General features: G+C 48.1%; 2 protein-coding genes across 3 annotated transcripts; both read right to left on the bottom strand.

The window, feature by feature from the left end:
* Positions 1-12,820: 12,820 nt before the first annotated feature.
* SLC7A5 (solute carrier family 7 member 5) lies at positions 12,821-40,301 on the bottom strand. Its single transcript, XM_015640293.3, has 10 exons — positions 39,601-40,301; positions 28,496-28,621; positions 20,981-21,086; positions 20,561-20,605; positions 19,001-19,124; positions 17,847-17,950; positions 17,159-17,255; positions 16,573-16,722; positions 15,571-15,748; positions 12,821-13,922 (listed from the first exon to the last, which is right to left on the bottom strand). Exons 1-10 carry the CDS (start codon positions 40,178-40,180, stop codon positions 13,867-13,869), a joined length of 1,566 nt encoding a protein of 521 aa, XP_015495779.1. The 5' UTR covers positions 40,181-40,301; the 3' UTR covers positions 12,821-13,866.
* A 3,171-nt stretch (positions 40,302-43,472) lies between these two features.
* CA5A (carbonic anhydrase 5A) lies at positions 43,473-60,825 on the bottom strand. 2 transcript variants are annotated; one of them, XM_015640310.2, is made up of 7 exons: positions 60,352-60,825; positions 54,187-54,384; positions 50,261-50,379; positions 49,191-49,286; positions 48,658-48,720; positions 47,250-47,405; positions 43,473-46,327 (listed from the first exon to the last, which is right to left on the bottom strand). In XM_015640310.2, the coding sequence occupies exons 1-7, from the start codon at positions 60,473-60,475 to the stop codon at positions 46,172-46,174; spliced, it is 912 nt and encodes a 303-aa protein (XP_015495796.1). In that variant the 5' UTR covers positions 60,476-60,825; the 3' UTR covers positions 43,473-46,171. The 2 variants fall into 2 exon arrangements, with proteins under 2 accessions (XP_015495796.1, XP_015495795.1); XM_015640309.3 differs by lacking the exon at positions 60,352-60,825 and adding an exon at positions 55,485-55,655.
* Positions 60,826-67,052: the final 6,227 nt, after the last annotated feature.

Below are 67,052 nucleotides of genomic sequence, written 5' to 3'. Positions count from 1 at the left end.
CTCCAGAGAGCCCAGGGCTGATTTTTGGGATACAGCATCTCCAGAGCAGAGCCTGCAGTGGGTGCTGCAGAGGACTGGCCGTGGTTCTCAGCACTGTTTTCCCTCATAGATGAGAACAGTATCTGAAAGCAGATACAAAATCACTTAAAAATAACCTTAAATACTGTGTTGACATGCAGTTACCTTACAGCCAACACTCAGTTCCCAGCACAAACCCTTCCTCACAGGGCTGAGAACATTTTAGAGATGTTTCCCTTTGATGGGGAAGGAAATGCTGGGGGAAGATGAAATCAGAAAAAAAAGCCAGGCTGGGGCAGGGCTTAGTGTCCCACTTTTTGTTGTATTCCAGGAAAAATTGTCCTCATCCAGGTGTTCTCCAACACCAGTTTTCCTCTGTCACTTCCTGAGGGAGCCTTGGGAACCTGGGCTCAGTGGCTGACCTGTGTTCAGGGGAAGAGATCTCATGGCAGGGAGGGTAAGGAGGATTCCTTATATATTATAAAAAGAAGTTTAACTTAAAAATCACAGAGAAATCACTGAGTTCCAGCAGAGTGAGACATGAGAGGAGACTGATTGTGGCATTTTCGGAGCTGTGTCTAAGCCTTTATCAAAGAGGGTTGGAGGGAATCAACCTGTTCTGTGAGAAGAGTGGATCTGGGTCATTTCTCCCTGTCCTGCCATGCCCAGATTTCACAGCTGGGGAGGTAAAGGACAGGGCCTGACCCTCAGTGTTTGATTTTCACATCTCTCAGCCCTGACAACAGGGCATTGATTACATTAATTCTGCTTTATCTCCACAAAAACCCACTGACCCTGACCTGATGGCTGAGTAGGTTTTTCCACAAGCGTTTGGCATTGCTTTTCCTGGCGGTGCTGTGACAGCCTTTGGGATCAGATTGTGGATTTCCTGCCCCACCTGCTGCTCTCAAGGCACTCAATAAGGATTTATTATCCCAGCAAAGCCCTGGGAGGATCTGGTGAGTTCTGCTCCAGTTCAGTCTGGTTCCCTGAGCCCCTCAGTAAAGATAACTCCTTACATCTCTTATCTTACTCAGCTTTTGCCCTCAGGAAACGATAACCCTGGCAAGATTCCTTGTGGTTTTGCAAAAGGAAAGAAAATATTTGTTCATTCTCAGTGTTTTAAAAAGGTAGAAGTGGGTGTGTTAACCACTCTCTTGTGAAGGAATGGGGGTTTGACCTGCAGGAGGAGGAGCTGTGTGGTGGGGTCAGTGCAGGAGACACGGCAGAGCTCTTCCCCATGGTTAAAATTACACTGAATTTCCTCATTCTCACTCCTCCCTGTGAACCCCCAAAGTCTCAGCAGAACCTCTAGGGATGGGTGGCAATTTAAGGACAGTGAAATGTAAATAAATCTTTGTTTTTCCTTCCAGCAGAACACGGAGTGTCATCCACAAGCCCCCCACCTCCTCCCAACACTGCTCCTGCACGAGTGCCCGGATGGATTCAAACTCCAGCAAATTTAGATTTTAAAAGATGACATCACATCCACTCCTGAACATGTCTCACGGTGTTTTTACAGACATGATGTAACAGACAATTTTCTCATATCTCTCTATCACTGACTCAGTTTTTGAATAAAAGCTCTAATTTTAACCTGCAGTTAAGTGTTTCCATCCTGTTCTCTCTGAAAATAACCACCTTGGTTTCCTGACCCGAGGTGGCATTTCTGTTCCTAGAAAAGTCAGAGTCACCCAGGAAGGCCAACCCCAGGTGTCAGGGGCACGTCACAGCTGGGCTTTCTGGGCTTTTTGGGCTTTCTGGGCTTTCTGGGCTTTTCTATGCTGCCTGCACAGAAAGCAGGAGTTCCACCATGACCATGTGAACAACAACCTGACCACCCCACCCCATCCATCCTGCTGATGAGGGAGCTGGGAATTAGATCCCAATGGAAAACCAATATTTACTCAGCTCCCTGCTGGGCAGCTCTGCCTGGCATTGCTTGGAGTACAAATGGGGTTTCTATGGTGGCTGCTGGCACCTGGCACAGCTTCACTCTTCCCACGGGGTAAAACGGCACATTCTGGGGAGGAGCAGCCCTGGAGGGATTGGGATTGGGATTGGGAGTGGGAGTGGGATTGGGATTGGGATTGGGAGTGGATTGGGAGTGGGAGTGGGATTGGGATTGGGAGTGGGATTGGGAGTGGATTGGGAGTGGGATAGTGGCCGAGTCCCTGGGGCTGGTGAGCTGCAGGGTGTCCATGAGGGGTTTTTCCTCTCTCCCAGGCTGTCCCCACAGCAGCCAGCAGGAGTGGTGGGTTATATTCCCATGGAAGAGTCCCAGCATGTCCTGAGTTGGAAGGAATCCAGAAGGATCATTGAAGTCCAACCCCTGGATTTTATACAATTGCTTTTCCCTACAATTTCCCTGAGAGTCCAGGACAGGCCCTTGGAAGAGGAGGACACCAGGAATGTGTTTGTGCACACAGCTGCCCACTGCCCTCTGCTTTCATGGACAGGAACCTCCTGCTCACTCATGGCACTGGTGGATGCCATTCCAGGGAAAAGTTTGGGTATTTCAGGACACCATGAAATCAAAAAGCTGCAGAGCCCACACAGGGCAGTGAGCCCATCCATGTGGCACTGCTGTGGGACATCCATTGGAGAACCTCCAGGAGGGTTTCATCAGTGGGAATTCGTGAATATCCCACAAAAACACGAAGCAGTGATGCTCTGAAGTGCAGAGCAGCAGTGAGCAGAGGCTGCAGCTCTGCCCAGGCACAGACTTGCCTGGAGAAGGGCTCAGCTGGAGGCAGGCACGGGCTGGTGCTGGGCTCATTCCTCCCAAATCCCTCACCTTTATCCCCTGCAGCCGGAGGGCAGCGGGGTTTGAACAGGCCAGGGATCTTCACTGGGGAGAGACAGTGAGTCAGGAACAGCCAAAGCTCTGCCTGCACCCTCACAAATCCCTTCAGCCCCAGGTAAAACACGGCAGCTTCACCCAGGTGCTGCGGGCGGTCTGGGTTGGCCTTTGAGCAGCTGCATCCAGAGCCTTGCACTTCCCAAGGTGCTGCAATCCAAAGGTTGTGATTCCCATCACTCCTTTGGGGCTCTGTGCACGGGGATTTCCTCCTCCCACCCACCACCAAACCTCGCAGCCAGCAGGGAATCTCCTCCTGAGCTCCCTTTTCCTGGTTCTAGGATCAAATCTCTTTTTCACTCCAGGCCAATTTTCCTTTGTCTCCAACCCCACATCTCTTCCCAAGCCCTGTTTCTCTCCCACCCCTGAGATCCAATTTGTCCTCGTTGTGTTCTCAGAGTCTCCCCCATATCCATCAGGGGGATGGATCCCCATCCCAACAGGATTTTGGGAATGAGGATGGAGCAGATCAGCCCTCGCTGCTCAGGATCAGGCCTGGCGCCTGCGAGGCTGTGGCACACAAAGCAGCGTGCAGCTCCACAGAAAAGCTGGAATTCATTTAATAAAGCCAAGGAAAATCAAATCATCCTTCCCTGCCTAATCCTCTGCATGAATCAACAGAGCTGCAGCATCCAAAGGCTCCAGGCTGGAGCCTTTTTCCCAGTGGAGTGCAGGCCACAACAGGCAGCTGGGAAAATCCAAGAGTTGCCATAAATCCTGGTCCTGAGGGAATCTTCTTCTGCAGCACAACTTCCCATGCCTGAGACAGCTCTGCACTCAGCAGCCTCGTGGCTGGAAGTCCCTTTCCTCCAAAAAAATAAAATAAAATAAAATAAAGAAGCAAAGGGAGAAAAATCTTCAATTTTTAGGGGAAAACAGGGCAGAGCCAACTGATTCCTGCTGTTTTTTCTGATGCAACAACGCTTGGCAGGATCTTGCATCAGTCCCTGAGGGTGCTGCAAGCCTGTGGCCAGAGTGAGGAAGGTGTCAAAAGTGCTTTTTCAGGCTGATTTCAGTGTGTGGAGGGCAGGAGAGAAATTCAGATGGTATTTGGCCCACACAGCGAGAAGCAAATCCCAGAGAGAATATTTTGCAGGATTTATGGGTTTATCTTGTTTGCCTTGGATACAGGAGCTTCTCTCAGATTTGGTTTCATGAACAAGACAGACAAAAAGCTGTTTAACCTTTGCTCAGCAGTGATAGCACCTGCTCAGAAATTCCATGGGGCACTAGGAAAAGGCTAATTTTGCTGCAATTTCTGTCAACTTTAATTAATTATGGAAGATAAAGAGAGAATAGTTTGAGGCTTGAAGGATTTCTAACTAGGTAATACCAGGCTCCTCATTTTTCTAGAAAATATTAGAGGTACATGAAGAAAACAAATGTAAACAAGGAGACAAGAGGATTTTTTTCCATCCCCAAATGTTCCTTCTCAAAAAAAAAATTGTGACCACCAAGAGTAATTTTTTATTATTCAGAGGGTCTGGCATAGACTGGGATTATTGTGGCTTTAAGTGACTTTCTTCTGTGAGCTGGGATTTTTATTTTGAAGCCATTATTCCCTCTGGCTGTGGAAGGACTCTGGAGCTGAGGGAAGGTCCTGCTCTCCCCTGGGAAGGGACTGTCCAGAGCTGGTTCCTGCAGTAATTGCCCAACCTGAGCCATCATGTGAGAGCTTAAACTCTTTACATTGAGGGGAGCCAGTGCCTCTCTCCAAAGCCTATTTCAGGCAACTTTGTCAATGTGGATTAGGATTCTTTTTTTTCCCCTAATGCAAACCCAGTGCTGGCACGGGGATAAATCCCATTTAGCAGGAGCAAGGCTGTGGACAGACAGACAGACAGACAGACAGACAGACAGGAGACTGCAGCCACCAGCAGGGAGTTCAGCCCAGCGTTCCCAGCCCTGCAATTCCTGCAGGAATATCATTTAAAGTTCCAGCTGCCTCCAAACATGCAGGAAAAGCTGAGACAACCCCAAAACCTTCATCTTCATCCTCCCTGGAAAGATTCCAGGGGCTGCTGATCTTAGAGCCACTAGGTAATACCAGACTTGTGTTTTCTCTAGAAAATATTAGAGCTACGTGAAGAAAACAAATATAAACAAGGGCACAAAAGGATTTTTCCATCCCCAAATGTTCCTCCTCAAGAGAAAAATTGTGACCAGCAAGAGTAACTTTTGCCCTGGTGCCTTTCCAGCAGGAATTTTGTTCAGACTCTCCCAGGCCCCAGGTGTGTTTGGAATATTCTCCAGCACACGGAGCCTGGCAGGGCTGAAATCCCAGAGACTGAGCAGGAGCTTCACCCCCACGCTGCTCCTGGCACAGGCACACGGCCCCTGCAGACATCTGATTTGTCTTTTAGCTGAGCCCTTTTGCTCCCAGATCCAACAGGCATCATTGCACCACCGACCTCCCGAATTCCTGAGGTGTCCAGACCTGATCCCGGAGCTCTGTGGAGCACAAGGGATGAGGTTACACAAGCAGAGAGGGGCAGCCCCTGCTTTTCCAGGCAAGTCAGAGCAGAAATGACCTCACTGAAATCCAGAGCCAGGCTCCTGGAGATGTTGGCCAAACCAGCCAGGAAAGGGCTCTGAAGTGGAGCACGCTCCTGGAATATTGCAACATCCCAAGGATGTGCTCGTGGCACAGGGCTCTGCTCCTCAATTCCTGTCACTCCTGTTGGGGACAATTCCAGGCTGCTCTGGAGGCTGCAGGATTTGTCACCTGCTGCTGTGACAGACCTGGAGAGGTCCCTGGCAGTGCTGGCACAGGGAGTGGGAGCTGCCCCTGGAGTTGGAGCTTTAACCTCCAGCCCCAACCATTCCACGATGCTGGGACAGAGGAAAGGTGGCCACAGCCAAACACATCCCGAGGTGGCTCTGTCACCTGAGAGTGTCCCTGTCACCCCGAGGGACACAGTGACAGTGATGCAGCTCATGCACAAAAACTGGGACAGCAGGGTGGGATCCTCCAGCTGGGCATTGCAGTGCTACTGCCCTGGCTGCAGAGAGAGGCAGGGAATCACTTCCAAAAGGAGGTGCTGGAAAGAGCTCTTAATATATATATATATATATATATAAAATATTATATAATATATATATTATATAATATATAATACACAACATATGACACATAATAATATTTAATATATCATATATCATGTAACATACATCATATATCATATGTATTATATAATATGTATTATACACGATACACTATTATATTATGCATTATATATAATATATAATATATTATATATTATACATTATATATTATATATTATTATATATTATATATAATATATTATATATTATATAATGTATTATTATGTATTATATATTATGTATTATGTATTATATAATGTATATTATATATATAATTATTATTTTTTTCCCTATATAATATGTCCTCCTGCCTGTTCCCATCTCTTGGGCACCGTCCCTCACTCCTGGTGCCTTCCCAGCTCCATCCCAGCTCTTTGCACATCTGGATAATTGGATTCAGCTCCCCCAAATCCAGGAATAGGTGTGGATTGCACAGGCCTAAGGCAACAGGAACATTTTCCCAGCAAACCTTGATTGCAAACTGGTTTTTGGGGACCTGGCCACCCCAGGACAGTGGCTGAAGGACACATTAATTAAATCAGGAAAGATGTTCAGGCAACAGGAATTGCCATTTTTTGCTTCCCTGGTCTTTAATTTGATGGAGGCATCGGAATTCATCTTTCCTGTTGTGCAGCTTGGATGAAGAGCAGGGGAATTTCCAGCTTTTATTCCCACAGCTGATTGGGACAGAGCTTTCAGTCTGTTCTGGGAAGATGAGCAAGACCTTTCTCAGCGGGGGAAACTGAGGCACGGTGGTTTCCATGGATTTCCAGGTCCCTCCTGCCCACCCCCCGCTGTTTCCTGTGCCATCCATTCCCAGCTGGGAGAACTGTAGTCCAAGACAGGCAGGAAATTTGCATCTCCAGGAATTATGCAGGGGGGGAAAAAAACCTTATAGAGATCTGTAAAAAATCCCTGTTATATTTCCAGGTCTGCAATCAGGGGGTTGGTGACATCCTTTTGTTAAAGATCTCTACCACCCACTTCTCCAAAAATCCTGTGCTGCTGAGCTTTGACTCCTAAAAAATAAATTAATTAAATAAAAATAAATCTCCAGCAAAATCAGCTGTAGAGACACATTTATTTCATGGCTTTGCAGGTTAAAATCAGCAACTCCTTGAAAAAATGGTAAAAAATCCCCTTCAGGCAGTTCCATTGCCTCTCTATTAACAGAACAGTTTTGTTGCTGGGTGTTATTTTGCTGCAAGGAAGTTTGTCAACATCAATTCTCCTTTTCTCCAATTTCCCTCATACCTGGAGCTCGTTTTCACTGTATGAATTTAATGCCCTCCGAGGATCCCTTTATTAGTTCCAGCCACAGTTCCCTGACAGCTCCTTGTTTTGATTTATCTGAGCACCCTTGAAGCTGTTCCAGGCCCGTGGCACACCCCACCCTTCAGTGGCTTCTTCCCAACCCAAACACATTTAGGGCCTTTCATCTTCCACACCAATCTTCAAAGCAACAACAGTTTTATGGTTTTTGCAATTCCCTCCAGTCCTGGGACGTTCCCACCTGCTGCTCCAAGGGCTCACCCTTCCTTGGTGGCATTCCCTGTGTTCTCCACAGCCCTCCCACACAGGAACTCCTGGGTTTGGGGAGAAAAATATCCTGGGTTTGTTCTGAGGGTGGGAAAATGTCAGCCTCGCTCCCTGTGTGTTTTCCAGAGGGATGTGCTCCCACGCCTGCCCTCTCCCATCACCTCCAGCCCTCGGGACAAAGCCCAGCAGCCACAAGAGTGGAGCTGGGGACGTGGCTGGGGCCGCATGTGCCTCCCATTCCAGGAGTCTTTCCCAGGAAAAGCCCTCCAGGAGGCTTCCTGTGCTTGGAGTTCTGCCCTCTGCAACCCAAAATCAAATCCTCCACCAAACTCTGGGAGCTGAGCATCCCTGCCCTGCTCCTTTCCCCTTCTCCAGCCTGGAATGGACAGGGAGGAGGAATTGCAGCACTTTTCCCATGAAAACTTGGTCCCTTCCTATTGCTGAACATTCCTTTTGCTGCATGAAATTATGGACACACCCTGGGAATTGGGATATTCCTCCTCTGCTCCCTCCTCGTGCCCAAAGCTCTCCCACTTTCTCATTCCCTTCGTTTCAACCTCAGGAAAATGAACTAGAATTTAAAAAAGGAGGATGGAGATGGAGGCATTGCTCTCATTGCTGCTAAACCCAGCTGCAAGAGGAATATTTGGAAACCCAGGTGCTGATGGATTTGGGTTAATCATGGGGAAAAAAAATTAAATAAATAAATTTCGAGGCAGAGACCAGCAAGGAGAGTGTTGTAATTCAGCTTTCTTTGTTAAAAAAACAAAACAAAACAACCCAAACCACAGAACAACCCAAACATTGAACAGATTTGTTAAACCACAGACATAAAAGAATCAAGAAATACTACAAAAAAAAAATAAAATAAAATAAAATACATTGCAAGAGACATCTTGTTGTCCAAGGCCATTGGATTCAGGAGCTGCTGGCTGCCCAGCCCTGGGTCAGTGGAATTGCTGCGCTGCCAGGAACACAAATATTGGGAATACACAGCGCTTACTGGAGAAGAATTAAGACTAAAACATATTTATTTACCCCTTTCAAATAAATAGAGTGTCATCTACAGCAATATTTAAATCAGTAAAACAGGTTTTGTTTTTTTAAAGCAACCAAATGTAACAAAATTGTAAATCAGGTCTAGGTTTTCTTGTGTGTTAAGAGCCTTTTTTTTTTTTTTCCTGTGTTTAAAAAAAAAAAAACCAACAAAAATACAAAGCAAAGTGTCTCTGACAAGTCAGATTCTCCACCAGGAGTGAAGGTCACCCTCCCTTTGTTCTGAGGGTGGGAGCGAGGTCTGAACCACCCAAAATCCTCCCTCTCCAAGGATTCTGGAGGGACAGGGAGCTCCCTGGGCTCTGAACTAAGAGGGATTTTTCCGTGTCTGAGGGGGATCCAGCGCAGGCAGAGCTGGGATCAGGGACGGTCCCTGCGCCGGGCTGAGCCCTCGGGAAGAACTCTGCTGTAGCTATAAAGTCTCTTTTAGGCAGTTTAGAAATTAATTCAGTGTTTAAAAAAATACTTTTTTTTTTCTTTTTTACTCATTACTATTTCCACAGCTGGAGGAAGCAACACCCCTTCTCAGGCAAGGAATGGGGGAAAAGCATGGAATAATCCTCTGGATATGGGATCCCTTTGGGATCACCAATCCTAAGCCACGTTTCCTACACTGCACCATCAAACCAGGAGCTCCTGTTGCACCAGCAGCATACCCCCAGCATTCCCAACACAGCTCCAACTGGGTCCCAGTGTGCAAAGCTAATCCTGGGTGCAACTCCTCAAAAAAACACCTGGAATGAGGAGCCCCTGGAGCTTCCCTCAGGTCTCCTGGGATGTCCTGGCAAGGATGAGGGAGCAGATTCCCATTCCTGCAGGGATAAGGGAACAGGTTCTCATTCCTTCAAGAGTAGATTCCCACCCTTGCAGGGATGAGGAGCAGATTCCCATCCCTGCAGAGATAAGGAACACATTCCCATCCCTGCAGGGAGATAAGGAACACATTCCCATCCCTGCAGGGATAAGGAACACATTCCCATCCCTGCAGGGATCTCCCTGCTTGGCAGCCAAGCGTGGCTGGCTCTGGCTCATCCCAGAGCTCAGGATGCTCCCAGGGCCGGCACAAGGCTGGGATTCAATCCTTGGGGTCACAGCCAGAGCTGCCCTTCCCTAAGCTCCAGGAGCTGCTCAGTTCCAACCCTTTTCCAATTCCATGCCATGAGGCTGTACAGTGGATGGAGGAGAAGTTGGAATTCCATGGGAACAGCCCAAGGAGCTGCAGAGTTGTGCAAGGACAACGTTTGGCAGTTTCCTCACGGATTTGTTTTGTAATTTCATTTTCTGGTAAAGCCCCAGAGCACAGGTACCTCCCCAGACTGAGTGGAAACATTCCCTGGGATTCCCTGCAGCAGGGCTCTGCCATTGGGAATCTCTCTGCAGGGAATGGCCCTGCCCAGACCCACCACGGAGCAGCCCCTGGAGGAGCCCAATTCATCCCCTTGCCTGAGCCACCCACTGGGAGAGGACTTGGACAACAACAAAGCCACTTCCCAGGAGCCTCAATCCAGCTGAAGGGCCTTTAAAGTCTGTTCAGCTGTGCCAGAGTCCCTTTGAACTCCGTGAACACCATTCCAAACAAAAGCCTGTTTACCAGATCATGGTGTCTGGGGTGGAAAACACTGCAAATTCTGCAGGAAGTTTTTTTTAAAAGAAAATCATTAAAAACCCACCAGGATGACATAAATCCCCCTGGTTTTTGCAGGGCTGAGCAGGGTCAGTTCCCCTCCCAGCTGGAGGAAGGGTGCATTTAGAAAGAGGAACCCAACGGGTAGGGAAGTGCCTGGCCAGCAGCTCCTGCTGTGTTTAGCAATCCCTGCGGGATGCAATTCCGTGAACACCCCAAACAACTGCCAGCCTGGAGCCTCAACTCCCCAACAACTGCAGAGGAGCAATGATGGGAAGCTGGGGTCAGTTCAGGGAGCAGGGGATCGCTGTGGCACAGCCACAGAAGGACTCCCCAACCTTCGAGGTCTTCTCCAACCTGGATTCTGTGGACAGAACAGCTGCAGCTGTACTTGCAGGGAGCTGCCAATGGAATAGATTCCTGTGGAACCTCGTTTAGGTCACTGTGGTTGCAGGGTCCTTGTGGGGAGGGGTCATCTCCCTCCGTGACTGACCACAGGCTCCGAAGAAACAACAGGAAAAATCCCAGCTCTGGTGCTGGGAATGATGGAAAACTCCAGGAACTCCCTGTCGCTCTCCCTGCCCTCCCTGATACATCTCACTCCACTTTTGAGGAAAACAAGCAGCAAGGAGATCTTTCCCAGGGGTGAATTCTCCCTCTTCCATACCCAAATCCATCAGAACAGCGAAAGCCAAGGGCAGATGTTGCTGATCCAAGGGAAAAGCTGGAGAGCAGAGGCTGTGGCAGCCATTTCCATGACTGGAGAAACTACTTTTTGTCTTCTCTTTCTAAAATGAAATTGTTTTATCCCTTCCCTCATGATGTCCCAAACCTCCAGGGAAAACCAACCCAAGCTCTTCCAGCCACGTCACCAAGCTCTGGTGGAGGGCAGTTCTGGGGGATCAGTGACTCCAGGGTGAAAAGAATCTGCTTTTTGGCAGAAAAACTTTGAGATGTGAGCTGTGGCTGACCAAATTCAGCCTTTTTGTGGCTCTGTGCTGGTACCTGGATCAGTTTCTTCCTAAACCTCTATTGCCAAGGAGATGCTGAGGAGATCCCCATGAAGGTGGGATCAGTGCTGGAGGCTCAGGTTAGTACAAGAGACAGATCTTCAGCAGCAAGTGGAAAATCACGGAAACCCACGAAAAGCAAAGCAAGCGAGTTAAGGATTTAATTCAAATCCATCCATTGATTATAAAGTGTTTTTTAGTGTGACAGCTCCTCTTTCAAAGCAGTGTGAAAGGGTCAGCAGGAGGACACTGTGATGGTCATCACCTGGTGGACAATGTGGCCAGGCCAGCCTTTGGGAGGTGTGGCCCCAATCCTGAGCTCTCTGTGGAGGGCCCTTGGTGCCTGCTGACTTTGGGTTGGAGATTCCAGTGCCTTTCTTTGCATCCCAAGGAATTCTGCTGGTGGGTTTTGGCACTGAGAGCCCCCACAGTGAAGCCCTGCAGGAGCTGCCCTGAGACCTCACAGCCAAAAAATCCTGCAAAACCTGCAGCTTGAGTGGGAGGTGACAGACTGGGGTCGCCCCTCCATGGAGCAGCTCCAGCAGGAGCCAAGATTTCCCATCAAAACTCAAAAAAACATCTCAGCCTTCAGCTGGAAGAAGTCAAAAGTCGAGTTCAGGTTTTGTGACTCACGGCCTTATTTATACCAAAGCCTCTCCACAGGCATCAGATCTGAGATGCTCCAACTCCTTGCACGGGACAAAAACCTTGGGTTCTGCCCTCTGGATATTCCCAAATCAGCTGCAAATCCTCATGGATTAACTCAGAGAGCTGGATTGGGAATCTCCAGAGTCACTGGGCTGATTTGGGAATCTCCACCCCAGCTGCCATGGAATAGAGCTGATTGTCTCCCCTGCTCCTGTCTCGGAGCAGGACATGGGGCTGGCAAAGGGGGAATGTGGAGCTGCCCCAACACAACCTGGAGCGCTGCACAACTCACCAGGACAAAGCCTGAGTGAGTACCATGGTGTCCTTAACACCCCTTCATCCCAGAGAACTCTGCCACAAGGAGAATCCAGCGGGAAGCGACAGCTCCCGGAGCATCCCGGCTTCCCAACGGCCAAGTTTACACAAAAAAAAGGGAAATAGTTCACCAAGCCACCTGCACAAAGCACGAGCACAAAGATCTGCAACAGAGACAGCAAAGCAGCTCCAGTGGGGAAAAGATCAGAATTCCAGGTGATGTCAGAGCGCAGAGGCACGATGAGCAAACGGGTCAGGAACTGCAGCTTTCCAAAAGGTGACACTTGGGAGCAAAGGAAGCGACCTGGCCCTGAGGGACAGCACTGACTGCTCAGGAACTACAGGAATTCTGGCTGTGCTCAGGAATGGGATGGCACCACCAGGATTTGACATGCAGACCATGGATTGTGCTCAGGGATGGCTCCTGGAACGGGAGGGAGGTGCTGGGATCTCATGGAGCCAGAGCTGATGCAGGAAGGAGGATCAGACCCAGACCCTGCTCCTTAGAGCAGAACTCACTTTCATTGGAAGGAGGCCCTGGCACAGGTGCCCAGAGAAGCTGTGGCTGCCCCTGGATCCCTGGAAGTGTCCAAGGCCAGGCTGGAGGGCTTGGAGCAGCCTGGGACAGTGGGAGGTGTTGCTGCCCATGGCAGGGGTGGGGTGGGATGAGCTTTGAGGTCCCTTCCCACCCAACCATTCCATGACCTCCAGCAGCCCCAGGTGGCCCCAGCCAGCCAGGACATCTCCCTTCTCCACACCCCAGACCCAGCTGGTGCCATCTCTGTGGCACATTCCAGAGGAAACACAGCAGGACAAAGGGAACATTGCCAGGCAGCACACGGAGAGACCCCAGGGAATGTGCCAGGGCAATCCCCACCCTTCACTTCTCTCTGCAGATGGTTCAGGGGCAAACACGGCTCCCTGGGCAGGGCCATGAGGAGAGAGAGCACAGAGCTGCTCATCCCATGCTGCATGTAAGCCTGGCACAGAAAAGCATGGAATGAGCAAGCCAAGGACTTGGCCTCGTGCTGGCTGCAGCTCCAGGGTTTCCCAGCAGGAACTCCCCCCTCAGTGCTCATTCCCAGGGATGGGCATTGTGGGGAAGAGCATCCTGGAGAAGGGACTCAGCAGCAGGGAGCTGGATTGGATCTGAGTGGTGATCCAAGCCCAGAGGGTGGCAGGGCCCCGGGGGAGGAGGGCAGTGACACCCAGGTGAGGCCCCCCCACGCCACTGACCCTGCTCTGCCTCGTCCCACTGCCCGTGGGGCTGGAGCTGGGGGAGCGAGCCAACAGCAGCCAAGCTCTGCTTCCCACCCCCCTGGGCCAGGTAAGGCAGCTCAGAACCCCCCAGGCACTCTGAACACTCAAACCAGGCTCCAGCAGATCCCAGAGCCAAAGCAAAGGAGCCCAGAGCCAAGCACAGCCCTCACACACACACAGAGGCCACAGGCAGCACCCCTCTGGAATTGCCCTTTGGAATTCCTTCTCCTGGCTGCTGCTCGTACCAAGGACTTCTCCTGGCTGGTCTGAGGGGCTGCAGGGGCTGCAGGAGGTGGGCAGAGCCCTGGGGCCGTGCTGGCAGCAGGAGGCAGCTCCGGCGCCTGGGATTCGGGAGTGAGGGGTCGGATCCTTGTGTCATCTCAAAATAACGTTGTGCGTTTCCTCGAGCTCAGCGTCCCTGCTTTTCCTGCCTAGGATTCCTGAGGAACCACTTCCATCAGCTTCTGGCACAGGACGGTGGCAGAGACTGCAGAGAAAGCAAAGGAAAGGTCAGGGATCACCCCCAGCAGCAACCTGGGTCCAGGAGGGAAGGGCTGAGTCCTCCCCACCCTGAATCCAAGTGCAACTGAAGGCTTGAAATATTCCATGGATACTCCCTGCTCCATTCCATGGGACTCCCTCCTCCATTCCCAGAACTCAAACCTCACCCTGGGAGCTCTGCCCCTGCAGCAAGGGCCCTGCACTGCTCCAGGATGATACAGGAGCTAACTGTGGATGCTGTGAGTGTCAGCAGCCAAAACCGAGTCAGGAATGGGCATGGAAAATCCAAAGTCAAAATCCCTAACCCTAACCCTTTTACTTCCAATTCCAAAAGCCACGTGGGCCCCCAGCCTCTTCTGAAGGACAAGCCCACCCCAAGCCCCCTGTCCTGCACACTGGGCAGAGGCACTGCCTGGCAAAGGGACCATTCCAGGTGCAGATTTCCCAGGAAAAGGTGCTAAACTGAAGTTATTTTATTATCCCACCCATCCAAACACTCCTCCCTGCTGCTCCAGTCTGTGGCTGGACATCACTAAATATTCCTGCAAGGCAAATCTAATTCTAAGCACAACCAAGTGAGGCTCAGATCAGCTGGAGGTGATCAGATTATCTGCAATGTATCAATAAATCCCATTTAAAGTTGTGTGTTTCTCACTGGATGGTTGCAGGATTATCACTGTCTGTTCCCAGAATATTTTCAATATTTTCCTTACAATCCTTTGGTGTAGGAAAACAATGAATATGGTAATTTACCACCCAGGCATTGCAAAAATGCCTTTTCCAGGAACTGAGCCTAATAGCCAGGATAAAAAAGTGAGTGTGGACAGAGGGAGAGATGGGGAAAAAGAAGAATAGCAAGTGCTGAGTGCTGCTGAAAGCTTTTTTCTTCCTCCTGAAACACCCAGCTAAGGCTGGGCACTTCTCCTTGCCTGCTTTTCTGGGGCAGCCCCTTGCAGGAGAGCGGGGAGGCAACTGCTGAGCTCAGGGCAGCAGGGATTGACCTCCTGAGCTCAGCTCTTGAGGCAGAGGTTCCATGTGCCAAGCACAGCCCTCTCCATCCCTCCAAACACACCCTGGCCTTGTGGCAGCTGTTGGAAAACCTTGGAGCAGATACCTTAAAAATAAACCTGAGAGAAAACATCTGGGGGAGCTTCTCTTCCCTCTGCTCTGCTGCCACAGGGGGATGCCAAGGAAAGCTTTGCCTGGATCCCAAATGTTAGCACTGCCTAAACCATGGATTTGGACTAATTGTGGATTTTCAGCAGTCAAACTGAGGCCAGCTGTGCTCAATCCTTCCCTTTCTACGGCACTGGGAAGGGATTCTTTGCTGAGCTTTTGCTTTCCCAGGAGCAGGGAATTCTGCTCTGTTGCTAAAAACCTGTTTACCAGGATTAAACCCCCCCAAAAACACAGTATTGATCCCAAACTTTGCCATTATTGCAAATCAGGATGTGTTTTGGGTGCTTGGCACACGTGGCAATCAACAGGACAAACCTGTTCCCATGAAAGGAGAAGGGAGCAGAGCCAGGATTTTGGAAGCTCCTGCAGAGGGAGGAGAGGCAGCACTGCCAGCTGCAGCACAGCACTGAGAAACTTCTTGGGAGCCAAAGCTGCTCCTCCCTGGAGATACTCACAGATGGCTTGGAGAACCCACTTGGGCTTGTTTTGCCACCAGACCCCGAAGAAGTAAATGGGGATCCCACTGAGGATGATGGCAAAGCCGATCCCGCATTCCTTGGGCGTCATCCAGAAGGAAACAGCGATGAGGAACAGGCAGGCCAGGATGAAGAAGATGGGCAGGCAGATGTTCACCTGAGCAGGGAGCAAGGGACAGCTTAGATGTGCCAGGGGAGGCTTTCCAGGAGTTTATCCAGCCTGGGGAGGGACAGAATTACTGTCTCTCCACCATGGCCAAGAGCTTTTCTCAGCACTTTTTGGGACCTCAGTTCCAAAATTCCATACCCAGCTCATCAGCAGCAAACCCCAAACCCAGCAGAGGCACAGAACAAGCTGGGGCTGTTTCCCAGGGGACTCCAAGCAGGGAACCCACCAGAGCAGCCCGGCTTTGAGAAGAAAACCCCCAAAACCTAAGGGAACAGCCAGCAAAGATTCCCTTTGGGAAGGCACCACTCCAGGCCCGTGGAGTTGTTTCCCTGTGGGTGCTGCTGCCTGGCACAGACCCGAGTGTGGGATGAGGAAAAAGCAGCCTTTGGGGGAGAGGCAGCAGGGGCTGACAGGATCTTGGCCTCCCCCCAGATGGGACACGGGGCTGCCAAGCTGGCCAAGGGCAGAGGGGACACAGCTCGGCACGGAGCCGGCTGCTTTAGCAGAAAACTATTTTAGGGGAATTCCACGGGGGTACAGAGTGTTACACAGAGCCACAGCCTGGGATCTGTCCTGGAACTCATGGAGAGGAATCCCAGCACAATTCCCTGTCCCTGTCACCCCAAGCTCCCTCACTGTGCTGTGCCCAAAGCAGCTCTTCGTGCTCCTACATGGATTCAGCAGCAGGAACACCTCCTTTAGCTACAACACAACATTTCCCTGCAATCCCAGCCCTGTTCCATGCAGGAGCAGCAGCTGATCCCCCCCAGTGCTGGGGAGGGGTCTCCTGGCAGTGCCCACCCCGTTCTCACCTTGATGGGCCTCTCCAGCTCCGGCTTCTTGTAGCGCAGCCACATCATCCCGATGATGGCCAGGGCCACACACAGCCAGTTGAAGAAGCTGAAGAAGTTGATGACTGAGAAGATGTTGTTGGAGAAGGCATAGAGCAGGGTCATGACACACTGGATCCAGGGAAAAGGCCGTTAGGAAAGGGAGCAGGCAAAACCACCTATGTCACAACACTAAACAGGGGTATTTAGGGGAAACACCTGCCAGGAAAGGGATAGTATTGACTATTTTTTATTTATTTAAGCTACTTTCAATTGGTGCCTGGAACCAATTGAAATAGGATCATGGAATGGTTTGGGTTGGAAGGACCCCAAAGCTTAAAGGGCCTCTAGTTCCAACCTCCTGCCATGGGCAGAAACACCTTCCCCTACGCCAGGTTCCTCCGAGCCCTGTCCAGCCTGGCCTCGGACACCTCCAGGGATGGGAAATGGACAGTGAGGACACGATGGGAAGGGTCCATCTCCTGTGGGCACATGCAGGAATGGCTGTGGCTCCATTCCAGTGGGATCCCAGCCCTGATCCATGCCCCAGCCCATCCCCAGGGCTCACCGTGAACACGAGGGACGGCACAGGGGTGAGCTGCCGGGGGTGGATCATGGACAGGATGGAAGGCAGGTGCCCCTCTCGGGATCCCACGAAGAACAGCCTGGCAGGGGACACAGAGAGGGGACACAGTGCAGTCACAGCCCTGCAGCACCAGGATTTGCAGCACCAGGATTTGCAGCACCAGGATTTGCAGCACCGGTCCCTGACACACCAGGGAGGCTGGAGATGGCCAAGCAATGCAGGAAGGATGGATTTCTATCCTGATCTCCAGGGACAGCAATTAAGTGACTCCTCAGGCAACTCAGGGATGTGTCAGAGCCAGAACCATCTCAGTCCTGCCCCTGCCCAGCCTTTCTCCCCTTCCCAAGGGATTCTCATCCCTGAAGTTTCCCAACTTTCTGTTTTTCATTAAAGCCACTTTCTCAGCAGCCCCGAGCCCTGAGTCTGTGTCTGGTTCTGGTTTACTGACCCCACCAGAACTTTGCCTGAGGAACAGAAGATTGAGACCACTCAAAGGTTGCCTTTAATCTGGTTTTAAAGGCTGACTTTGTCTTCCTGCATTCCCCACATGGCCTCCAGGCCCTCCAGACTTTGTGTCTGCCCACAGCCACTCTCTGGAGAAGAACTCCAAAGGAAGAGGAACTGAGCACAGCTTGTAAACAAAACCCACAGGATTGAGCAAGGAACCTACCGGGAGGAGGTGAAAAGAGATCCATTGACAGACCCAAAGCACGAGAGCCCAACAAAGACAGGGATGATCCAGGACATGACACCGAGGTGGTAGTTCCCAAAATCCTAAATGAGGGACAAAGAGAGACATTTCATGCTCACAATGTCCCAAAAAACTCAGAGCTGCCTACAAAGATTATTTGGAGAAACCTCAACAAATGCCACAGTTCAGTGCTGAAGCCGTGAAACTGAGACAAAGTTTCCCATATTCCCATGTGCTGCTCCCCTTTCCTGAAAAAGGCAGATTGTGGAATTGCTAAAATCCATCAGCAGCCAGCCCTTCCCTCGGGGCCAGGACACGACATTTATCCACCAGCTATCGGAAAGTTCAAGACCAAACGGAAACTGTGAGGAAACCCAGACAGCAGCTCCAGCCAAGTGCTGAGTCAGGAGCTGGGACACAGCCCTGGGGACACGCAGGGACCTGGCCTTGCAGCTTTTTGTGGCAGGCTGAGCCCGTGCTGCTGCACTGCGGGTTTGCACCAGCAAGAAGGGATTGATTCCCAGCCTCTGCTGCTCCAGCCCAGCCCGGACAGGGATTGGAGAACCTGGGATAGTGGAAGGTGTCCCTGCCCATGGCAGGGGCTGCAATGGGAGGAGATTTGGGGTCCCTTCCCAAAGGATGGAGTGCTGGCACCTGAGGGGCTCAGCTCGTCCTGGGCTGGGAGATTCCCCCTGAAGCCCTGAACAATCCTGGTCTGTAAGGTCTGCTCCCATCTGGAGCCATCAGGGTTCCTGACCACACTGGCATTTTAACTCATAGAAGTATTATTTTTCTCTCTTAATTAAAACAAGGGAGACAGGAAGAGAGAACAATCCAGTTCAGTGTTGACTGAGTGACCTTTCCCCATAAATATCAAGCTCTGGTAACTGATGGGCAGTCACAAGGCCAGCAGCAGCTCGGAATGAAGAGCAGCACCGAGTGCCGCCCTCACTGCTGCCCAGGATAATCCCCTCGGGATCACGCTGTTCTTCCCTGCTCTTTATCTCCTGCTCAACATCAGGGTTTCTGCAAGCAGCCCTGAGCAGCCTGGAACAAAGCAGATGTGTGCAGTGACTCCAAGGCTGATTTCACCTGCCCTGGGATGAGTCAGGCTGGAGCAGCGGGGCTCTTACCACAGCCACGGCCTCGGACGTCAGCATCTGCTCGGTGCTCAGCGTGGTGAAGTAAGCCAAGTTGGTCAGCACATACACCAGAGTGACGACAGGCAGGGAGATGATGATAGCCAGGGGCAGGTTTCTAGGGAAAAAAACATCCATTGTCCTGGAGCAGCTCAGAGGAGGGAGCTGCTGATCCCAGGGATCGCTCTGCTTGAGCCGCTCTGCTCTCCGGTGTGTCCCAGGCACTGCTCCCACGGAGAGGGGATATCCACAAGGGAACAGGGAGTGGGGGAGTCCCCATTCCCCAGAAAACACCTGGATGTGGCACTCAGGGCCGTGGTTGGTGGTGACCGTGGTGCTGGTTCACGGGCTTCAAGGTCTTTTCCAGCCTTAAGGACTCCCTGAGCAGCCTGGAGGCTGCAGATGGAGAGGGGAGGATGATGGCAAAAGGGATTTGTTGCATGGAGAGGCCCTGGCTGCCTGGGCAAGCAGGAATCCAAGATCACCACAAAGGCAATGAATTAAAAATACCCAGTGGCAGCAGCAGAGGTATTTTATATCATCCTCTGGGCACAGGAGCTCCCTTGTGCCAGGGGGATTCCTGGGGGAGATGGGAATGCACTGGGCAGTTTTAGGCCCTACCTAAACTCAGCTGTCTGGACTGAGGGAACACAAAGAAAAGGAGTTCAGGCACAGTCTAAGTAGGTCTGTGAACAGCCTGTTCTGGTAGAAATTTGCCTTTCCCAACAGTTTAATTTCATTTGCAAACGGAAAGTGCAAAAGGAAACCCTGCTTGGTGCCACTCTAATTGCTCCAGCAGAGCTCCAAGCTGCAGGAGCAGAGTCAAATACCATGACTGCATCCAGCAGACATGAAAATAATTGCAAAACGCAGCCCCCCTTTTGCTGTTTCTCTGGGAAGGGGCGGATCCAGCCCAGTGCTTCCCAGCAGGCACAAAGCACCCCCAGGGGCAGCCAGGATGGGCTCTTGCACAAGTGCCCCCGAGCCTTGGCTCCCAGCAGCTCCCAGGCACCTCCCCAGGAGCAGAAGGGATTTCTCAGCACTGTCCTGCTCTGCTGAGGGCCCCAAATAACCCCGAGGGGCCCAGGCAGAGCAGGAAGCAGCTCTTGCTCAACAGGATGGGAAGAGCACGGGACAAACACATGGACAGCAGCACAAACACATGGACAGCAGCACAAACACATGGACAGCAGCACAAACACATGGATGGACAGCAGCACAAATGCTCAGTGGGAGTTGAACCAAGGCAGCAATAAAGCCCTGAGTGCTCTTTCCTGGCCCATAACTCACAGAGGTGTCAGGCCAAGGAAGCAGAGATTTCTCCCAGCGCTGATAACACGGCACGGGAGAGCAGGGAAAACAACAGCCCTGCTCCTGCAGGGATTATTGTTCCCCTTCCCTGATTCCAGGGAGGTAGAAGGTCATTAATTCATCTTGTTTTCTCTTTTTCCAGATAAAGACCTTGGCTTTCTCCTCTCTTAAACACACAAGGAAGTGGCTTCCCCAAAACAGCAGCTTTTCCCTCAGGGAAGTCATGCCAGAACTCACACCTACCTGTAGGGATTTATCATCTCTTCTGTCACAAAATTCAAGTAATTCCTGTAATTTCAAAAGGACAGGGGTTAATTAGGCTTAGTCCATGGCATAAATGAAACCCTCCAGTTGAACAGGGATTCCAGGAATCACAGGCACTGATCCTGTGGGAAAACTTGGGGTGGCTGATGTCTAAAGCCAGGTTGGATGGAACTGGAGCAGCCGGGGATAGTGGGAGGTGTCTCTGCCCATGGGATGACCTCGAAAGTCCCTCCCAACCCAAATCATTCCACGATGAGGATGGCTACCAGAGGGCTGTTCTCACAGCAAATTGAGCAGCAGCTGCTCAAAGGACTGACAAGGGAGCCCTGCAGGAGCTTCAGTTTGGAACTGGAGTTGGAATTAAGCTCAGTGTGGAAGGAAGAGAGGGCTGTGCCTTACCATCCTCCATAGGCAAAGAGGCCGCTGTACAGAGCCAGCACGATGTTCCCAACACCCATCTTGGTGCCCTTGAAGGATCTCTCCGGGGTCAGGTTTTCCACATCACCTGCAGGACACAAACCCCACTCAGCACCAGAGAAACCTGGAGGCAGGACTTGCTCTTGGGATTAAATGATTTTAATTATCACCGTGCTGCTTTCTGGGTTCTGCTGAGCACGGGCACATTTTCCCTCCAGCTTCCCAGGGATCAATCCAGCTGAGTTCACCCCCAAATGATGACCCCAAAAACTCATCTCAAGCAAGGACTGACTCCTCCAAACTTTCTCACGCTGCGACGTGCTGTCACCAAGGTGATGTCCCAGAGACATCCTGGGGACCTTCCTGCTGGAAGATGCTTTGCAAACAGAGATTGTCACGTTGTCCTCTCAACTCCAGGCTGCTGGCCTTCGATAAAGCCCCAGGATTTCCTGCACTTCAACCAGCCACCCAAACCCCCAGAAACCCAGGATTTCCTCCAGTCCCACCAGCCACCTGATAAAGCAGAGGCCTGTGGCAATCCCTTTGATTGAGGGAAGTCAGGTCTGGGGGTTTGGATATCAGAAGTCACCTTCTTTAGGGCCTGATGATCAAAAGTTCCTGTTGTGGATCTGCTTTTGAAAGAAAACGCCAGAAATAGAAGATTTGATTGTGCCTGTGGTCCCAGCTCTCCCTGAGAAGCCCCAGGTTTGTTTATTTTGCTTTCAAATGCTCTGCAGTTGTTTTGTTCCCTGTCTTTGATGCAGGGGCTGGCTGTGGGACAGGGATGGCAGAGCCTCGCTCGCAGACGGAGAGCAGGGAATGTGGTGGGATCCAGAGGGGCACCTCTGCACCCAGGGGGAGCCCATGTGATTCCTCTTAGGGCACAGAGCTCTCCTAATCGCCCCAGCAACTGCATCACAAGGCAGTCAGCAGGGCCTGCTGCTTAACCCTTCATCCCTCGGCACAGGGCACCCTGGAGGTGCTGCTGGAAAAGCTCAGGGTTGCTCCAACAGCAGGAATTTTCCCTCTGGATGGCCTCTCTTCCCTCCTCACTCTGGAAATTCTCCCTGCCCAGCACCACTGCTGCAGAGGTTGGGTGATAATTGTGGATGTGCCAGCCCTGGAACAGCTCCCGCTCATCTTCCCAGTGCTGGGAGAGAAGGATTCATCCCAGCAGCACCATCGGCCTCCTGGAGCATCTGTCACTCCTGGGGCTGCTCCAAACCTCTGCCAGTCCTGTGGAGCTGCCCTGCGAGGGGAGAGCTCCATCTCCTCTTCCCTGCTCCTGCCCTGACCCTTCCCACCCTGGCCATTGCTCCCTTCTCCCTCCTGCTCCTGCAGAGTCCTGACCAGGGTAGGAAGGATTCCCCAGCATGGGAATGTTCTCTGCTGCCCAGGGAAGTCTCTGCCCTTCCCTGGCTGGAGCCATCTCATGTGCAGGGGGATGCTGTGGCTGTGAGCTGCTGCAGCTCATCCCCGGCCTGGGAATCCACCCAGAGTGGGAAACCCAAGGTGTGCAAGGCTCCTCCTGCCCAGATCCCAGTCCCAGCTGTTCTCTGCTGGAGTCACCCCTTTCCCAGCAGCTCCTTGCACCAGGAAGGTCTTCCCTGCATCTCCCTTGGGATGTGCTGGATGTATTCAATGTCCTGGAGCCCGTGATCCTCCGCAAAACGCACCAATCCTTTTTTAAAAATACACCTGAGCGCAACAGGAGAGCCAGGAAATGCAGAGACTGATGAAAAGCTTTGTTTAACCTCAATTCCTGCCTTGCAGGTTCTGTACAGAATCCCAATTCAGCCCAGGTGAATCAAAGGGCTGAGCAGGAGATCACATTCCACTGCATCCCTCGGGCTCAGCTTTCCCCACCTCATTTTCTGCCCTTCCTGAATAATTACCAGTCTGGTTCTTTCCAAGCCTTTTGTTATAGGAATAAGAGACACATTTTGTTCACAGTGCCTGTAATGAGCTACTGCAACAGCAAATGGATGGACTGAGAGAGCAGGAGGCTCTCCAGCATTTCAAACACCCCTCAGGATATCTCTTCTCAAAGGTTTCAGCCTCTCCATGCTCCCACCCTGATCCATGGATCATCACCCAGGAGGATGCTCCCATCTGGGAGCAGGACAAGCACCACTCCACTTCTTGTCCACAGCTCTTCCAAAATCCTCCTTCTGTCTGTCACAGGCAAAACCCTCTCAGGCCAAATGTTCCTTCTCCTGAGGCAGCCAACACCTCACTGCCCTTCCCACCTCCCCTTTGGAGAGTTGGAGCTCCCCAGAACCTCCCAGTGAGTTGGTAAATTTTCCATTTCTGTGCCCCAGGGTAAAATGGATTTAGCAACATGTCAGGGCACAATTAAATAACCAGAGGAATGCCCACGTCTCACCATCCTCAGCATAAAAAATTCTTCCTTGTAGCTAACCTAAACCTGCCCACCTTCCAGTTTAAAACCTTTTACCCCTCATCCCCTCAACAAGCCCTGCTAAAAAATCCCAGAATTATTTAGATTTGATCCTGATTTGGACCTTTGATCCAACCCCACCTTGTCCTGCAGACCAGGGTGTGCTGGAGGGGAGGGCGGCTGTGCTGGGCCAGAACCAAAACCTCCCAGACGCTCCATCCTTCAAGCCCCAACAATTCCAGCCCCCAGGCTCTTGGATCATCCCTTTGGATGGAATAAAGGCTTACAAATGTGCAGGTGAGGCTGCCAAGCACGGCCTTGGGGCATCCCGAGCTCCTCCTGAGCTCATCCCGGGCTCCAGGCACTGCCCTGCCCGTGCCCAGCACCCCGGAGAGCCCCAGCCTGGTTTGAACCAGCTGTTCCACTCTGCTCTACAATTAAGCAAATTAAAGTAACGAGCTGTGACACAAAGCCCGTTTGCTGCTCCTCCAGCTGCCAAGACTGCGGGGATTGTGCCGGGTCAGGCGGGCGCTGCTGCGGGAGGAGCTGCGTGTTCAGGCCCTTCCCTCAAAACCCCTCATTTGCTCCCCAGTCATGTCTAGTCTGGTTTTAACGGCACAGCAATCTTCTCCCGTGCTCAGAATTGCAGGATAATGAAATATTTTTCAACTTGCCCCAACAGCGAGGAGAGGGAACACGGCCATGGAGAGAAGGGGCCCTCAGCACGGGGTGGCTGCACCCCGAACCCCAAAGGAGGAGACGCTGCTGAGCCACGTCCTGGGAAAAATGGGGAGAATCCAGGCAGGAAAAGCGTCTGACACCTGATTAACCTGCAGCAGATTAGCTCTGTGACTTAGAAGAGCAGGGTGTAGCAGCTATCCCTGCTTCCCTGTCCCTTCTGGGAACGGGAGGATGAGGAAGGAGCCTCCCTGCAGAGGTCCCTGCTGGAAAAGCACCGCAGGTGGTGGCACTGGGGCTGCCAGGGGGACAGGCAGGCAGTGATGTCCCTGCAATCCCCCTGTGCCCTCAGGGAGGGATGCTCCCTGTCCAAGGGGGGATCCTTGGTGGGAATCAGGTGTGGGATGGGTGGAGAACATCCCCCTGCTCTGGCCTCCAGACTCCTCTCACTGCTCCAGCCTCGAGTCTGAAAGTACCAGAAGGAAGATTCAGATCCTCAGTGAGCAGAGTTCGCCTCTTAAAATGCCATTTTTAGTTAGTCCAGGTGCAAGAAAACGTCTGGCACTGTTGGGTTGAGACATCTGGGTGCTGCTTTCATTTATCAAATCCCTTTTGCTAGAAAAGGCCCCTTTAGCCTCTGTCTTTCTCCCTGGGGGTTATTTTGGTAATTCCCAGTCCACATTGTTTTCCCTGCCTTCTTTTTTTTTTTTTTTTTTTTTGGTGAAGACTCCCGTGATTGAGAAGAAGGAAAATTGACTCTCTCTTCCTTTGGAAGATTGGATTGGATCACCCTGAGATAATGGAAGGTGCCCCTGCCCATGGCAGGGGTGGGACTGGAGGAGCTTGGAGCTCCCTTCCCGCCCAAACTATTCCATGATTCTACAAACAAAAAGGAAAAAAAAGCCTAAATTAAACCCAAACCTCCAGCCTAAGCTCTGCTCTGGAGTTAAACCTGCCTGCTCTGTCCTTAAGTGACCCCATGCTGCTCTGGCTGATGCAGCTCTGCATCCCTGACAGCCCAAGGAAGGGAGGCAGAAAAATGCTGCTGCCACCAAACAGCTCCTGGAGGCACCACAGACCAGGAATTTTACAGCCAGGAGAAAGAAAAGGGACAATAAATAAAGGCACAATAAATCCAATAAAAGCAATTCAATAAAATCAGTGTTAAATTCTATTTCTCTAAGTCCCATAGGCCAAATTCCAGGTTTTTAAGCAAAGCTGCTGGTGAGAGATAGATCACAGCAAGGGCTGGAGCTGTACCCCTGCTCCTGCTGCCTGAGGGCAGAGGAACATTCCAGAAAGCCTGAGGCATCATCCACAGGAAAAAATAGATATAAAACATGCCTGTGATCTGTTTGTTTCTAATTTTTCAACATCAAAACCTTTCCTGAACTTCCTCACCTGTAAAAAGCACGAGGGTGTCCTTAAGAAACACCCAGATTTTCTGACCGTTTCACACCTCAGTCAGTTTTTAAGGGAAGGTTTTTAAGGTGCAGGTATGGAGAGGATATAACCACAGACCTCTGTGTGACATCCAGGGCAAAAATATCCTTCAAACCTGCTCTCCAAACCTTCTCCATGATCCAGTCCTAAATATCCCACTCCCCAGCTGAGGAATATGGCCAAAAAATACCCAGCTGGACAGAAAGCAAATTGAGACAGCTGATAAAATAAGAAAACCAAAATAAATCTTGTTTTTATCATGCTGGAGTGAAAAAACTCTGATCCTCTCTATGTTTGAAGGTATTTATATTATTTAAGAAAGTTATTTAAGTAAGTTATTTATTATTAATTTGAGTTTAATGAAATTATTTCTGTTATTTCCAGGCTGTAATCTGGGGGCCACACACAAGGTTTTACACACCAATACCCAAATCTAGGACTTTTCAAACCACACAGCTCCAGCCCCCACAAAGGCTTTTTAAAAAGTTTCATTTTTGGATTAATAAAATAATTTCATCCCAAACAGCTCAGTTCCACTGAGTCAATGTCCAAGCACTTAAAAGGCTGAGTAGGAAACCAACTTCCAGGCTCCTCCTTTGGAAAGGGCAGGGAAGGAGTGATGGGAAACAGCTGCTGACAGGGAAATGTTCATTCCTGTGGGGCAAAATTGCCACAGAGTCCTTTGTCCTTGAGAGATTCCTGCCCTTCTGCAAATCAGGAAAAGAGCCAAAGAGAGGAGGAAAAGAGGAAAAAAAGCCCAAAAGCTGAAGGTGGGAGGTCAATGCAGAGAGATTTTGGTGAAATCACAGGAATTTCCGCGTTTGAGCAAAAAATGTGGTGTTGCTCCTCTGGTCTGGTTATGGGTGCTGGGAACACAAACCAGCAGTGGGACAGGAACCAGTAAAACCAGTTCATTGTCCAGAACATCCTGGGAATACACAACCCCCATTCCCCCTGGAACAGCAGCCCCAGACAAAGCAGCTGGGTGCAGATCTCACCCCAAAAGAGCTGCCAGCTTGGATGGATTCACCCAGCTGCTGGTGGGAAGAGCTCTCTTCGTCCAAAAAAACCAACCTTGGAATGGGCACAGGGGGTGGGAATCTGGCTCTGTGTGGGACAAAGCTGGAGGACAGGGAAGGGTTCTCCCATTGTCACTGAAAATGGGGATTTTTGTGCTTTCCTGGAATAAAAAAATATGAAGAAAAAAGAGAATTTCTTGCTGTATCCCTGCTGAAAACATGGAGTCACCTGGAATGATTGAAAGGAAAATGGAGCAAGGTGCAAACTGCAGGTGGGAGCTGGGGAAGGGACAGGAAAGGACCTTGCACATTCTTAAGGACTTAGCAGAGAGCCTGCAACTTCCCTAAGGAGATTAATAAAATCCATGTTGGAGCCCAGGCAGAATCCCAGCTGTGGAATTCTGGACAAGCAGGAATGTGCCACTTGGGACAAACTGTGAACCAGGATCTGCTGTGGATCCCGAGGATCCCGCTGTGATCCAGTCTGGTTTGAGTGCTGGGTGCTCAGACAAGGAATAAAATCTTTGTTTACAGGTGTCACTGTCCAGGAATTGCTTTTGATCTCCCTGCCAGGTGGTTCAGCAGGAAAATAAATCACATGGAATCCTCTGCCCTGCAAGATCTGCACAGACACAAACACCTGAAACTGCAGCAAACTTCAGAGGAAGTAAAACAGCTCCTGGGACACAGGAGGGGAAAGAAAGGGGGTTTTTTATTGTAACAAGGCAGAAATCCCTTCTTGATTATAGACAAAAGTCAAGGGAAATCTCATGGATTTCCACCTGAGGATGCAGGGCAGAAAGTGGCCCAGCCTCCCCAAAAAGGCCTAAAGAATAGCACATTCTGAAGATGCAAATTAAGATTTTATCTGCAAACAAAGCCCAGTTGTAAAGATCTTCATGGTAAAATGTTAACCAGCTAAAAGAGATTTCTCATGATTTATCCTTTTCCTCCTGGGAAAGAATCAAAAGGTTCAGCAGGGCAGGCTGGAGAGTTGGGCAGAGGGAGGAGGTGTATTTTGTGATAAGCCTCAAACAATGTCCCTGTTCAGTGTCTGCACTGAGCTGGAAGAAAATAAAACCTCTGACAAAGCAAGAAATTCTGCAAAGACAGCACAGGCTCCCAGAGCTGAGACAGGAATTGGAGACCCACGAGCACACACAGACACACCCCCTGTGCAGGGACATGATTCCCTGGAGATTTGATCCCTTTTTAGCAAATAAGGAAGGGACTGTTCCCTGAGAAATGTTTTTTCCCACAAAACTTGTACAAAAAAGCCACACTTGGGTTTAATTGTGAGTTAATCGGGTTTGGAACAAACTCAGATGTGTTTGGAACAAACCATCTCCCTGCTTTGAAGGATTTTATGCGTGCATGAAGCAAACCAGCTGAATCACCAGAAAATATGCTTTATCTTCCCATTTTTATCTCCTTTTCCAGGAGCTTTATTTCCTTTTCCAGCTGAGAGCTCCAATCTCTCTGCTCCTCGTGGGCTCTGTGACCCAGAGCTGGCCTGAGCCACTCCACACCTGGAGCAGGATGAAGGGAAATGTGCAGGGGGAGTTTGTGGAAGGATTAAGATGACTGGGAGTGGTTTACACATGCAGATAATTCTCTGTGAGCAAAAGCCAGGTGTTACAAAGAGATTTCCCAGCGCAGCAGCACCAACATTTTTACTCCTTGCAATCCCAAAGGGAGAAGCCACAGTCTCTGTGTAAGTGGGAAAGACTTAAAGTGGTTTCAGGAGTGTGAAATCGAGCCTAGCAGTGCTACAAAACCCCACAAATAAAAATACAAAACCTCAGCCCTCAGCAAAGCTGGAAACATCCCCAAAGCACCTGAGAGAACAGGGAGGTTTGTAAAGCTCTGGAACACCTGGGGTTGGACTCCAGGGCTTTGTCCCTCATCCTGCTTTGCCTGCACAGCCCCAAAAGGAGAAGAAAGAACAGAACTCACCCTTTGCCAGCTGCACGAAGCCCAGGATGATGATGAGAGCCAGCGCCAGCAGCTTGGCCGCAGCAAAGGCGTCCTGCACACGGGTGGCAGCTTTGACACTGTAGCAGTTCACAGCTGTGAGCAGCACTGAGGGGACACACAGGGACAAGGTCAGCACCCAGGCAGACACACCAAACACAGCAAAAATCACAAGGAATCTTTAGGTGGGATATATGGAAGGATTTCCTCCCTGTGAAGGTGGGGAGGTCCTGGCACAGGATGCCCAGAGAAGCCCTGGAAGTGTTCAGGGCCATCTTGGATGAGATTTGGAGCACCCTGGGATGGTGAAGGTGTCCCTGCCCATGGCAGAGGATGGACTGAGATATTCTCCAAGGACCCTCCCAACCCAAACCACGCTGTGATTCCATTTTGCTGAAGCAACCAACCCGAGCCTCTTTCCAGAAGAGAAACTCGTTGAGAGCTCTGCAGCCTCACACTTCTCAAATCTACCTTTTATTTTGGCAGTAAGCAGTTTGAATAATGCCTGTGGTCCTTGGGACATGGAATGGCTCTGCTCCATTGGAAAACACTCCTGAGGCTTGTAAATAAAAGGACTGACTGCACCTCTCAGCACCAAAGTGCCTGGCCACAGTCCCTGTCCTATCGACCCAATTTAGTGCTGTTGTTGTGTGTGGAAACCCTTCAGGGATGTCAGGCCGAGCCTCCAGGACTGGTCTGTGGTGATTTCTAACAACAGCACCCCAAAGGCTCTGAGGCTGCACCACCACAGCCCTGCTGAAGGGGAAGGAGCTGCCCTGGGCCTGCCCCAGAGACAAACAGGGGGCAGGTGGGAAGGGGAGCTGGGGAAAGCCCCATCCCCTGCTCGGCCAGGGCTCCCTGGGGATGGAGAAGAGGATTTCCCAGCATGGCACCACCTCCCCAGCAGTATTTTGTTTGCTGAAAAGCTCCTGCTGCCCACAAGTTGCCCTGTGGTTAAGGCAACTACTGGGGCTGAATTCCTGATAGTTTTTGTTGTATTCCTCCCCCATTCTCCTTTGTGTCCTGCTCCTGCTGCCAGACAAGGCACAGCCTGAACAAAGCCTTGACTAAAGCCTCTGGCCCTGGCTGAGCTTCACCTGCTGCAGAGCAAATTTTGGCAAAGCTGTGCTGCCCTCACAAATCATTGAGTGTTTGGGTGCCCTGCTCCCTCCCCAGAGCCTGCTGCTTGTTATGGGCACAGGCAAATGTCACATTGAGGGTGACAGTGCCCACGTGCTGGCTGCCCTCCCTCCAGCCCAATGACCCCTGGCTGTCCCCTGGCCAGCCCTGAGCGCTCAGAGAGGAGCAGATCCCAAATCTCCTCCTGGAGATTTCCCTGCAGGATCCTTTCCCATGCAAAAGCGCTTTCCCAGAGCCTGCAGCTCCTTTTCACGGGAGCTCTTGCTCAGAGCCAAAGAGCTGCTCCCCAAAACATCCCAGTCCCCCTGTAAGGCTGTGAGCTGGATCTGCAGTTTAGTGCTCAGAGCGTCCCAGAGTGGCTGGGGTTGGAAGGATCCTACAGATCCTGTTCCAACCCCCTGCCATGGGACACCTCCCACTGTCCCAGGCTGCTCCAAGCCCCGTCCAGCCTGGCCTTGGGCACTGCCAGGGATCCAGGGGCAGCCTGTGCCAGTGTCCCAGGATCCGACAGCTTTCAGGAACATCGGCTCCTTCCCCCAGCCTCCCATCTCCAGGATCCACTGCCATTCCAACACAAGAGCACTTCAAGTGTGGAGAAACAAGGGCTGGATGTGTCAGGAAGGACAGCACACGATCCAATCCATGCCACAGGAGGGCCAGCCAGCAGCAAACAAGGATTGGAGATGGATTTGGTACCTTGGAGCCCCTCTGGGAGTGTGGGTGAGACAAATGATCCTGAGCTGGTTCTGGGGAAGCAGAGCTGGGCTCACAGGACAGCAGGAGCAGGGCTGAGTGATTGTGGTGACAGATGTGCCACACCACTGTCCCTGTGCCAGGCCCCTCCAGGAGATGCAGAACAAGGATAGTTCCCACCCTGGAGCAGCCCTGTGCCTGTGGGGTCCCAGCTCTGTCACCACACCGGGACAGTGGGACACGGCTGCCTCCGGGGACAGGGCAGAGGGACAGGCTCAGACAGCAGCGAGGAGGAAACACAGCCCAACCAAGAGACCTTACAGTGCTGCAGGGGACAAGGAAAGCTGGGGATGTCACCCAGCAAAACTCCCAAGTCGGCCACTGAACACCTCCAGTGCACGGGCAGCGAGCTCTGCAGCCAGGATTCCCTCTGACCAGCGATTATGCTAAAAATAAATCTGCCCTTGTTTACAGAGGGATATTTCAAGGGTGAGCTCACCCATCTAAAAGCACGCTGCTGCTGGGTGGTGAGGACAGCCCTGAGAGGTGTGACAGTGACATTCCCTGCCCCATTTAGGCATTCTGTGTCTGTGACAACAACTGCTTCACCCCCTCTTCAACACTGATTTTCAGGGGTTGTTTTCCCTGCTCTGGTTGGGTACAGAGTCCCCTGGAGGGTGGTGGTGAAAATAAAAGGCAAAAGTTTCCTACACGCTCCAAGTGTCCAAGTTTGGCTCCAAAACCCCACCAGTGCCAGATAAACAGACTCCCTAAAAATGAGATAACACTTTGGGATCAGAGAGTAAACAGGGCTGGAAGTTTCTGCTGTGGTCATCAGTCAGAACCCTTCCAGTCACATTCCCTCTCCTTTGCTTTTCCCATTTTACAGGAACATTTGTCTTTCCTAAAGGGGCACAGCAGAGTTACTCCAATACCTCCAACCCAGGAATGGCCAAGAATCCCCCATCAGGAAGAATCCTACAGAAAACAAACAGGATGAAAGCTTTTCCATAAAACTCCAGGACAAATTCCAGTGGCTGCTGATCTTCTCATGAGGCTGGGATTTCTTAGGGCAGCAAGTTTGATTGCTTTGATCCCAGATGCTGCCCTGCCACGCAGGGGCTGCGGGATCCTCCTGGCAGCGCTCCCTCACCTCGGCTGAATCGCTCCAGGAAAAACACGGCAAAGCTGCACCATAAATCAGGGCAGTGATACAGAGATCAGGCTGTGCTGCCCTAATTCCTGCAGTGTTTTCCTAAGGCTCCAGGCCCTGTCAGACAGCAGCCAGGCAGAGCTTTGCAGTGACCCGGCGGGGCTGTGCTGGGGAATCGTTCGAGGAACACGGATTTCAGCATGACCTGACATGGCACGGCCTGGCTGAGCCAGCAGCCCCTCTCCAAAGCTTTACATAATTGGGATAATAAGTGGAAAGCTGAAGGGATGGCAGATGGACAGGGGGTGACTTTTCATAGAATCCCAGACTGCTTTGGGTTGGAAGGAACATTAAAGTTCGCCTTGTTCCAATCCCATGGCAAGGACACCTTCCACTACCCCAGGCAGCTCCAAGTCCATTCCAGCCTGGCCTTGGGCACTTCCAGGGATCCAGGGGCAGCCACAGCTGCTCTGGGCACCTGTGCCAGGGCCTGCCCACCCTCACAATAACAAAAGTTTGTCCTACATCTAATCTAGCTCAAGTTATTTATTACTCATCACTCAGGCAGGAGAGATCCTGGATTTTGCTTTCCAGGTGCTGTTCATCCCCTCACCCCTCCAGGGACTGCTCCAGCCCAGCCTCATTCCAAGGCAACTCAAACCACAAAGAAAAATTTGAGTTTCTAAATACACCAGCAGGTCTGGCTTCAATATTTCCTCTGTCCTGCAGTCCTTGCTGGCTCCAGGCATCTCACTGAACCTGCTCCACTGGCACTCACCTGCACAGCCAGGGAATTCCCCATTCCTGATAGGAACAAGGACAAACTGATTAATCCAACACCAAACCCAGGACTTTACCCCCACAATGCTCATTTTGTGCCTGTATCCCTTTGAAGTCGCCTCCCAAGCTCCTTCCCAGACACAATTCCTAGAGACAAGAGGAAAAAAGGGCCTGCAAAGCAGACAGATAAATGGATCAATCCCACCTAGAACACATCCAGGATAAATGCATGGAACAGCTCCCCTGGCCGAGGGAAAGGCAGGATGGGGGAGAGCAGAGGCAAACAGTGGGAATGGAGCTGGACACAGCTAAACCTGGCCCTGCCACTTCTGACCCCACAGCCTTGGCAGGATTCCTGTCAAACAGGCAGGGCTGCAGCTTTCCCCAGGACAAAGCACCAGAGATGGACAAAGACCCCATTCCAGCCCCACAGAACTGGCTGGGGGGACAGGAGCTTGCTCAGCCCAAGATCCTCAGCAGCTTTGCAGGTGAAATTTCTGGAATGAGCACAGGAATGAGTTGCTGAGGCACTGGCACAGCTGCATTCGTGCTGCCTGTGGGGTCACACACACTTGCACAATGTCCCTTTTGTCCCCAATTTCACCTCCTGTAGCATTCCCTGTGGTGCTGCCAGTGTGGTTCCACGTGCCCCTCCTGAACACGGATAAATGTGTGGAAGTAGCTGCCTTCAAGGGACTAAACTCATTAACTTGCTCTTAATTCCCATGGGATTCCTGTTTGTGGATCACAGGACCCAGCAGTAACACACAGCAGGTTGGGAAGTTGTGGAAAATAAAGGGAAATAAAGGGAAAATAAAAGGGAAATGAAAGGAAATGCCCTCCATCAGCTGCTCTGCCAGGAAACAAGGACTGTGAACTGTTCTATCATGCATGACTCTCAGTAACTCACATTTCCAAAGTGCCTGGCCCTTGCCACGGTAAGATGATGCTCCCATTTACCATCTGCCACTGGCTGATGTTGATTTTCCCTCACAATGACTCCCAGAACAGCTCCAGCTCCTTTCCCTTCCCTACCCCACAGCAAAGGCTGCTCCTTTCCCTCCCCATGAAGTGCAGGTGACACTACAGCAGTTTTCTCTCCTACCAACCCTGGTGAAAGGAGAGAAAAGGAGGTTTCAGGCAGAGACAGGTCCAGCTGAGCCTGTGGGACCAAGGAGCAAATCCCAGGGATGGCAGACCACATGGAACAGGCACAGAACAATCCATGGTCTTTATGGAATTGCTGCCTAAGCCCACTAGAGGTTGGAAAACAGAGTTAATACACACAGGACAAATTAAAAACTAAATTATACTGACTAGAGTGGATTAAACCCACAGGAAAATAAATTACCCAAGGCAAAAACGCCCCACCAGTTTTATATTCCAGAGGCTGGGATGCCACAGTGACTCCCAAAAACCAGTGGTGACTCTTTCCAACTGCACATTCCAACATGAGACAGGCAAGGTCACAGGCAGAAAATGATATGGGATACTTCAACTTGACAGGTATTGACTGAAGACTTTTGTGCCCTGAGAGGTGGGGAAGGGAAAAAGCAGAGGGAAAAACTTTGCAGATCTTTCTGCAAGGACAAATCCCTGGAGAAACTTAACACCCAGAGCAATCAGTCCTGGAAAGGGAAAGGCCTGGGGGCACACGAGGCTGTCGGAAAGCTCTTGGCCCCAGAGCAAATATGTCTATATTAAAATCTACTTATAATAATCAACACCCCTGGCAACACTTCCCAATTCCCTTTTTATTCCTCTTCCCAAAACAGCAGTCAGGGAATCAACAAAGGAGAAGGCAAACTTGCCCTACCAAGGAGTTTAAGAAAGGGCTCATCTCCAAACCTACCCTGAGGCCAGGAGCTCTGGATGTCCCAACAAACCCCAGACACCCTGAACAGGTCAACACCCCCATCCCATAATAACAGTGGGACACTGACACAGGAAAACTCCAGAGAATTCCTCATTGTTGGGAGAGGTGGCTCCTACCTAGAGCTATTTTGGCTCCTTAGGATTTACTGCCAAGGTTTCCAGAGGACATGACACAGCAATTCCACCAACAGGACATTTTACCACAGGAAGACAAAATATAGAGAGAAAAAGATATGGAAAAGCTCTTTTTCCCCTATTTTCCCCATTCCCAGCAAATTAACCATCCCAAATTAACTCCATGCTCACCTCACAGAAGCATTTTCCCAAGAGGGAGCAGCACTTGCTGGTATTTTATGTGCACAAAGTTCAGCTCTGCATCCTGGCTGGAAAAACTGAATTTCCCATCCCTTGGATTGGACCTCCTGGCCACATCCAACCCTGGGAATATGGAATACTCAAAACAAGTGATGCTGCTTTAAATGAGGCTCACCCTGGAGAGCTTTTCCACAAAAACTTTCCCAATTTATTCATGCCAGAGGAGAAAGACTCTGGATGATCTCAGTGATAACATAAATCATCCAAACACAGTAACATTTAATGGGATAATTGTTGTGAGAGCCAGGAGAGGGGTGCTGGAATTGCAGTGGCTGCTCCCTGTGTGTTTCAAGAGCCCTCCAAGTCCTCATTTGATTTCTGGAGTGTCAGAGCCTGTTTTCATTAATGCTGCTCTAATTAAACACGGATTAAAAAAGCAACCTCAGCCTTGCAGCCTCTGCCATCCAGCAGGGATTCCACAGACCCCTTCCTTCCACTCCACTCCAACAAGGGCAATTTGCTGATGGAGCTTTAGTCCCTTAATCCACCTTTCTGGAGGAGGAAAAATCAATCTTCAAAGCTTCACACCCAGCTTGTCATGGCTGATTAATTAAAAGAACGAACCCATCTCAGGCAGACAGGCCCTGGGTGTGTTTGGTGTTTGCTTTTTACCAGTTTATACCTGAAGAGGTGAAAATCCACACACCTGGAAAAAGAACTGAGCGTGGCAGGTTGGAAGCAAAACCTTGATGTCAAATAAAGACACTCCTGCTTCCCAGAGGATCTGTGACTTCTGGGTGGAATTCTGGCACCGATTCCCTTCTGGACAACTTGGCAGCTACCCTTGGTTGGATTCATTCTCCTGTCCTGACTCCCAGCTTCCTCTCAGGAGTGTCAGGCACTTCCACAGGACAAGTGTTCTCAGCTCTGCCCTGACTTCTGCTCATCCCTTCACTCTCTGGCTGCTCAAAACAAGAGAGACAAATGAGGAATTCATCAGCATTCCCTGGAATTCCACCCCCGCAGGACAAGTGCCCAACAGCAGAGTTCAGAAGCAGTGAAGGAAGTTTAGACAAATTTTGAGGAAGATTAAAATTCCCTGGCTTTGATACTGCTGTTATTGGGGTTATTAGTGCCAGATTTGCATATCTAATTAACAAGTGAGATACGAATTCAGAAGCAAACTGTCAAACTGCTGATGTGACACTAAAGAACAAAATTATAACAACAGAATATCCTGAGCTGGAAAGGATCCACAAGGATTATCAAATCCAATTCCAGCTTTCCACTGTGGAGCAGATTTTACTGTCAGGAAATGAGGGAATTCTAGAAGAAGCTGTGTGTGGCTCCCAGGGTGTGAGGATGTGTGGGATGAACAGCTCAGGCACTTGTGGAACACCAAGAACCAGCTCAGGGCTGGGAGCAGTTTCATTCCCTGTCTCCCTGATCCACAGGGAATTCATTTACTGCATCACAACCCAAAGCTGGGAAGGAGCCTCTGTGCAAGCAGGTAATCTGCTGGTTAACAGTGGGAAACGAGGAATATCCATGGCATCTTTCATAAACCAGTGTAACATTTTCCTGAGCCCTCTCTGGAACACACAGGGTGTACTGGTGATTTTTACTCATCTTTGTTAGGATTTATCAGTTTGAACTGAACAAGTGTTCACTCAAGTGGCAGCAGGATGGAAAGAAAACCTGAGCCCCTCTCACCTGAGACAGAGCAGAGGTTCAATTCTTTGCCATGTCCAATATTGACATTGGAATGTAGATCATCAAATATGCAAATTCAAGACCTAATAACTGTCTCTCCACCCACTACAGAAGGAGTAAAACTGGTTTAGAAGAGCTCAGCAGTGAGAGAATTCAAAGTATTCCTGGCTTTTCACACAAATGCACAAGCTCTGTTTTCTGAACTGGTGATTTTTGTGCGCCAAACACTCGGGTGGATTTTGTGTTATCAGTTTTAAATTAACCATCCAATCCCACAGATAAAAGTGATGCTCAGGTTTCTCAGTCACCCAAGTAACCTGAAGCCTGGAAAGTCTTCAGCCAAATTTTTGAGGAACATGAAATGAGCCAGGCTAAGGATGAACAGCCTGACCCCTCGTGCTCCAGGAAGACTTCCCTGGAGCGGATTCCCAGCCTTTATTTGGCAAACACCACAGGCACTCCCGTGCCCATGAAAGAAACCCTGCATACCAACCATGTGTAGATTACAATCTTCAGGGCAGAAAATGCCTACTTGTAGGTAAATTCTCCTTACCACCCACCTTGTTTTCCTCAGCACCTTCCAGGGGAACAAAATTCCCTTTTCCAATCATTTTTTCCTTTCACTCAAGCCCGTGATTTCGATTCTCTAATGCTTTAATTTGCCCTCTGAAGTTCATGGTGGCAAATACTGAACAACACATGATTTATTCAACCACGCAACAGCAGTGAAGTGGAAACAAATAACTTTAGTTATTCCTCCTCTTACTACAAACTGTGCAGCCAAGTGCATTTCGTGGGGAGATACAAAATTTTGCAAGGAATAGAGCTGGGACTGTTCTGCAAGGCTGGATTTTGGCTACTGCACTTCAGCCCAAGGTCCCAAATTCCTCTGCTGCTTCCCAAGCTGCTCTCTCCCATTTTGAGGTAATTCATTCATGTATGTGCTACAGCCTCTGCACAAATAGGTCATTTTTTTTTTTTTCTACTCTAGAGATTTTGAAAGGAATAAAATGTCCCTCTCTGGGCAGCTGCTGTTTGAACAAAGCTGTTTGTGAGTCCCCACAAGTGTTGTGTGCCTGAGCCCTTAGAGCAGATTTATTTCATTTATTGTTCCTGGGTCACGGTGTGGTTTTGGCACCGGGGAGATGAAAAGCTGATTCCAAAAATCAAAGTTCCAAAAAATCAAAGCTCCCAAAAGCTGCCTTGCTAAAGGCGCTGCAGGATGAACAAACCTCTTGGAGGGAAGGAGACAATCCCCAAATTTAACCCAAAGCATAAACAAACCAAGAGCCAGCGGTGCAAGGGGGGAGCAGAGTTTAAAGGAGAAACACATGGGGATGATGCAGATTTGGAGAACTCCAAACCCTTCCTTTGGCATTTCAGGATAAAGGTTCAAGAATAAATTCTGCCGCAGGGAAATCCTAATTGCTACCAAAGGAAGGCTGGAGACTTTTCTTGGAGGAGCATAAAGGGGAATGAGAGCTGGCTTCAAGGAGTTTCATGCTGCAAATCCTCCACCAGTGAACAGATCCCAACGTGGGTCTGTTTAACCCTGCTTAAGTGGGCTCTGATCAATAAAACAGGAACAGAGACCCGTTTGGGGAATGATCCTGAAGATGAAAAGTCACTTATGGTGAGAAACACGTCCTCAAGGGCTTTGCCAGCTCCAATCTGTGCTTGCACAGCAAAACTTTGCCATATGCCAGCAAGAAAATCTTAAATGATACCCTAATTCCTTGTTTTTTCATCAAGGAAGACAAATGCCACATGCATCCATGGCCCTCTCCTGTGTGTCCCTGAGGAAACCACAGTGCAGACTGGCAGGAAAGCTCAAAAATCAGTTTCCAAAAGGCAAGACACCCATCAGCAGGACTGCTACAGCTTTCTCAGTTAAATGACTAAATTTCCCAAAAAATAAAAGCCCTCCAAGATGTAAAAAACTTGGATGGAAATCCACATGCCTGCCCAGGTACTCTTATATACCTAAAAATTTAGCTGGGGACTGAAAAGTTTCAAACTTGCCACTGCCCTGCCTGTTATCAATCCTGTAATTAGCCATATAATTTACCTCCCAAAGCCCGGCTCAGGTTGGCTATGAGACATTTCCAAACAATATATCTTCCCATAACGACCATGTGCTGCAGCTTTGGGATGCCTGAGATCCTCGGAGTGGGATGGAATCTCACACAATCAATCCCCTGGGAAAGAGCAGCACCAACGAGCAGCTTCCTCCTCATCACTCAAAATGCAAAAATATAGAGATCACATGGCTGTGATTTTGTACAGTGGATAAATGATTTAGAAATAATTTTTGTGAGTGCTATCTTCTCCCAATAAACATCTTTATAATGGCATTTAATTCTAGAGGAGCAGAACAGGTTGAATGGAAAACGAGGGAAGAGGCAGGACATGGTCCTGTATTCAAAGGATTGGGAATTTGGATGGGGTGACTTTGCAGTCACCAGAGGAGCAGAAAATAGGATTTGAACGGCAAAACTGCAGACCCCAAAACAGCAGAGAGGCGATAAAAAGTGCATTAGGAGAGATCTGTGTGCCCTGGCAGAGCTCTGTGTGCCCAGGTTGGCATCACCGGCCCTGAATTCATCCCACCGTGACTGAACTTCTCTGCAAGGCACGCCCCAGAGACAGAATGTTTGCTGGCAAAAAGAAACCCCACAAGGGCAGGTTCGGAGCACGGTGTCAGCGCACACACGGCCGGGAAATATCTCCTCTCACAACTGGTGCTGAAAGCAGCTCAGGGGCGTGTTTTCAGCACCAGTTGCTGGTGACAGATAATTGTTATCCTCTCCCGAACCACATCAACGTCCATCCCGGCCCTGCAGAGCCTGGGGACGAGGGGATTTTACCCTGCCCGAGCACAGTCATGTGGGAGAGCACAAGAAATCCTATTCCAGCTCCCAGGAAAAATGCATACTGCATTTATCACACTGCTCGGGAATCAGAGAGGCTCACTAACCCACAGCTGGCATTTGGGGAATTTTCTGCTCAATTTATTACGGGTGGGGCCACATTTTCTGCTATGGCTATTCGAAGTAGCCAAAAAAAGAAAACCAAAAACAAACTAGGATGCAGCCAGCATAGCACAGGAGAGATGGTGCAGATCTTTTGGGGAAGGTGATGGTGCGTGAGGAACCACGTGGAGTAGGACAGCGGGGACCTGCAGAGGGTCACTGAACCATGGAATGATTTGGGTAGGAAGGCAATTTAAAGTTCATCCCGTCCCATTGGCAGGGACACCTTCCACTAGACCAGGATGCTCCAACCTGGACACTTGCAGGGATCCGGGAGCAGCCACAGCTTCTCTGAGCACCTCCCCACCTTTCCAGGGAGGAAATCCTTCCCAAAATCCCATCTAACCCTCCTGCCCGTCAGCCGAAAGCCACGAGCGGCTACTTACGGACACACAGACAGGCCACCAGCTTGGCAGCCTCGTCGGGCACGGGGCAGGTGGGGAAGATGGGCTTGAGCAGGTATGTGGCGAACACCAGAGCCACGATGTACTGCGAGGAGGGCCGGATGATGAGCAGCTCAATCCAGAGCTTGAGGAAGGCGGGCAGGGAGCCGTACACCTCCAGCATGTAGGCGTAGTCCCCGCCGGACTTGGTGATGGTGGTGCCAAGCTCGGCGTAGCACAGCGCGCCCACGATGGAGAAGGCTCCGCACACGGCCCAGACCACAAGCGACAGCCCCGGCGAGCCGGCCTCCCGCAGCACGCCCGTGGGGGTGACGAAGATGCCGGAGCCGATGATGGTGCCCACGATAATGGCCACGCCGTTCAGCAGGGTGATGTTCCGCGCCAGGGTCACCCCCTCCGCCGAGCCGCAGGGCGATGGCGAGCGGGCACAGCCGTTTTCCTGCGCCCCTTCCAGCATCTTCTCCATCGCTTGCTTCTCATCCTGCGGCAGCGAGGCGGCCGAGCCGCCGGGGCTCCGTTTCTTCACGGCATTGCCGGGGGAGCTGCCGCCGCTGGCGGACATGGTGGCGGAGCGGCAGGAGCAGCGGGCGCGGCCACGCCGCCACCTTCGGCCGCCCCTTTTGTTCCGGCGGCGGTGGGCCGGGCTGCTTTCCGGGGGGAGGAGGAGGAGGAGGAGGAGGAGAGCGGCAGGAGGAGGGCAGGAGCGGCGGGGGTTGTTGCTGCAGCGCCCCCGGCTTGCGCGGCAGCCGTTGGGCGCTCGCTCGGCCCCGCACCGCTCTGAGCCCGGCCACCTCGAGCGTCCCCGAGTCCCAAAAGGGGACAGGGGGAGGTAAAAGCGACCTCGCAGCTCTGCCCCGGCTGGCACTCGCTGCCCGAAGGGATCCTTGGTGGATGTACACGTATCCTGCCTCTCCCGGCTCCATCCTGCCGTGCTTTTCCATCCCAATGCACGAGCACAGGGCGAGGCCTCGGTGCCGCATCACCTGCAGCCCGGCAGAGGCGCTGCGGGAATCGGCCCCTCCTGGCACGCACCGAGATCACCAAAAGGACCCGTCTGAAAAAGAAGTGATTCATCAATCTCAAATGTGTCAGGTGGCAAAGTCACCAAAAATGCTTGTTCGCAAAACGAAAATGTAAAATAATTCACCCATCTGGCAGTCGTGCAGGCAATTTCTGCCTCACTGAAGGCAGAGGTTCTGCATCCAAGGAGAATCACTCGGATGCTACAATAACAGCCCAAGGAGCCGATCCTTCAGCAAACTCGGATTCCCTCTTGCCCTGGTGGGGGAGAGGAGCTCAGAGGCTCCAGCCTGGAAGCTCTGATTGCAGACATTCCCTCTGAGGGTGGAAGTGGTACCTGTGGGAAGCTGCTTCCCGGAAGCTCGAGGTTGGTTCATCCTCCCGGAGCACCCTCTGTGCACGGTTCAGACAGGCAGGAGGTGGGCTGGAAGGTTTTCTCCAAGAGAATACCCTGATCGACATTCTGGGGAGAAAGGACACATTTCAGTTACATTTCATTTTCCATCAGGACCACTTCCAGCAGTTCCAGAATCCCAACCAGCCCAATCCTTGGCGCACTAATCCAAACCTGACATCTAGTGGCTGCTCAGGGACTCAAAAATCTGCTGCTGACTTTAGGTAAACATCCAATTTCTGGAAGAGAGCAAAGACAGAAATTACCTTGGCATTAAGCACGTTCATCCAGTTCTCAAGGAGAAATGGGATCCTGAAGAGACTGAAAAGACTCTGACAGTTCATTAAAAATAAAAAACAAACATTTATCACAGGTTTTCTGTAACGCCCAAAGCTTTTTTTCACTTTACTAGTTTTCCATTATGGGCCATTTTTGTTACTGCATTTTGTGATTTATCCCAGGACTGTGAAATCAAGAAAAAACAGAGATTTATAACATATGTGATTATCCCTGTGTCACCCTTGCTACATCAGGATCCAGCAGACAGGATTGGGATTGAAATTAGGTATTTGCTTCAGGTGTTTTCAGATGAATACTCAAACTCGGTTTCTGTTTGGGGGAATAAAATCATTTATCGAGGGATTTACTTCTCCAGTGCCCCAGGCCAAGTTCCTCAAGGCTAATAATGATCTAGAACCAGGATCTCCTGAGCTGAAAGGGACCCACAGGGATCAAGTCCAATTCCTGGCCCCAAGAATCCCACCACGGACATTTTACACCTGATATGAATCCACACAGACATTTCCATGAGCTCTCACATGAATGGGACAGAATTACCCTGTTCTAATTCTTCCAAGAGGGAATTTTTTCCTGGACTCACAGCTGAGAACCTGGAAATCCCAGGCTCAGCAGCTGTGGAGCCACAGCCACTGAACTGCCCTGTTCCAAGCCAACCTCGTGCTTGACTCTCTTGCAAATTAATCCACACAAATTCATTGTGCAACTGTTTTTCCATTTGTATTCCTGAGAAAACACCGGCCTGGCATTGGGGTGTGTTCCCAGAGTGCTGGATATCTTCAAAGCACTTCGCAAATGCCGAGTGTTGTTATCAGCCTGGCCGTGAGCATTACCTCTCCTCGGGTCCCCAAGTTATTCCGCAGGACCTTTGAAGACTATTTGATTATCCAATCAGTTCTCCATGTGCTAACACTCAGAGTTTGGCACATCAAAAAGGAGGAGGGAAGGAATGATTTGTCACGAGGATAAACAATGAGCAGGAGCAGGAGCAAATGGGCCATTTGTGAGGAGTGATGGGGATGTTTTGAACCAGGTCTTTGGAAAAGCTGCCTTGATCCAGCCACCTCCTGCCCATTTCTTCAGCAAACATCTCAGCTGTGATAGAGAGCTCAGAGCTGCTTTTCTTGGGTAAATGGAAGTGGTGGCAGCTTCTAGAACCATGAAATGGTCACAAGAGCAGAGCTGGCCTCACTCCTAACCCAAGCCACTCTTTCTCCAGCAGAAAATGGGCTGCCCACCAACCAGCAGAGTTGGGAACCTCCTAGAAACATCACCTACAATTGTTTTAGGGCAATTCCTCAACCAGAAATGGAATCTCCCATTTTTCCTATCAAAAGAAACTTCTTTGGATTAACCCAGCTAAACACAACCTGTGTGACAGCTGGACTCCAAGTGTGGCTCAGCTGTGAGACAGAGACATTAACATATTCCACCCAATGTTCACAGAATCACGGGATGCTTGGGGATGAAGGGACATTAAAACTCATCCAGTTCCAACCCTGACACCTTCCACCATCCCAGGCTGCCCCAAGCTCCATCCAGCCTGGCCTTGGAAACTTCCAGGGATCCAGGGGCAGCCACAGCTGCTCTGGGCACCTGTGCCAGGCCCTCCCAGGGAAGGATTCCTTCCCAATATCTAATCTAAATCCACTCTCTTATATCAACTTTTAATTTGTATCAGTGATTTAATTTATTTAAAGGGTTTTTTAGGCGTTATTTGATAGCATTTTTGTAGCCACAAGGAGCAGCTGAGTCACAGCACAGAGCTCAAGGCTCAGCTTTACCCAGGCCAGAGGAAGGAGCTCAGCTGACATGTCCAGTTTAATGAGCAGTGACCAGTGAAGGAGTTCAGGAAAGATCCTGAAACCCTGGAATGCTGCTGGAGATGGCCTGTGGCATCTGGCTGGATGTGATCAATCATGAGATACCCTTCTGCAGCACAGAGAGCTCATTGTGCTTTCATTCTAACACAGCTCAGCAGAGTCTTTCAGAGCTTGGAAGTGTCACAGAACATCTGACAACTGACCAGACTCCACTCCTAATGAACTGGGCCAGTCCCAATGAGGAATTCTAATATTTTTTTGACAGGAAATCAGATGTTTTTTTTACTTAAAAAGCTTAATTACACAATGAGATACAGCCATAGGTTTCTCTGGTCCTTTATTATAGTTGTACACTAATGTAACAGTGTAAAATGCAGCAGCTGAAGGGTTCTATACATCAGGGAAAAGCTTTGGGGAAGGGCCTGTACCACAGGAAAACATAAAACATTCCCTGTTTCAGGTGTTGGCTGCAGACAGTGATTTCAGTCAGTTATGGGCAGGCAGGTAACACACATTAAATACACAACATTATAAAGGCCACAAAAACGAGATGCACAAAGGAAGAAAAAGCCAAGATGTGCCAGGAAATACAAGTTAAAAAATCACAAATTAAGGAATGAGGGGACCCTTCATCCAAAGCAGAACTCCAGTCCTCTAAAACCCTGTGGAGATCAAAGCAAACTCCAATTCTGGAGCTCCCAAAACCAGGGGAGACCCTCCTGCCATTCCTGATAGAAAAGGCAGCAGAAAAGTGGTGAGGAACACCTGAAGAGTTAAAGTTCTGAAATGCAGGAGCAGGGATCAAACATTCCAACAGCAGAGGAAGTTTGTCCCACTGTGAAGTCACCCAGGACAAGGTGAGAGCAGCATTTCAGAGAAATCCTGAAAGGCAGCTGGAATCAGAGCAGCACAGTCACAGGTCTGCTCCAAACCTTCTCCTCCCTTTGCAGGGAGTTGTCCCCAAATTATTCCTGTGACAGTCTTTAATTCCTGGGCCTTGCTGACCCAGGAATGCCTCCCAGGGCAGGATTTAGTAATAAAGTGACTCCTATGCAAGGAAAATACAAATATGTGCTTTGACCCTTTTGTATTGTGCCATCCAAAAGAGCCCAAAAAATTCCTTTTTAACTTAATTGTGCAAAATCATCACAAAAATCACCTCTAACGCAACAATCAAACCATTTTTCCACACAGAACTGAGAGAATAAGGCAAAGGAATTCTATCCCATCTCGTGTTCTAAACACAAATATTTTCCTGAAGTTTACATTCACAAGGTCAATAAAGTCAATGTAACAGAAGAGATAAAACTGAAACAAAAGAAACAAAACAAAACACCCCAATGTGTCCATTTCCAGATTAAATCCAACAATCTGCCCTGCAGCTGAGCTCCTGCCTGCCTTCAGGAGATGCTAAAAAACTACACATAAATGCAGGACTCAAGAAACAGCAAAAAAAGTGTAACAAAACCCCTGTAAAACATCTTTTTGTAGCACAGTAGAGTTATTTTTTATCTACATTAACCCTGTTTCCAGATATTTGAAAGGATCAGTGCTGAAATTGGAATTTCTTCATTTTATGTCAGTAAAAATAGGTGTGATTTGATGTAAATATGGACATAACTTAACTGGGTAATTCACTATTGTCTAACAAAGCTTCCATGGCAATACTTGAACAAAGTAAATCTCTGTGAGAACTTGAAATAAATCTCTCTGAGAATTTTAACTGGATCACTGGGAAGGGAATATCCCACATTCCCTCTGATGGATGCAGGGTGGTTCAAGAGGGATTTACACATCCAGGAGGAAAATCTGATTGAGTGGAGCAAGCCATGGAGAACTCAGTGGGTGTGAGGCTGCTACAGAGTTCCAGAACAGCTGAAGTTAAACAGTTATACCCTGGCAGTTCCCTAAAATAATCTGGATTTGAGGTTTGTTGGGAAAGCTGGATCAACTGGTGATTCTTCTCAGTGCATCAGAGAAATTCAGAAATTCAGTGGAAATTGCAAAAGCAATTTTAAAACTGAGCAATTACAAACTTGCTTTTACAAATTTTTGCAAAATTACAAAAATATTTTAAAAAGATCCATTCATAAATGATAAGGAGATTGATGCACCTACAGCCCAGTGCTGCTGAGGCAGCTCTGTTTTTAAATAAAAGGCAACATTAAGATGTCTGTGTTACAGTTTTAGTGTACACCCTCCTAGTACAGGTTTGAGGAATTGGTTTGGGGTTTTTTTCCCCCCTCTAATCCCACTGGGAGGGTCAACTGGGCTTTATCTAATCTTGATTTCCCTTTTGATGTGATCAGTTTCCTGGGATCAATTGGACATTTTCACCTAATTTGCTGCTCTTGCCAGTCTTGTGACACCGGTGAATTCTCTTCTCCCTTCTCTTGATAGATTAACACAGGAAAGCAAAAGCTGCCGAAGCCAAAAGCTTCCACAGTTGTTAAAAGGTTTTACTGAAGTATTTTGGCTCCTGGTGTAGTGGCAGTGGGCATTTTGTGGCACCCACATCAAATACAGAATGTGCAGCCAGCAAAATGGAAAGAGATCCTGGAAGTAATTTCTGTCCTTCTCCTCATCCAAGGAAAAAGGAAGGTAAAATGTGTCTGAGACAAGCTAGTTCCCTTCCAGCTCTCTTCCCAGACAGCAAACAATTCCCCAAAAGGACCTGACCAGAACTGATATTTTTCTTTTCCTTCCCACTTCCTCCTCAACAATTTTTACCCAGAATTATTAATTCATGCAAGGCACTACAAGAGCACTTGAAGAAACACAGAACAATTCAGAGAAGGAGCAGGGGACGAACTCTCCTGTCCTTATTTTTAACTGCCTTAATAATTCCTTGTTGACCCCTGCCTCGGAACAAGCCAATTTGCTAAGGGTTAACATTACTCACTTCTTTAAAAAAAAAGCAAAACTAAAAGCCCTGACAGTGTCTCTAGGGAAGGCCAGGGAGCACTGACAGTGAAATGGGCATGGATACAAGGAATAATCATGAGAAATGCTGGGCCAGCTATGGGCTGAGCTGCTGGGCGTGGGGCCGGAGCTGGGGGTGGAAGGACGAGCGCACCGTGCGGTTCATCAGCGGCTGCAGCGGGCGGAAGTTGTCCACCATCCTCCTCTCCTCCTCCCCGTCCGACGTGAACAGCAGCGTCCGAAAGGCCTCCAGCTGGGAACCACAAATGGCCACTCAATCAATCCCCAGGAATTCCCCCGGTTTGGGAATTCATGGCAAAAGACAAGAGTTGATTGTTGGAGAGGAAAGTAAAATCAAAGGTAGCGCTGTGTTTGAGGTCTGAGGGGTTTTAGCATCCACATCTCTGTCACCTGCTGGTGTCCCATTATCCACACCAGTGTGGAAGAATTATCAGTCATCTGCCATACTTAGGGAAATTAAATCCCAAATGTGGCACACCTGAGGGAGCCATTTCATCATTTGAAGCACTTCATCCGACCTCCATTTACAGCCTCCCTGGCACCCAGAAAAGAGAGAACCCCAACAATCCTCATGTTTTTCCTCTCACTGGTTTGTAACTGGGATTAAAATAAAGCAGCAGATCAGCTTTTAATGCTCACAAGGCCATTCCAGTGATAAATCACTGTTATGAGAGTGAAGAGCCAAGAAAAAATAAGAAAAATTTCAATTTTAAAGAATGCTACACTATGCCTGTAGTTCTCTGTGAACAATCTCCATCTCACAAAATCTTCCCTTTTCCCTTCCCTCCACAAAAAAAAGCTGCATCATGCTAAGGAGAGCAAAATTATGAGAATTCCAGTAAGTTCCTAAAAGCTCCCAAGTTTCCAAGGGGCAGGTTCCAGAATTGTGTATCACAGATCAAGATAAAACTCTTGAGACTAGATGGAAAATTTGAATAAAGCTGGAAAAACATCTTGGAGAGGTCTTAGGTATTCCTGTATTAGAGGCTGTTAACACCAGGATTCCTCCCCAAATCCTGGGTTGAAACACTCACAGATCTCTGGGAAAACACAGGGAATTTTTGTGTTTTCCCAGAGAATTGCTGGTGAAAAACTGGTTCTGAGCATCTCTGTGGCAACAAGAAGCATGATCTGGAAGGAAAATTGAGATTTACCTGATCCTCATCCACCTCGATTGGCTTCTTCTTAATGATCCACGTGACTGATTCAGTGAGGGGAGGAGTGGTCAGGGAGCCGGCGTAGGTCCAGTAATCGGGGCAGGAAGGGATCAGACAGGAGGGATCAAACACATCAAACTCGATCACAGTGTCCTAAATAGCAGGAAAAAACACTTTTAAGGATGGTGTTTTGAGAAAAAACTGACAAAGTTGGAAAATATCTTGACAGTGAGGTTAAAAGCTGTGTTATATGGGTGCTGGGAATATTAACAATGTAATAATTTTAAATCCCACAAATTTGTATAAAATTGGGTTTGAGGTGTAAGGGGAAACTGCTGAACAGCAAAAATTGAAATTTTTCTGCTGTCCCAACAAGCCATTAGGAATTCAGTGCAGGAGAAACAAGGAGTGAGAAGGATCAACAGCCTAAGGCTTTGTGGGAGCTGGATGCAACCAGGAAAAAGAGGGAATAAGTGGTGGAATAAGTTCAGGTAGCTGTGCCAGATCCTTAAAAGACTGCAAACAAAAAGTGTTTTACTTTTCACCATGTGATTTTACGCAACAGGAAGCGGACTGAAGTTTTTATTTAAATCAAATATTTCCATCTCTAGAATGTTCAATCCCTTAAGTGAGGATATCATAAAGAATGTAGGAGCTCCAAAACCCAGGATTTCCCACACAAACATTTCTCCATGGGGATTTTCAGGATATACTTGGGGATCTTTAAAAGAAACCACATTTCACATGCTGCAAATTATTATATTGTCACAATAGATGTATATTCCGATTTGGGAGGGACTTCTGGCACTGAACTGACGTGTTTGGTGTTTATCTGGCAGAGTTGTCACTGCTCTGATATAAAAACTTGTTTTATTTGGATTTTAAAACTCCTTCCTCTGAGAAGCAGTGGCACAGCGACTTCAGCTGGATGTGATTAGAAGTTGAAGAGGTCGATGTGGTTTTTTTGTGTGTACTTTCAGAAGGGAACGGGCACGGGAAGGAGGAACTGCTTCTGTCGGAGACTCAGCACTCCCTCTCCTGGCAGGACTCTGCCAGGAACGATCCCATTTCCCCAGCAGAAAATTCAGTGTTTATAAGAAAGCAAATCATCTCCTCAAAGATCAGTCAAAAAAAACCAAAAAGCCTTAATCCCACAGTAAATAAACCCCCACTTCAAGCATGTCCTTGTAAGGGAACTCTCAAGAGCAGCTCATTTTTTCAAGAGGTTTGGAAAGCTTAAAGTATCCAATTCCTCCTGAAAAATCAGCTTCCCTTCCCACTTCCAAAGTGCCAATCAGCCCCTCCCCGGTAAAATTTAAGGAAGAAAGCTTTCCTCGGTGTTTTGTGGTTCTCCAAGTGTTCTTTCTGCTGGGTGACAATGGGTGGGACACCTCAGAGCACTGACCTTGTGTCTGACTGCTGGCAGGGCATCCACCAGGGTCTGCAGCCCTTCGTGCCGTGCTCCCAGCTGCAGGGACAGGAAGGGGTTGGAGAATCAATAAGCTGATCAATAATCAATCAGTTCTACTTATCAGCCTTAGTGGTTTTTTACAACAACAATCACAGAATATTTAGGGTTGGAAGGGAGCTCTGGAGATCATCCAGGCCAAGGCAGGTGCACCTGGAGGAACACATCCAGGTAGTTTTGGGATGTCTCCAGACAGGGAGAGTCCATATCCTCCCAGAATAGCTGTTCCACCCTCAGTGTCAAATTCTTCATACTTGAGGTGAAACATTTTTTAATTTCTGACCATTGCTCCTCATCTTGTTCACTGGCACTGTTGACCAGAGCCTGGCACCATCCTCTGACACCCCTTGAAAATATTTGTATGGATTGATGGAATCCCCTCTCAGCCCTCCCTTAACTGCCCTAAGTTGGCTTGAACAGAATGCAAATAGAAAGGTCCCATGACAGCTGGTCCCACAGAACAAAATTACCTTTAAGAACACTCCAATAACAGCCAGGCCATTCCCTTCCATCACAGCTTCCTCAAAATTCGGGTACTCCACAGCATTCCAGTGCACCAAATGGAGCTGAAAGAGGAATGAGGGAGAAATCAACCCCTGCACAGGGCACAGACACCACACCTGACTTCTGCTCCTGGCTGCATTTACTCCTTGGCAGGGTGAGGCACTGCAGTGAGTAGCCTCAGAAACCACAGAAATGAGGAACAAAGTGCTCCTGGTAAATAATGGTCCTTCCCTTCCTTTTTTGTCTTTTGCTTTAAACAAAAGTACAGACCCACTGCATTTCCCATCTATAAAAGGGATTTAGTCTGTGGGAGTCTGCCTCCAGGAACGCTGATCAAAGGCACAAAGCTCAGTCTTCCATCTCTTCCCAGGAGCAGAGCGCCCTGCCCTCCTGAGGAACATCCTCCTGCACATAACAATCTTCCTCTGCACTGCTGACAGCCAATACATTGAGGAGTTTTGTGTGAAAAATAAATACTCCAGCCCAAAAACTTAGTCAGTCTCCTGGTCAATGAGGATCTTGCCAAGCTGACAGCAGCACCATGAACACACCAACAGGAGAGAAACCCTGCTTAAAAATAACCCATCAGCGCTTGACAAATCCTCCTTTGGCAAAGAACTGTGGTCAAAACTGTCACAGTTTCACATTTTCACCAATTTCATCCTTTTTATTGACACTTTCTTTCTTAGCAGTTACTTAAACATCAAAGTTTTGGAATTGTAGTAAATTTTTTTAAACTGTTCAACAGTTAAAAACAGAAAATAAAGTGATGTTTTTTAAGAGTACTTAATATATGCTTTGTTTCTCTGAACAATTTAGCAACAATAAACAAAGTGGTTTTTAATTTTCAGTAATGGTGCCAATGTCCAATTTTCAGGCTGCTCTTCTCCAGAAAACACAGTGAAGATGAATTTTTATAGAATAAAACAGCAGATAAAGTGTAGCACTTCAAAATAAACTGCAACTCCTCAGTTTGGGAGTTTTCACAGACACATCTGAGATAAGTATTTGCATTGCTCAGGATTTCATCTCGTACCTCTGCTGGGTAAAATTTACTGTCAACTGTGTGCTCTGAGCCCCAGTCGTTGATAGCTCCCCAGTGGAAGTGGAACTGCTTTAGCCTGTACTGGTTTTCCAAGGGGCCTCCAACAATGACTACAAAACAAAACAAGACACACATGTTAATAAATATGATTTAGAACTGGCCAGACAAGTAAATCCTAAGAAAAAATTTTGCCCAGGAAAAAGTGTCAGGTGGAGCAACTCAACTATCTACACCTTGCCATGATCAAATTATTCAAGCAAACACATTCCTGGTTTTCCCTGCATCAAACTGGAGATGAGCTAAAGAGTCTCCTCATGCATCTCCCCTCAAGGGAATATTTTCCCAGCTGACACTAAGTTTGGCACAGTCACAGTGATGAGTTTCACATTCTCACCCCTCTGTCAGAGCAGGAGTGTCAGGACTGCCTGACCAGGTGACACAGCAGTGACACATCTATTAAATGTATTCAATGACATCCCTACAAGGATCTGTGAAAAATATTGACATTTCTTATGACAAGGCTTCAAAAAGCAAATATTTCCAGACAAATCAGTACATTGAGTCAAATGTTCAATCTGCAAGCTACTAAAACCCAAACATCTTATTCTGCTGCAGCACAGCTTCCAGACTGCACAAGCAAAGGTCAGACTGAAATGTTTTGTTGTGCCTACAAACTGTTCATGAAGGATTTAAACAGCCAGTCTGCCACTGGGCAAGTTTCTGAAAGATTTAATGCCCTTTTCATCAATGAATAAAGGTAAAACTTCTGTCCTCCTGATTTCAGAAGGCCTCCCATCCTCCTGCAAACACATGAATGAAGAAGTCCATGCCCAGCTTTCTGCTTCCACTCATTCCCTCCTACCTGGACCAAAACCATCCTGCAAAGTCATCTTGCTAATTATGGTATCAGAGCATCTGTAAATCAGAAACCCTAATTACTTCCCAAGGGCTAATAACACTTATGGAATCAGGGAATCCTTTAGGTTGGAAAAGAGCTTTTCCAAGAGTTCATCCAGCACTAAACCATCAGCATCTGCTGATATTTATTGAACTGCAGGACATGGGGAAGTTTTACAGCAAACCTAATCCAAACACTGCTTTGAGAAATAAGTTAATCACTTCCATGCTAAGGAGAAAACAATGAGAGGCATTAAGAGATTTTCTTGTATTATTTTTTTTTCCTGAAAACCAGCTAGCAGGTTTGAAATCCTAACCAGACAGGCCTGTCTGTGATAAAGGAATAAATTAAAACAGGCTGTGCAAAGTGACACTGAATTAATTTCATCCCCTGCCGCTGAGCTCTGGGCACGAATGAAACACTGACCATCACTGGAAAATCACAATTCCCCATCCCTGGAGTGTCCAAGGCCAGGCTGAAAAGGGTTTGGAGCACCCTGGGATAGTGGAATGTGTCCCTGCCCATGGCAGGGGGTGGAATGGGATGAGCTGTAAGGTCCTTCCCACACAAACCATGCTGGGATTCTGTGCTGGAGAAGGGCTGGGATAAAGATGTGGATCACACAGCCAAGCCTCTCAGAAGTGAAGTTCCTGTGCTCTAACACACTCGATCCACTCCTGAGTATGTGATGATGCAAACCCACAAGTGAACTTTGTGTTAATAACCACAGCCACTTGAATATTTGCCTCACGAGTAACTTTAGGCACAGACACACGTATGGAGACTCAGGTTCCTGTAGTGCCACCAGAAAGTGACAGGAAACAAACAGGAATTTCTGTCCCTTCAGAAACATTTCTTCTCAAATTACAATCTTGACAATTTCAAAACAAAAGTTTAAGGGGCTCAAAGGACAAGAATCACATCAGCTGTTTCTTGCAGCTCTAGCCCTGTTTCAGCCTCGTTTCTGATGGCACCACACACAGACAGAGCACATGCTGTACATACCTTCCCCTCACCCTCTTCTTCCTCCTGCTCTACCTTCAGCTTTAGCCCAAGTCTTGCAAACCCCATCTCAGGATTCAGGCATTTTTGTCTATCCTGGGTGTCTTTCTCATCTTCTCTTTCAACTGTGGTGCTTTTGTTTGTTCCCAAGCTTTCTTCTCTGGATTTCTATGATTGTTAGACAGAAGCTGGCAGTGAGAAAAACCAGAAATAGCAAGAGTAAAGAGAGAAAGGTGGAGGAGAGAGGCAGGCACCTGGAAACTGGGGGTTATACAGCAACACCTCACTATCTGTTGCTTCTCTGTCATTTTGGCACCCAGACACTGATTGTTTGATGCCATCCTACTCTTCATGAACTTGAATTCATTTAAGGAAGATGAGGATGATGAAAAGGCAGCAAATGCTCACAGGGAAAGATTTACCTCAAGGAAAGTCTTACAGACAAAGCAGGTAAGATCTTTCAGAGGTGAGCACCAGACTCAAAGGCCCGATGATTCCAGCCTTGCCTTTATGCCACAAAAATTGCTCATATGCAATTAAATGTTGCATCTTTCTCAACCCCCTACAGGCAATTTCCCTTTGTTACATCAATTCTTGAAGAAAAAAATCCAACTCTTATCTACTAAACACTCAACAGATAGTGGGGCATGGTTTATAAAGCAAGAGGCTGTTCAATGAAAAGCAAAGCAAATCTAAAGTTAGTAAATTAAAATCACTCATGGGGTAACAAGTGATGTCTTTCTGCTAACCCAACCTCACTGAAAAAAACAGCACTTTGTGCTGGAGAAACAGAGGGGCAGGACTTGGCTTCTTCATGACATCAGTGCATAAAGGAGCAAAGGCAAAGACATTCCCTCTTGGAAATGGATTATTCACTCTTGGAAATGGATATTCCAAGTGAACAGCTAGAAATAAGAAAAACAAAACTAGCCCAAAACATCACACAAGCTCCCTGCATTCTACCACCACCGTTTTTGCTGCACTGTTTTATCAGCTGCATTCCAAACATCAGCCAGAAATATCGGTGTTGTGTAGACAAAGTGTTTATTTGTGTGCTGGAGGCTTCCTCCCCGAGGGCATTGCTAAATCCCACAGGAAGCTGCAGGAGCACTCATGGTGAGCAGCCACTTTAAACATAAATTACTCCAATCCAACAGGTTCAAACTTGCTCAGGGTCTTTCAATTTTTCCCTGCAGGACAAGCTGGGCAATCATGTGCTTCACAACAGCCTTGACCAATTGCTACCAGCTCACTCACCCTTATGAAATATCTTCATATTCTGCAATATCCTTTGGCAGCTTTTAGAAGGAACAGTGGACAGAAAATCTGGGATTTGGGAGCAATATCTTGATTTCAAGTCAATTTTTTTTTACTCTATTGAGCCTTTAAAAAGGTTGAGCTGCTCAGGTCAGAGGTTTATTCCCATGAAATTGCTGGAGTGCATGGTTGGATTTTCCATGCACTCCTGCTTCCCCTAAAACAACAGGGACACACACACACACCTGCTCCTGAGGGCAGAGCTCAGTGTTATTTCATTCCCTAAAACCCCACAGAGATAAGTGTGTGTGCTTTCCAACTGCAACTCATTTGGCTGCTGATTATTTCAAGTGCATTAAATATCTCTATTAACACCACAAAAGATAAGTGGCAGATTACTTCAATAAAGAGCAGCGATGGAATCAGGTTTCAAATTGAGTAGGTACACATATAAATGACTGAAGATTGACTTGTGTGGGTAAAGTTTATTACAAAACCTACAACACAGGGCACTGAGGCTTGTGAAAGGAGTTTCAACATACAGCGGGGGATTTGTGCACAATGCCCATGGTGATAAAAACACTGTAAATGTGAAGTCTGTATAGAATTACTTCATCATGATTCCCACCACTGTAAACCCAGGATTTTTTTACCATACATTAATTTTCAACATCAGGTCTTACATCACACAAATATTTCTCCTCTCTTAGCATTAACTTAGACATTAAATAGATTTTTTTTCCCCTGAGTTTTTGCTTACTTGATCTATCAGTAGAATCATCAAACTCCACCAGGAAGGAGTAGCCATTGTTCCAGATGTGAAGACAGGTGGTGGGGTCATAGCTGATTTTCAGAGGCTTCAGGAAGGGATCATAAACACTGTCCCTCCACTGGATGTTGATGGGAGACTGGCGGGTGCCTCCGGGAATTGTCAGCGGGCTCTGCCACAGCGGATGCACTGCAAGGTGAGGAGCAGAGTCAGGCTCTGATGCAGGACACAGAACTTTCTGGCAAGGGAAGGTGCTGTGTCACCAAAGGCTAATTCAAGTCAGCTGGTGCCCAGGAAAGCAAAAGAAAAATAAAACATTCCAGTTGCATGACTCAAGCCACACAGGGAAGCGCAGTAATTTGACTTAGAACAGCCATGTCAGTACCTTTCAGCCTTTGTAGAATGCTCTGCAAAGAAATTGTTATTTCTTTATCCCTTATTTCCCAGAAAAAGAGAATGTTTTCCTATCATTGCCAGAATTTAAGGCAGCTTTCTTTTCCAGCCTTTTCTGCACTCCAGCACTATCAGCTGAGCTGGGAGAGCTCCAGACATGGGATAATTCCCACTGGGAAGGAAAACATTCACTAGAAGGCAACACGAGCACAGGGGTTACTCCACAAAGGGGGGTTCAGAGCTCCTGCAGCAGCCACGCCAATCCTGCCCAGAACTGCATTGTGCAGATGGGTCCCGCTGATGCCACACCTGTAAAACACAAACCCAGCAATTCTGTGGGCAGCTTGGGCCCCTCAAACTGGCACAAGCAGGATAGGTACGTGAACGATTTCCACAGGACTTTATTCTTCTTAAAACCAGAACTGCTGCCTGCGTGGACCTGTTCACCTGGTGACCCACATAGAGCTTTTGGTGCCCTGTCCCTCTGCTGAACCCTAAATCATGATGCTTTGAGCATCACTTTACAGGCTACTTCATTAGGTATGATTGCTCAGGGTCTTTTAAACGAGGAATCAAAATATATTAAACCTTCAAACCACTCACACGAGGAGTGGCCGAACAATTTCCCACCCTCCCGCCGCGGTTTCCCTCAGTGAGCAAACTTTACGGAGCTCCATAAGGTCAACTCAGGCAAAGGCGGCGCAAAACATTCCCTGTGTTTAAAACACTGCCACTTCCTGAAGTTTCAGGAACATTTTGTCATTTTTCAAGACAAAGCCAGGCAGAGCTCGGTGTCCCTGCGGCTCCTACAGAAAGTTTGGCAGCGCGGGGAGCTGGGAGCGATGGCGGGACTGAGGCGGGGCGGGCTGAGGGGGCTGAGGGAGAGCGGCACTCACGGGCGTCTCGCAGGCGGTAGGAGCAGCAGGCGCCGAGGCTGCACCGGCGGCTGCCCCGCCGTGAGGAGCAGGAGGAGGAGGAAGAGGAGGCGACGGCAGCCGCCCAAGCACGGCGGAGCAGCGGCAGCATCGCGGCGGAGATCGCGGAGCCACCGCCCAGCCCGGCCCGGCCCGGCGCGGCCCCTTCCGGCACGGCCCTCACGCCATGGCCCCGGAGGCGGGCTGGGGCTGCTCTGGGCGGCTCCTTCTGCTGTGACACCGCTGGAGCAGCGGCAGCAGCTCCGTGCAGGGTAGGGATCATCATTTCCCATGCTCAGGGCGGTGCCTGGGCCCCTGTCAAAAGTGCGTCCCCTCACACCAAGTATGGCCCCTCACACCGAAAGGGGTTCCTTCGCACTGAGGACATGCCCTCCAAACAGTATCGCCTCACCCAAGAAAGTGGCCTCTCACACCAAAGTAGTATTTACTCCCTCACATCAAGAGTTTCTCCTCTTTTCCCTCACATCAAGAGTATTTTTTTTCCCCTGACACCAAAACTGGTTCCTTTGCATCAAGTACATCCCCTCACACCAAATGAGCATCACCTCATCCCAAAGAGTGTCTCCTCACATCAAAAGTGCATTCTCTTGCACAAAAATAGTATTTATTCCCTCACACCAAGGAGTTTCTCCTCATATCAAGAGAGTATTTATTCCCTCACACTAAAAGGGATTCTGTCACATCAAGCTCACCCCTCCACAACAAATGTGCATCACCTCACTCTGAAAAGTGTCTCACATCAAAAGTGCATCCCCTCACACCAAAATAGTATTTATTCCCTCACACCAGAAGATGCACAGAAGTGGGTGGCCCTGGTGCAGCAGGGTCCCCTTTCCAAGCCACATCTGGCAAAGTTATAAAAAGTTAATATTATGTTTACTTTTCTTGGCTGCCACAAAGGCAGGAGGCCAAGATAGTCCCACCTTGGATGGTGAAAGGGTGAACTCAACTGAACTCAATATTCACCTGACACTGCCTGAGGAAAAAAAATCTCAATGAAACTGGTTAAAACCTTTGTCATGCCTTCTGTTCCAGCTGCCAGTAAGGAAAAAATATATATAAAAAAAGAAAAGCCTGCAAAAAGCTGAACATGTCAGTGAAAACACAGAGATAAAGCAAGAGTTCTAATTTTTGCCAGTTCTCTTGGACAGCCAGGAGCAGAACACCACCCTCAGCTCCTGACCTTCATCTTGCTGTATTATCATATTTCTTAGTTAATCTCTTATCATAGTTTTGAAAATCTGCATTTATATTTTGGGATTTTTAAATCTTGTTAGGATGAGTACTTTTGAATTTTCACAAGGAACCTTTCTTAGCATTGAGAATGTTTTACTGGAATGGAAACAGGACCAGATTGTCAACCAGAGTCAACAAAAATGTTTTCCCTGGTTTACCAACACTGTATAAGAAGTTTCCATTGCATTTACAGTATAACATGTTTAAAGTATTCCTGAGCTGAGTAACAGCAGGTTGAAATCTGGCAGACGATTTGCTTTGAGTGGCTGCACTATCACAAACAGATCATCAGGAGATGTACAAACAGCTTGTGATGTCATGATGTTAAACTGGGTTTAAATTTCACTTCCTCCCTGCAGAGTCTTTTTTGTGCAGCAGGATTCAATTATAAGCAAAATGAATTTTTGGTTTGACTCCCAACATTTTTTAGGATGGCTAATTTACTATTCTCAACAGAATGCTTCCTGTAACTTGGAAAGATAGATAATCAATGAAACTGAAAAGACCTGCTGCCCATAAACATCATGATTCAGTCAGGCTTAGTCACAGTTTAACTGTCTATTGATCATGGTTAGGCAACTCTTTAGCACAGACCTGTCTTGCTGAAGCTGCTGATGGACCATAGGCAGGTCCTGGTCATCAGGACAGCCCAGATGGGCTTCAGATGTTTTACATTCAGCATAAACAAGAGAGACTGGAGGAATCGTCTCATCTACCAACAAATTACTGTCATCCATCCTTCCACCATTCTCCCAGGATGTGTCCTCTAAACACAACTGATAACCTTGGGCAGCCTAGAAATTACATCTGGTTCTGGAATTATAGAAACTCACAGAAAATTACAACCATCCCTTTTCTGTATGTTAGAGCACAACCGACGCAGAGTGTGTGTGGGAAGAGAAATAGAAACCTCACCTTCAAGCTTTTAAATGACCAAAGCTAATTTTTAAAAAGGTGACATTTAGAACTAAGCATGCAGTTTGCACGCTTTGCTCACTGAGGAAGGGCCTGGGTTGGTGCTTGCCTTTGTCACACACCCATCTCTGGTACTGTCAGAGCAGTTAAACCGGATTTTGACATACAAAAAGCATAACCAAGATGTGAACCACCTGCAAAAAAGGATCTGCCACAAACAGACTTAATCTGTGCCTGATTTGATTTTTTAAAAAAATTCCCCATCAGACACAGTGATGCTCCACTTAATTTTAGAATGTTTGGGGGCTTCTTACATTTGCCTTTTGTTTTTTTTTTTTCCCACTTTGCCCAGATATATAGAGCCACCCAAATAGTCCCAATCTCTGGGATAATTTTCTATAATTAATTGCAGCTTTTGAAGTAGCTCTTAAAAAGTCCATTTAGGATTGATGCAAGCATCAAAAGCTTCAGGGTGGGAATCAAGATCCAGATGAAAACAAAGGTTTTAATCTTTGAAAAGAAAAATACCTGTTGAATCAAGTGCTTTGATTTCTTTACAAATAAGCCGGGGCAGACAGTGTGGTGGGGAGAGGTGAGAAACCCCACCCAGAGGAAGGAAATGAGGCTCTGTTTGCCATAGCAACACGTTCTGAATGAGAAAATAAAATATACATGTTGCTGAAATTCAGTAAAAAGCCATTTTAAACTTCAAAGGACCACAGCTCTGCTTCAGCCACTGGGACTGAGTACTGCAGAGGAAATCCAAGATAGGTTGATTTCCTTGAAGCTTTTTTTTTTGGTCTGAATCAAGATTTTGGAGGATAACAGCGCTGGTTGGCTCAGGCCCATGGTGACAAGGTGCTGAAAATTCTGCTGAATTGATGTCAGATGCGGGCTGTGATTTAGGCCAGTTTATTGATAAACAGCCCAGAGCTTTTTATCAAACAGATGTAGCTGACAGGCTGCTCCCAGCTCGACAGCAGATTGGGAAATGCTGAGCTCTCCTCTGCCTCCACAGTGTTTGGCTGAGATAGGAGCCTGGCTGAGGAGGCAGTGGCTGAGCCCAGATAAGGGGGAGGTAATTCCAGCTGGCGAGGTAAAGCAAACAGAGGCTTTATCTTCTCCTGTATAAAAAACATTTGCTGAAATTATGCATGCAGGCTTAGGAACTTAGCATGGAAAGGGCTTGGAAGAGAACTCCTGGACAATTTGGGGAAGCACTGCAGTTGTATGTGCAGGCCTGGAGATGGCACACCTGGATTGCGTGGCTCTACAGGACTTGTACAGTCCTTTGGAAAAAAAACCCCAAAACTTGAAGGATTCTGCTTTTCTTGTAAGCACTTCTAAAAGGGCAAGAAAGGAAAAAGCCATTCAGGCCTGCTCTGGTAATAATTATTAAATTAGGCTTAAAAACCCCCATGGAGAGCATTTCCAGCAATTAGTCTACAGAATGAGTGTCTGAAACCTCCATGCATCATTACAAGATACCTCAGAGCTTGGCACAGATACTCCCTGGTCCTCCACACCACTGGGAATTTTGACATCCATGCCACAATTCTCCCCAATGTTTCAGTGCAGGAAAAGCCCTTTGTCCTTGCAGAGTCACAAGGGGAATCAAAAAGCTCCAGAAATTGTCAGCCTTTGAGTTGTTTAAGCCTGATGTAAGTAACTGTGGAGTAACCCCCAGGCTGCCTCACTCAGAGCTCCTGTCCACTCCCTGCCAGCCAAAAACAGCCATTCCAAAGACAGGGTTTTCCCAAATCAGTTTGTTTTGGCATTTCCTGCATGAATGGTGCAGAGAAGAAAAAGACTGAAGGAATTAATTACTTAAGAAAGTATGTCTTAAATTGAAAAGAGGAATGTGAGTGAAAATAGATACCAGTTGTGGCTCATTCAATCAGCAGTGGTCCTTGGATGGAACAGAGTGGTCTGATCTCTTCTTGGAATGGGATCCCCTCTTTCCCTGGGTAACAATGTTCCTGGAGGAACCTGGCTCTGTTCTTTGGGAGAAGTTATTATGCTGAATAAATTTACAGAGGAAAAAATAAGAAACAAAAGGTTTTTCTAGCTATAAAGAAATACTTTCTACTATTCTCCAGCTGACATTATCTGCACAGCAGTGAGTAGACAATCTCTGGCTGGCCCCATCTTATCTGAAAGTAAGTTAATCAGTATTTTAAATAACTAAATCTTTAAAATCCTCCAGGAGTATCTTGCACCTCAAAGTGATTTATTGGAGGTCTGTACAGCATATTTGAAAGGGTTTATGGCTTGTTCTAGGCCTCATTTTCCAAATCAAACATTGCAGTGGCTATGAAATTCCAAGTCAGAATCAATTTGTGCTAAATGTGTTTTGAATTATGCTCATGAACACAGTTTTCAGTGAAGGCAGCCAAGCCTCTCAAGTACTTATTGCTTTTTGTCACAGGTTGGAGTCACACAAAATCTGGTGCCACTGACAGCAGAAATAAAGAACAAGGTGGAGCCCTGAAATTCCACAGAGTATTTTAATTTCTTTCATTCTATCCACTCTTTTTTCTTCAGTCTTTCAGCCACATCCCCAAATCCCCCTTTATAATTCCCTAATAAATAAGAACAACATTCAACCACACCAGCTCATTTCCCAACCCCAGCATCTCCCATTTTTCACCGATTGGGATGAGATGAAGTGACTTACAGGAGGCATTCCTGGTGTTTTTCCTGGAGCAGGCAGCCAGGCTGCATGGCCGTGCTGGCACAGCCCGGAGACTTCTCAGCTGCTTGGAGAGACTCCCCAGGGCTGTCACCTTCAGCCCATTCATCGCTGCCACCGGCCACTCCAAACCTTCCCTGCTCCCTCGGCAGAGCCTCCCACAGCCTAACAACCCAACATGACACAGAATAAAAAATCATACGGCTACACAGCTCCACCGAGGGGTCACCAGGCTTCTTTATAAATAATTCTGAGAGCACCCTTTGCTGGTTAAGAGGTGGAGCCAACCCAGGAGTTAATTTTCAACCTGTCCCTGCACTGTCTTCTCCGTTAGCTCTCCAGTCTCTCCAGAGGCTGGCTGGTTGATGATTATTCTACATGTGCTCCCCAGAGGTTCTTTTCCCCCCTCATCTGGTTCCAGGAATAGGAATGGTTCCAGAAAACTCCTCTTTGGTATGCAAGGAAAGGGTTCTTATCACTCCTCGGTGCTGTGAATTTGAATAGTTGTGTATTTGAACACTGATAGCCAAAAGGTGCTGTCAGGAACAGCTGAAATGCCCCGAGCTGGTGCTCAAACTGAGGAATTCCCAAAATCCAGCAGCTATGCAAAGCTGGGCCCAGAAAATGAAACATTTTAGCTACTTTAGCTATTTAACTGCAGGAGCATTGCAGCCTCCAGGTGAGGAGCTGCAGAACAACGGATGCAAACAACAAATTTTGTTACAAAATCAAAATTTTATACAGACTAAAAAGAGTAACATAATGACCCATAATTACTCCTCTGGTCATACTTGAACTCAGCTGAAATTTTTATTTGGGACAGCGCAGAGGGAGATGTTTTCCTGACCCATATTTCTCAGAGATAAAAGCAAGAATGTTACTCTCCTACTGTTTCTAGGGGCACTTCCAGTAACTTTGTTGCTTTATGTGAAAATCCTGTCTGGAAATCCCACACTTCCATTTTCTTTGGGAATGTTTGCTCTTCCTCTGAAACAATCCACACCAATAGCACAAATGCATCCAAGGCAGAGCTGCAGTTTTTCAGGCCAAGCACAGAAACAGAGGAAAGGAATTATTCCTATAAAAATTCCCCAATATTTCAGACAACTACCAGCTAAATGGGAATAAAGATGGGGAACCATTGAAGATAGAATTATTCTTTCCAAGGACAGGGAATCAAGGATAACCCAGCACAGCAGTGCCTGACCCAAAGAGTCCCCTAGCATTCCCAGCCCCTCTGAATGACAAACCAGAGCCAAGGTCCAACCCAGGAGCACAGGAAGGAATAAAATGAGGCTTCCTAAGTCCTTCCTGAGGACAAAAATGGAGACAAACCAGAAGCTAAGAGTCCCAGCACCAGAGCTGAGGCTTAAATGGGCTCCTGCCCCATTGTGGTGGTGGAGGCTGCAGGTGAGGATTATCGGGGTCATTAAACTTAATTTTAAAAATCCCTCAGGCTCACAGAAAAATGGAAGTATTTACAAAACACATGTGATTCCTTTTCTCCACTAAGTATATAAAGTGGGTATACTTAAAAAGCTCCAGAATCCGTCAATGACAGAGCAAGAAGTGATAACGATAAGAGTATTAGCATTCTGCCATTAAACCCTACTCTTTTCTTAATTCATAAATTATGTGAAATATTTTTCAATGGTTTTGATTTGTGTTCTCTGGGGATTTCTTTATTTATTTATTTTTAACATACTGGTGTTTTGGATTAGAAACTTCCTGGTGATGTTTTCATGAAACATTTGCCTGCCATCTCTCATCACACAGGGTGGTAGGGCAGGGCTCAGGGAATCCTCTTTGGCAACCTGAAGTGGCCAGCTGAGCTGTGCTATTTATTATTCCAACCCCTCCTGTTTAGCAGAGTCTTCCTTACTGCTTGTCATTTATTCCCTGAGCTGCCAGCACTGCCTGAATTGTCAGCTCTGAGTTCTGCCCAAGGAACTGAAACATCAACTGTTCTTCACAACTGGGTAATGTGGGTGAGGAGTGTGACTGTACACAATGAAAGTGGGCTTATTTTTCTTCACAGAAATTAAACAAGTGAAAATTAAGAATTTTCTTGCTGTCACCCATCTGACTTTTGCTGTCGGTGCCTCCAGACTGAGCAGAGAGGAACAATAATTGGGGTTTTTTTTCCTACAGGAGCGTTGTCAGTATTTAGTTATTTTTATATTACTGTTTTTGACATTAATTGTGTTACTTGCAGAGGGAAAATCACCTCCTCACTGTGGTGTGTCCAAGGAACCTGATGCCCAGGCATCCTGCTTGGAAGGCTGTTCCTGCCCTAGTGTTGCCTTGGTTTTAAGTCAAACCCAGTAATTCAACAAAAAAATACAATGTTACAGCTTTACTGTAATTAGATATCATAGAAGTATTGAATAATGAACATTTTCCTCACCTAATTATTGTCTAATTGGCAGGACAATCAGTCAAGTTATGGGAAACTGCCTGGGAAATTTGCTGCTGAGGAGTGGAAACTTCTTTGGAGTGACTAAAAATGTCACTTAGTGCAGGTTCCCCCCAGGAGCCAGGTCACCCCTGGGTGGCTTTGCCCCTCATTTCCCTGAGGATTGGCTCACATTTCCTATGGCAGATTTTACTTGATAGAAGCTTTTTTTTTTGGTGTCCACACTTTGCTGGGACACTTCATTCACCTCTGCTTTTTCATTCACCTCTGCTTTTTCATTCTCTCTCTTACATCAGGGTCCCCAAACAGGACAGAACATTCCAGATTTGTCTCCATGATTGCCAAGCAGGGGGAATTCCTGAAATGTGCTGGAAAGCTCTGTCTGGTACAGCCCATGGACCTTCATCTCTGTCAGTTGCACTCCAGGATCTACTTGGGAACACCTGGAATAGGAGAAAAGCTGTCTCCAGGGCTTTGCAGTGCCCAGGTTGTAGGGAAATGAAGGATTTCACCATCCCAAGGGGTTGGAATTTGCCTCTGTTGCTCTGGATGAGGTTCCAGTTGACCTGGATTGCCCGGAGTGCCACAAAGGGCAGCCCTGCCCTCCTGCCTCTGCCACGTGGAGCTGTGTGGAAACCTGCTCAGGTCATTCTGTCACCCTGGCCACCCCTGGACATCTCACTTTGTTTCACCTCTCACACCCGAAACCTTTGAGTTACAAATAATTTTGGATGTGTCAAAATGGATGCGTGTCCAGAATGAGGAGATGGTCAGATTCTGCTTACAATCATAGAAGGATAAAATCCTCTAAAATCTGTAGGTGAGCTGAATCTCCTTCAGGCTTTGATAATCCCCCAAAATTATTCAGATGATAATGGTAACTCTCCAAATAAACACAGTCTTGGGCAAAGCTGACCAGAGCTGGGCAAATCTCAGCTGTGTAGGGGAAGCAAAAGGGGCAGAGAAGAAGCTGTGAGTGACCCTGGAAGATCCCAGCCAGGCAAAATATAAACACAGGGCTCGTGGTAAATAAATCAGGGGCACATTTCTCAGAAGGGAAGGAGCCTCACATCATTTTATTTTTTTTTTTTCCATCATGTGTCCAGGGAGATGGAAGAGTCTGTAAATAAGTGAGAGAACACTGAGATCCCACCTGACCCTTCTCACCTTGTTCCTCAGACTGGCAGAAATGACCCTACGTGACCATGGACTTGGACCAGACAGATGGCCAAACGTGTCACAATGTTTTTCTCTCTGCTGAGGGGATTCAGGGCCTTCCCTGTTCATGAAAATTAGGAGTATTTTCATTGAATAAAATGGAATTTACTCAGCAGAAACCAGAATGAGATCAGAGTATTGATGGAGGTAGCTGAAGTACATCCAGGAGCAAAACCCACCTGATGCTGCCCTGTTTTCTGTTAGAATCACAGAACAATTCTGAGGGGATTGCCTCCAAAAATTAAAATGATGAGCTTCTCCTTATATGCTGCTACAGCACATTTAGAATTAATATCAATATTCTCTTGGTTAAAGAGGTGTTTTATGTAACTTTTACTTAAGCATCACTGCCATAATATAGGACAGGCTGTGCTCTTAAGACTGGGTTTGTTTCTCTCTCCAGTTACAAGAGATATTCTAGAGAAAATGCATAAACCCAAACAGAAAGAAGTTAATAAGCAGGGGAGCTTCAAGTACTCTTTTCACTTGGATGTAATTGAGGATTTTATCCTTAGGAAACAAAATTATTCTTCCAGCAAATACTCTGGAGTGACTTCTGTGCCCTGCTCACATCTTCCCCATCCCTCTTCCCCTGTGTCCTCATGCTCAGCACTGAGGATAATTATGGATGTCTGTCACATGTTTAAACAAAAGCTTTGTTTAGCAACCTTTATTTTCCTGCTACAGCTGCAAGATTGTGTGCACACTGTGTTAATTTTTTACCTTTGATGCTACAGGAAGTTGGTTTTTTTTTTCCCTAATGAAAAAATAAAAAAAGGAAACCAATGAATGAGATCCCAATCTCTCCTGATCCACAAAACACGTGAAAGCAGCAACTTCCTCAGAAAACAATAGTAAATGAATGCTGAGACCAGGGTGAAATAAGCAGGATACTTCCTGGAAGCAAATTATTCCTCATCATAAGGCAAAGCACAGATATAAAATGCAAGATAATGGGTAAAGAAAAAAAAAAAAAAGAGCATGAAAATGTGAGGAAATAAAACAACAAAGAAATGCCTTGTTTTATTTGGGATAACAGACTAACAGGGCAATTTTCTCCTGTAAAATTAAAAAAATTAAATTACATATTAGCAGCCTGAAGTTCTCAGTTGCTTTTATATGAGGACAGGAAATTAAGAATGGATTTGATATGGGCACTTGAGAAAATTATCGTGTTTTAAATCAGAATAAACCTTCCCATGTATCAAGTTCTTCTTGGCCTTTGCTCATAGGCAGACTTATCCCAGGATAAAGCAAAGCCTTCATTCACTAAATGGGGATTACACTGAATTTCATTCAATTATTGCAGAAATAGTCACGGGAGCTCAGTTTTGGCAGCACCTGAAGAGCAGGAATCAATTACCCTTTGGTCAGTCACTCATTGGTACTGGGAATCAAAGACTAAAAGCCAAATCTGGGCCCTCAGATTTAACAGAAAGATCCTTTTCCTCCTGCTGTTTCCCAGCATTTTCAGTCAGACTTTGTGCTGCATGAAGTGTTTGTCATTTCTGGCTGTGCAGTCTCAAATAAACACGAGATAAACCATGATAAAGGAGTCTTTCCATGATTTATTGGTGTCATCCATAATTTTAAAAAGAAATGCCTCCTGATTTGGGAAAAAATCCAAACTTGTTGCTCTGGTAAAGGGGGAAAACTCTTCCAAGGAGTGAGGTGATTGTGGATTCTCATCTGCTGGATCAGAGCAGACTGGCAGGAGGAGGTGCTGCAGGCTCCCTCAGGGATAAATTGCTTTATTTGTTTATTCTGCTGTTATCTCTGATCAGAGTCACAAACATCAACTGGATCCCGCCAGTATTTCCTGCAGTTAATTTGAGATAAATTAACTTTGGGTAAATACTACAAGTGGTTTATGACAATGACAGTTTTTGTGTTTGTGTTGGAAAACGATTCATGGCTCTCCAGAGGAGAAACAACTCACACCTCCAGCAAAAAGAGTCAATAATCTTTGGGATGGCAGTACTATGAAAATATGAGAAAACAGCACAGCTTTTACTTTGGGCTGTTTTAGGATGGCAAAAGCTTTGAGCCGCAGCTCTGAACATTGGAACATGGATATTTTGTATCTCTGTTTTTCCAGCTGGGACCAGCGATTGCTTGAGTCCTGCAGAAACTCTCTAGCAAAACTGTTACAGGGCAAATCCCTGCAGCAAAGCGTGAAATAATCCGGCGTGAAAAGTCAGATTCTAAGTAGTTTAACCTTTGAACTGCCTAATCTGCTTGTGACGGGGGAGAACATGGTAAATAAATCAACAGGCTCAGCTGAGCACTTCCAAACCTGCATGAGGGAGCAATTTCCTAACACACCAGGCCTGCAGGTGTCCGGAGAAACACTTAGAGCTGGATTCAGCTGCGTGACACGGCACTGGAGAACCCTGTTAAACACCTTATTTAGGAATTTTTATCTTATTTAAGGAATAGTTTAATGCAGAAGCCTGGAAGTCGCTGCTGGCTACGGTGAAGCTGAAAAGTGAAGTGTGGTTGGTCTTTATTGGGCAACACTGTTCTATATAAAGACATAAAATCATTTAATCTTCGTCCTCTTTCAGAGCCGTTTGCGTACACTTCCTCCGTGCTTCCTTTCTGGGGGCTTTTTGTATATTTTTAACATCTCCAGAAGGTTCACGGTGCGTTCCCCACCTTCGCCCAGCCTTCCTGTTCTCACAGCACACGCTGGAGCACAAGTGACAGAAGAGCGAGGCTGATGAGCTAATTTAGCAAATTTCCACTTGCTGCCTGTGCTCGGCTATGCTCTGGGCACGGTGACATTTCTCTCCTTAGCAGACAGTGACAATCCAGCTCGTCCCAGCTCAGCACCCAGGAGCTGTCGGAGCGGGGGAAAGCTGATGGAAGGAGGAGAGAAAGGAGTAGGGGATGGGAAAAGTGTGAGTGACTCTGGAGGTTCAGATCCACGTTAAATCTGCCGGCTGACAGCTCTGCTGGCTGAGTGCTGTGGACATAGAGGGGCTGGAGCATATCCAGGGAAGGGAATGGAGCTGGGAAGGGCTGGAGAATTCCTGAGGGAGCTGGGAAG

Source organism: Parus major, chromosome 11, assembly GCF_001522545.3.
Source record: "Parus major isolate Abel chromosome 11, Parus_major1.1, whole genome shotgun sequence".
Taxonomy (NCBI): Eukaryota; Metazoa; Chordata; class Aves; order Passeriformes; family Paridae; genus Parus; species Parus major.
The sequence above is the reverse complement of the archived record's forward strand: the minus strand, read 5'-3'. Positions and strand labels throughout refer to the sequence as shown.

What these genes read in the sequence shown, in the direction of transcription:
- SLC7A5 (XM_015640293.3), bottom strand. Translation starts at nt 40,180, where the DNA reads ATGTCCGCCAGCGGCGGCAGCTCCCCCGGCAATGCCGTGAAGAAACGG. An exon ending in GAGATGATAAATCCCTACAG is followed by an intron (nt 19,125 to 20,560) that starts GTAGGTGTGAGT and finishes TTTTTTCCCTAG; the next exon opens with AAACCTGCCCCTGGCTATCA. An exon ending in TGCCGTCCCTCGTGTTCACG is followed by an intron (nt 16,723 to 17,158) that starts GTGAGCCCTGGG and finishes CCCTGGATCCAG; the next exon opens with TGTGTCATGACCCTGCTCTA.
- CA5A (XM_015640309.3), bottom strand. Translation starts at nt 55,614, where the DNA reads ATGCTGCCGCTGCTCCGCCGTGCTTGGGCGGCTGCCGTCGCCTCCTCT. An exon ending in TGATTCTACTGATAGATCAA is followed by an intron (nt 50,380 to 54,186) that starts GTAAGCAAAAAC and finishes TTTGTTTTGTAG; the next exon opens with TCATTGTTGGAGGCCCCTTG. An exon ending in TCGAGGTGGATGAGGATCAG is followed by an intron (nt 46,328 to 47,249) that starts GTAAATCTCAAT and finishes TGTGGTTCCCAG; the next exon opens with CTGGAGGCCTTTCGGACGCT.